The sequence below is a fragment of the Lonchura striata genome, chromosome 15, assembly GCF_046129695.1.
Source record: "Lonchura striata isolate bLonStr1 chromosome 15, bLonStr1.mat, whole genome shotgun sequence".
Lineage (NCBI taxonomy): Eukaryota > Metazoa > Chordata > Aves > Passeriformes > Estrildidae > Lonchura > Lonchura striata.
This window is the reverse complement of record NC_134617.1, coordinates 12990941-13063029: the sequence shown is the minus strand read 5'-3', so window position 1 is coordinate 13063029 and position 72089 is coordinate 12990941. Positions and strand designations below refer to the sequence as shown.

Sequence of the window (72089 nt, the reverse complement as noted above, 5' to 3'; positions counted from 1 at the left end):
TTGAGACATTCTTTCTCAGCATAATCCACGACCCTCTGATGTTTGTACTTTTTGTCACAAATCTAGGGCAACTTTCTATCCTGCTCTCCCACTTGGAGCTCAAAATGAGGTTTTGCATTATAAATTCTCAGCTGGAACAATGCACAGCACTAAACTCTGTGTATCTTACAACTGCTTTATGGCAATCCATGTTGCCCACATAATTCCCAGCAGGGCCTGTGAGGCAGCATCAGTCCCTGCCTGCACCTCTCGAGGCCTTTCAGAAAATTTCTGAGAGACTCTAAAGTACCTGAGGTGCCACCAGGATGGCACTTTGTAAACAAAACCAAATTGCAGTACTGCATTCTTGCTGAAAGTTAAATATGAATTGTTGCTTCAAACTACAGGAAAAGAAGAAAAGCCCAGGCAAATTTTTGGAGACAAAATGCTTGCCAAATCAGTCTGAAACTTATGGTTGATTTTTCAGATTTTTTACCTTTTTAATTACCTTGTCAGCAATTTGGAAGATGCATAATTATCCCCATGTGCATTATTAAGCTGAATATAGCCTGAAGATGAATTCTAACAATTTTTTTTCTGCACAATTCTACTTGACTGAAAACAAATTGAACAAATAATATTTGATAAATATTTACTTTGTAAACCTGCATGGATTGATTTTTCTTAGTTTTCTGTTTAAATTTATATTACATTAAAAATTGCCATTTTTCTGGTGTTTTGTTCATTCAAAAAGGTTAAATGATTATTAATTCTGACTAAGTAGCAGGGTAAGTGTCCTTGAAATCTGTGATAGTTTGATTGGGGCTGTTGTTCCACTTTGTTGTATTCTTCACTTCCTCTCATGTTCCACTATCAAAGTGACTTTCATAGTTTATATCCATGCACTGGAGAGAATTAAGCAGAGAGCTCTGACTCTGTGCAAATCTTAAACAGCTTTAATAAGAGAATATAAAATTGCATCCCTACAATCACTAAAGTCTCCATAAATGGCATCTTTTCTCAGGATTGAACCTGTTAGATTACCTATAATCAGTGCATATGGTGATCCAGGATTTTGTTTTCTTTGAGAAATGTGTGTTTAGATGCCTAATCATGCACTTCTGGGAATGGGGTTTGGCTCTTAAAATTTTGGGTGTTCAACACTGGACTTTCAAGTCTGTGGGAAAGGTGGGAAACAGGACAAGGTGAGTTTGGCACACACATAAAGGGATGATGGGGAGAAGGATAATAAAGGATGGCCCAATTTCTTCAGCTCTGGTTAAAGCTCTAACCAAAGGTATGGCTGTGAAAATGTCTCCCCTATTATTAACACTAAATGCACATACGTTATTAAAAATGTAATTCTCTTAACTAGCTTAGTGGATTGTGTGTGAACAGTTTGGATTTTATTGATTGTGGAGGTAAGAGAAAATTTTCAATATTGATGTAGAGCAGTGCTTATTATTGGTCCATGGATTAACTCTCTCACATTACTGGTGTCTTACCCAAAGGTATTGTACCTAGTGGATTAGGACTTCAAATACTTCGAGGACACAAAAGCTCTTTACAGTAAAATCCAAGACTCTAGTAATTATTATCCAAGTCTTTCAATGATTTTTTGATGTTTGGGTTGAGCTTTCGGCAAGAAGATTAAAAAAGAAAGAGGAAAAAAATGGCAAAAAAAATTCAGTTGTTATGAGTCTTCAATGTCTCATCTATTGATTTTCTTCAGATCTTTAAATTCACAGTGTGACTTATATTCCATGAAATAGGGTCATTGACATCTGAAAACATACTACAAAAAATATACACTTCATATCCCATGGACTGAAACACATAATTGTCTAATGAAAAGGTTATCCAGTGTGTTAAATCCATCACTTACAGAATTTTTTTTTCATGCTTCTAAATGAATGGATTTTGCTGCATTTTAAGAGAGGAAAAGCTTCATGGTGACTGAAAAAGTCTGTGGGCACTGTACTGTTTGACTGTGAGCTTAGAGCTTTGGTTCTAATTTTATTTAATGTAAGATTTCATACAGTGATATTTCTGAATTAGCCACCACATGAATACACTCCTTGACCTGAAAACTCTTATTTTTATACTACTTACTTTTCTATTGAGTTCAGTTGTCAAAATAAAAAATAAAGAAGGTCTAAGATTTAAAGAAAGCCTTGAATTATCTCCTGATGAACAAAAGCAGTCAAAACCATTAGCGAACTGTTTGACAACATGAAACTATCTTTACAAAGTTCAACCTCTAAACAAGCCCGTTTTGTAATCTTATTTATTTCCCCCATACCATATTTTGAGTTAATTTTCAAGCTTTTTTCCTTATGCATGTGAAAGCTTTGATGCTCAATAACCAAATAATCTCCACAGCAGAGACCTTAAGAAAATGAAGGCATAATGTATGATTAACTTTTCTCTTCCCAGTTGTGTTGCTACTGCAGAGTAAATAAAAAACACTCTTCTATCAACAAAATTACAAACAATAGAATATGGAAGGCATTTTGTAAACAATTAAATAACTAGTTTATACTTTAAAGTAATGAACAGTTGTGCATATCTTTAACCTTTCATGAATTCCAATGATGTCAAGTAAGTTACTAACATTACTGTTATTTCATCGCACCTGTATCTAGTTAGACTTTAAATTTTCATGTTTTGAAGCAGACTAATTACTACAAGAGTTTTTTATTTTACCAATAAATCTTACCTCTTCCTTATTTACATTCAATCATCTAAAAATGCACAGTGGTTTCTAAGATTCAGAGGCCTCTCGAAGGAAAGAATGCCCCAGCACTTCCCAGGAGCACCAAACATTGAAACTGCCTGAAAACAGCCACTGCTATTAAACATGAGGCAAAATCCAAACAAACACAGAACCAAACAGAAAAGCCCAACAGTTACCATTCCAAACACCTTTCCTAAACCTTATGATCTCCACGAAGCACATACACCTAAGAATCCACACTCTGGATTGTCCAAATCCTAGAATCTCTATTCCACTTATATAAAAATTCAACTTTGTTCTTTGAGGGGATTTACTACTTCAGAAACTGTTGCTTTTTGTGGCCTGATGGATAAAACAGCAGTAAAGCAGCTAAAATTACCCCTGCAGTCCCAGCTTCAATATAGACTGCTGCTACAGATAAACATTTTTCATTTTTTCATAAGCTTGTAAGGCTCTGACTTTGAGAAAAGGAAAGAGATTGCTTTACATGGGGGCAAACCTTGCTCGAACTGTTCCCACTCTAGGATTTGGTCATGTTTATGTTAACCTCCTGCTGGACTGTCATGGTTTGACACTGGCACGATGCCAGCGCCCCCATGAAAATGTAACCTATCAATTGAATGCTGTGAAATGTGATGGAGAACAGAGCAAAGCAGGCCAAACTTAATAACAAGGGGAAAACTTTATTACACTACTACTACTACTACTACTACTACTACTATAAAAGGGGGAAAAAGAAAACACACAAAATTCAAAATGAAAACCTTTTAAAACATTCCTCCTCCCACCACCCAACTCCAATAAATCACAGCGAGACTCATTTGGACCCTTAATCAAGTCTTCATCCTTCCACATAATCAATACTGAGTCCATCAGGGGAGGGAGGAGTCCCCCTTGCACCATAGACCCCAATGGAAACACAGCTGCCACCTCTTGTGTTTCCATGTCACCGGTGGCACCACCCAAACACATCGAGCCAGTGTGACACTCTCCTCTCCATGTCACAGTGCTCTCACCACTGTGCATGGACAGAGACTGCTCATAGGGCCCCTTTAGAGATGCTTTGCCAAAGACCAACAGGAACAACAGTCCAGTGTCTCATTTTGGGACTACAGTCCCCCCCATTTCCCTGGGGCCGGGGGTCCAAGAACAGAGATCACCTTCTCTTCTTCTCTGAAGATGAAGGGCATCCTCACACCCTCCTCCGCTTTCCTCTGTTCATCCCTGAACTGGTAGTTGCTACTGGAGTTTATTGGCTCACCATTGCATCCCCCTAAAATGCAGTCTCTCTTGGAGAAGTTGGTTCAGTCTATGGCTAACAAGAAGAGTCCAGCCAACAGCCACTCCATCATCTCCCCCCAACCTTCTTTCCCTAACATCTGAGGTCCCTGGCTGTCTCTCCTCCTTCAAACTGAGAAGGAGCAATATTTCACAAAGCCTTCATTTCACAGGAAAGGGTTAAAATTCCTGGACTCCCCGGACAGCTGAAATCTCTGGCCCAGGACGCTGTGCTGTCTCCCACGCTGGGCATCTTCCCCCCACCCCGTCCTCCTTCTCCTTTGCTGGCAAATTCCCAGGTGTCTGCAGGCTCGCTTTGTCTTTCCCTCTAGGCTGGGGGGGGGAACAAAGACATCTCAGACGTTCTCCACCCTTCTGTCTGCAGGAACTGGCCCAGCTCGGTTTCAGACCCTTCACCCCCTGGCCTACCTCTGCAGGCCACATGGCTTCCCCTTCCCCACCCAGCTCATGGCTGGGCAGGGGAGGTTTGCACCCTCCGATGACCGGAACCAAAGAGAGCGAGTTCTCCTGGGAGTTCTGCTTTAACCCCTCTGTGTTCTCAGAGGCGTGTCCACCTTCAATTGGTCACCCCAAGTGTCAGTATCCAAACCTGACCCCTGACTGGACTGACCTCTTCCTTCCAAGAAAATTTTTTTCCTGTGTCAAACCACGACATGGACATGGACTTCATGTTTCATTAAGTCTTTGGAAGAGGTTTGACTGATTTCAAATGATTTTTAGCTCATACATGGATAGACAGGTTGATGGTATCTCATTTCTCTATGTACACGTGTTTATCTGTGTCACACAAAGCATCCAGTCCAAAGAGAATCAGTGTCTGCTGAGCAAAAGAGGAATCAGTTCAAGGGAAAGGGTGTTAAATCACAAAAATTATGTGTTCTCTATGGATGACAGAGTTTGAAAGTTGCCAGTTTATAAAATGATCAATTTATTCAATGGTGCTTTAGCAATAACATTCTGAAGGATCAAATCTGGATATCTCTAAATAATTAGGCATTCTGTAAAGTGGAGCTGGAATCAGAGTTTTTTTACAGATTCCCTGGACTCTTGCCTTATAAAATACAGACTGAAAATTCTTAAGCTCGACTAACATTTTCTGAGTTAAGACAGAAATTGACCTTTGTTTTGATTTGGTCATTTAAAGGGCTTATTTGGAACCACAACCACGCAAAATTAAACAAAGTTTAATTGAAATTAAAATTTAAATTAATCAAAGAAATAATAATTAATCAAAGAAAAATTGAATTTATATTGGTTTCAGAACAGCAAGTATTGGGCTCCCCCTGTACTGGAAGATGGGCCCTTCTGTGGAAGGATTTTGAGCCAGCTCACAGATTACTTCCCAGCATCCCATGAACAAAGTCTCCTGTCACACCACACTGGGAGTAACCAGCTTTCCCTAACTGGAGGCAGATCAGCCTCAAGTATATTTGTAAACAGGTAAAACCAAGTCAAGAAATAACTGTTGCCTTTGATGGAAATATCCTTTACTAGTTTTGGGTAACAATACCTCAGATTATTGATAATGCGCAAATTAACACTAGAAGAAAAGCACTGCAGGAATGAATTAAAAATAGATTTATCAGTGAAGAAGAATTCATGATGTTTAACCTTTAGGCAAAAGCATCCAGGGCAGTTTGAGTAACAGCTTCAAGTGGATGATTAGCTAAGGGGATTCAACACTTAATAGCCAAAATAAATTAGTATAATTATTTTATTACCTATGCTAACTGATTTCATTGTTTTTACAGAAATAACAGCTCCCTAAGGAATGGAATGCTGCTTCAAAGAATCCCAGCTGCAAGCTTCTGTGTTCTCTTGTGGCAATCAAAAACGACAACAAAATAGCTGTCATTAATAATAATATTAATAAATGTGCTACCACATCCACATTCTGGATTTGCCTGTACACCTGGACTTGAATACAAAGTTTTCTAGCCACTGGAGGGTTTTAGATGCAATTGAAATAAACCTGTAAAGCACTTATTAAAATAAACATTAATATTTATAGAGAACAATTGAATGCTTTAAATAGATTTTTAATAAATTAGTGTGTGATTAGTTGAGGAGCTTGAGAAATCTTTTAATTTGACCTCAGAAGAATTATTTAAAAGTCTATATATTTCTTCTTTTGCTCTCACAGTGAAGTGCTAACAATATATCCTCTAAACAAGAATAAGTTTCAAAGAACCTTACTGAAACATAGAGTGAATTTTTATAGAGTTCATCTCTATCACTTTCAAGATTCTACCCAGGTCTAACTTTGAGCTGATTTGTATTCCTACCAGTTTGTCTTGCTGTTCAGTACCTGCTGTACCCTCCCTTTCCCCCTCTGCAGGCTCCCACCTTACAACCCACTACAAATTGGAACCTCTGGAAAAACTCCAGGAGGCTGCCCGGCCCCACACTTGGCTGTGCCTCCATCATCTCTTGCAGCCTGAGAAAAGCAGAGGCAGGGCACAGAACAGATCCTCTGCAGGCAGCACCTCGTGCCCCGCAGCAGCTCTGCCCTTCACACCCCTGGATGTGCTCTGGATGCTCCTGCAGTGGAACCCAGCTACAGCTCTAAGGCAGCAAGGACCAGAGAAATAACTTCTCTACGTTGTGCAAAACAGAGCCAAAGAATTCTGGGACTGGATCCAGTAATAAAAATGCACATCCTAGGGACACTGATCAACAGCAGATTTTGACTGACTGTGTCTATGTTCCCCTGCTTTCTAATGCCTTAACAAATGTCCAATCCCCCTGCACAGCTGGGGAAACTAATTATCATTCTAATTGGTGGAGGTGGGGTTGTTTTGTTATTTTATATAATGTGATATACCAGTACACACAAATTGAACATGGAGATTTTCTCATTTCTTACTTGTTGAGACTTCACCATGTAATTCTGGGCATAACAGATGTTACCCTGAACAAACAACTACCAGCTCATCATCCCTGTCACAGGAGCTGGGGCTGGAAATCAAAACAAGGAATGAAGGAGTCACAGCAGGAACATGAACTACAGAGGGGCCCACTGAGCCACAGCCTTTCCACTGGTGAGCCCAGCCTGTGGCACCGTGGAAAGCATCTGATGACCTTCACAGGAACATCAGGGCTGGAATCTGGCCTAAACTCCATTTGGAGAGAAGGTTCTCAGAGTGCTGACAAGGCTTCAACGTGGTATCATGAGCCCAATTAACTGATCGTAAAATTCGGTACACATCTCCTTAGTGTTGGAGAATCAAAAGAAAACAGCTTGATGAACTTCCAGCTAGTGTGCAAAATACCTCATGTTCTTTAATAGTGGCACCAATGGTCCTAAAGCTGTCCAAAAGCTTAGCATGATTCCGTCTCTTTGGTTTGACTTGGGGTTTTTTGTTTTGTTTTCCATGGAAATCATCTTTCTTGAAAGGAAAAGTAAAATAATGAATGTAAAATGAAACTATCTAAAATTAAAAGTCGCTGTCATTTGGCAACAATACTGGCAAAATTGCAGAGAGTGCTGTTAAAGATATTAGTGCATATTCAACAAGACCTGGCATTAAATAAAATAAACTTCAAGTTTTAACCTTCAAAATATGTTATGGTTTTTCAGTATAATTAAATCATAGCCACCATGTGTATCTCCTGATATTTTCAAAGTTAATATTTGGACATCTAACACTGAAAATAATAATATAATTCTCACAGGATTCTGAAAAAATACTATTTGCATTAGTAGTCACACTGCAGCTGGGAATGGAATAGTATGGTCAGGATAGAACTCACCACGGATTAGCAGGGATGCACCTCTGAAAACACGATGTGGTTTTGAGACTTGTGCTATGAATCCTTACACGTTAACTCTTAGATGTGTGTTTGCAATTCCTCAGCACTGAAATTCAATCTCTTTGAATATATCTGTAAGTCAACAAAATATTCTGCAGTGAAGTTGTCAACTAATTCAAGTTGGGTATAAATACTCTAAATCCTACTTCATCTCTTTAGGACAAATATATCCTAGGTGCACAAATTGCCTTTTATCTTTTATATAACATCCCATTTGAATAATTTTTTTCAGTCATCTGCTTTAAATTGCCTCTTTGAACAATTCAGTTTAAAATTATTTCTTTTTGTCTATTCTCTTCTTTATTCACTTTTGATTTCTGAGTCCTCACGTGTGCCTGTGCATCACAGAAGCAACTTCCCTCCTAATCACAGTCTGTTCCTTCTCAGCTACAAGCACAGGAAGAAAACAATGATTCTGTGACATCAAATCCACTTCTGCAGTAACGAACTGTGATGCTACAAATGTTTGATTGTGGCAACCTGGAATGAATCAAACAGGAAAGGATGATGAGCACAGAAAAGCCTTTTTTTAATGCACATTTTGGCAATTAGCTGCAATGGCCAAAGGCACAAAGCAGCAAACACTGTGCTTCTTGAAAGTGCTTCTGATTAAAAGCAACTTTGTCAATTAAAAACTGTCTGGAAAAGCAAACGATCAATAACACTGTGGTCATTTGCCTGGATGTAAATGAAAACTTTAACCCAAAATTAGGACCCAAGGAAACTGTTGATTCAAAATATTTGTTATGTAAACCAGTATGAAATGGTTAAACTTAAAAAAACTTAAATTCTTTGGTTTTAAATTTTAAGCCTGGAGGTAAACATTGAATCAGAAAGTGATGTAAATCAGTCAAACCCCCAGAAATTAAAGGCTGATTTACAGCTGAAAACCTCCCTCCATTTATTAAACCAGTCTTTGCACAGTAGTCATGAAATCACAAGGATGAGAGAAACAAGCCCAAGGTAAAGGAAAACAAACCAAGGATGGTGCAGGCACATTCAAAAGCTGTTTAATAGCTCTCACAAGAAAGAGGCAAGTGGGACTGCCTTGCCCCTACTGGCACTTGTCTTGCAGTAACTAACACTCAAAGGGTGTAAAACTGGAAGGCAGCAAAGCCCTTGTGTTTGTAGCTCCTGCTCAGTGCTCGGAGTGGCTGCCCAGAGGAATCTCCCACTGCAGCTCGGGTCTGCCCTTCCCAGGCAGGTCCCTTTGCTTTCAAGCTCCTCTCACATCCCTGCTGCAGGGAGAACAGAAGCACGCAGGGGAAAGCTTCACACCAGGTTCCCAGCAAACACTTTGTTTAATGTAGCTAAACAGTGTCTACTTCAAGGCACAGAGAAATTCCAGTCTTGATTTTATGCAGAGATCCAAACCTCAGAAGAAATGCAGGTACTCTTTATGTAAACGTTTGCCTAACTGATTGCTAAATCTAGGGAGGAGAAGCTCTTTTCGTTCGTTATTTTTATCAGTTTTACATCTACCTCTGCTCAGCAAGTCTAAGGTATACAGCAAGGAAAAATCAAAACGCGTTGTAAACCAGGATATAAATTATGAATCAGCCAAAAAAGGAGAGCTAGAACTGAAGTACTAAATTATGGAGTGGAAAAAAAAGATTAAATTAATAAAACAAACATATAGTTAAGAATTTCTGTAATGTTTTTCTTGCCCCTTAGTCTTGACACTGTGTATTCTGATGGTCTTGCAGCCTTCCTCTGACTGTGAGAACAGAAGTAATTGCTTTGCATGGCCATGAGACAATTATTTCTGACAGTGAAAGTTCCCTTCCCTCCCACCTACAACAGGACAACTGTCCACTCCCCAGCTTGAAATACAGATACTCAAGTAGTCTCTCTTCTGAGTAACCCTGGATGAATTTCAAAACAGGTATGGAAGATGTCACAGCATCACCTTCCCCCTGAGTAACAGCAGGTGAAGGTGTGGAGAGTCAGTTTACTTTACTGCTGCCACCAGTGACTCCTCTCTACCCCTCTCTCTAAATCAAACGTGCAAGACTAAAAATCTCAGAAGATATCAACCATTTCAGACCTGCTTCTACTAGACATCTGCTGCTGCACTTTAACTGATTTTAAATTCACCAAAGAGCTGGTGTCAAACTATTTATCTTTACACGTCATTTCCAAAGGCATGCTCCTACGCAGGTTTCAGTTGTTTAGATCACTGCTGGCTTTATACACAGCACACACCTCTGGGAATTACACAAACCATATTGCCATACTTAAAATTTCATGTGATACCAACATGACTACGTTTATGTCCAAAAGCAAGTGTTTTTCAGACAGAGAAACAGAGAAAAAAGAAGAATGCTGAGCCCAGTAAGTGGCAACGCTGCTATCTGCTAGCATAACACTAAAGTTCCTGCAGTACAATACTTTCTGCCTTTCTATAATTTAACAGTGGTTTAAAAATACAAGAAAGAAAAGCAGAAAGAAAGCATAAAGAGGCCAAAGTTTACACTGGAAAAGAAAAATTCTAGTTTCACATCTAGCAATAAAAAGAATGTACACACAGGTACACCTTTGCAATATAGGTATACCCACTGTTTCTTTAATTCAGCTCATGTACTTCATAAAACTTGGTGTGACACCTTTTCTAACTGTTCCAGAAGTACAGCTCAACAGAGGTGTCAGGTACTTTCCCTGTTTCTCCTAGATTATAACCACAAGGAATTTAAATGTTTAAGTTTGTAGACCAGAGTATTCCTGCTGATCATCATTATGTATCTCAGGGATACATAACAAAGCTCATGTAGCAGAGGGTTATGCATAACTTTTTAGGAAGGAGGTCTGCAAGGAACCAGTGTGAAAAAAGAAAATTGTAATTTCTAGGAAAAACCTATCAAATCCTTTTTTCATGTGGTCCCTTCCAACTTTAGTGGGGATCATTAACTCTTGGAAAAAAAAAAAAGGAGCACAAGTAATGGATACTGCACTTATAGCAAAGATCTTGATATTAGCAATCAAAATCTGCTTTGCTTAACAACACTGTTTAAGTGACCCTGGTCTCAAAAAACACACTTTTGCATCTCTTCACCTCTTTAGACAAATTGATAACTGGTTATAGAATGATTCTGAGAAGGATCTCCAGACTGTGACAGTCAAAGAACAAAGAATGGTACCTGTTGTGAACAGCTTCAAACCCTTAAAGCAAAGTAATGTTTATTTTTTCTAGGTGAGAAAATGACAGCATAACAGAGAGAAACTTAAGAAGTTATCATATCCTATTTTTACTAACATGGTTACAATTGTCTCCGATTAGTACTGAACAGAATTTACTTCAACAGCACAAAATATTACAATTCCACCCAAACCTAGTCTTCAAAGGTCTTTTAATCTTATTTAGTGATCTTGCTTTTCTAAGGCTGTGACCTACTTGGAATGACTTTTCCTGCCCAGAGATGATGTGAACATGCCATGGTGTATTTAAGCTACGATATTGTCATCAGTAACATAATACAATAATGTACTTGGCCCTGCACACCCATGCACTATAACGAAATATCATATAAGCTACTCTAGTTAAGAAGCTGTGGAAGCATCCAACTGCTTTTTACTTCGTTTTTATCTCTTGCAAGAGATGAAGACAAGTAAAGACAGTACCCAGAACTTTTATTTACTGATTAATTACTCCAAATGTATTTATTTGGTATTTTGCTTTATGCTGGGCCACATTCCCAAGAAGTGTTCAGTGTTATTTACAAAAGCCTTACATTCCCTACAGGGGTGTCACAGCCACCAGGCTCAGAGGGAGGGATCACTCTGAGTGACACAGCAATGCAACCAAGGATTAAATGTTAAAAAGGTTCCTCTAATGGTTTCTGAAGTAGAAGTGGAAGGCAGAAGATCTCGTCAGAGATAATATATAGCAGTCACAGTAAGAAGGCATTTACATTTGTTATGCAATACAATAGGAAACCAGGATTTGTGGAGAGAAGGAGACACACAGCACTGTCACATCCACCCTTGGTAGCCTCAGCTGCACCCTTGCTGTGTGGATCAGGATTCTCCATCCCACAGATTGCAAACTGGCACAATTCCAGCAAGTGTTACAAGAACTATGGAATGCAAAGAAAGCTTCCTCATCTCAATGGCAACTGACCAACAAGTATCTGAGGAAAGGTAAAAGCAAAGCATTTGTTACAATTTTAATGAGCATCTACTTTGATCAAAATACAGTAAGAACTCAGTGCCTTCCAGACAGCTCTGAGTGAATCAGGACCTGAATATCTATGTGTTCATGCATTATTGTAAAACACTGCTATGGGCATTCAAAGGTCTAGCCCTGCTTTTAAAATTTTCTTTTTGCACACATATATATTTGAAATGCAACACATCTAAGATGATACATGGACAGTGTTCTAAAACTAACATGGCATAGTAATATGAAAAATAACAACATAAACAAAATTTTTAAAAATAAAAGAACGGACCTCTGAAAATGTACTTATCAATTTTACAGGAAATGCATCAAAATTCACATCACACTAAGCTCAGAAGTGTGATGCAATACCTGTATACCTGGTAATTATGAGCAGTATAGAATTTTTTCAGTGTTGCTATCCCAGGTTATCAGATGATTGTTTGCTGCTCCACAGCCTGGCAGGGTATAGCTCCACTGTAACCAGTAAAATAACATTTTGCAGCCAACTTGAGGAAAAAAAAAAAAAAATCTGACTCCCAACTGTGATTAGAATGTCAGTTACAGCTGCTGCCATGCTGTAACACCCCCACACTTCTCAGCTCACAAGGACACGTTCAATGAGAGAATGGCCTGCATTCATTGTGTAATTATCAACCTCACACACCTTGGAAACACAGACAGCTCCAACACGTGTAGGACTAAAAACACTACCGTGAGATTATGGGCTGCAGCAATAAAACTCTTTCCTCCTGTACTTAATAGACTATTATAATGGCAAAATAATGGGAATATAAAACCTTTTCATTATCTTGACTTTTTATAGAAAGATTTATCATTGGAAAATTGTATGATTGAGATAAGAGGAAAAAAACAAAAAGGAGTCAAATGCTGGAAGAGGAGGGCCAAGAACTTGCTCATGAGTTGGCAGGCTGCCGAAAGCACCTCTGTTGGGGAATATGCAACTTTAATCTTTATTATGGAATGATCACAAATGGACTGTTTCAGAATACCATCTGTTCTCACTGAAGCATTGGATCAGCAGGCTGCATGCTTCAGTCTGTCCTTCACCTTGTATCTGGATTTTCAGCAAAGCTCCCATTTTGGAAAGGGAGGATTTTTGAAAAGAAGCCTTTTGAAAGTCTGACATAGTGTCTAATTTAAATTTAATTTATTTTTATTTTCATTTTTGCAGTGTCTCTATTTTGAACTTACACATTTCTCTGAGGTAAGCTCTAAATGAAATACTCATAGAAAGAAAGCACTTCTGATTTCTATTTTCCCTTTGTGAAAAACTAAGTGTTTTTACCAGCTGTAGTGTCCAAACAAGCTCTTAACAGTCTAACGTTCCTCCCAGCCCTCATTCCAGAATATCATAGCAGCTAAATGTCTGTATCTCTGCATCTACAGGGCATGTTTATGAGCAGATCTGAATTTACTACTAATTCCAAATGTTAATATCTAAAACATGGCAGAGAAATTACATATGGTATGTAAAGGGACTTAGTTCAGCACTCCCCATCTCTGTGTAAAGGGCACTCTGCTGCACAGCTGGCTAAGCCACTGCAAAGCCATTAGCCCATCAGCAATTAATCACTGATCCTGTTCCACATCTGCCTACAGATGCAATATTGCAACTGAATGTGCTCCTGGGCTTTGAGCACTCCCAGGAGGGGGCAAACAGAGAAAAAAGGAACAAACCTTTTTGGCTGAAATAAAGATTCAGAAAATCTTTGAAGGATTAAAAAAATGGGAGAAAGGAGAAAAGATTTATCAGCAATGTGAAATGTGATAAAAGGCATGTAAGAAACACAGAGGATGGGAAGTTTAGCACAGCGTGGCTAAGGTGCCATTTTCTCCTCTGAACACACCTGGGGGATGTGTGTGTGCACTGTGACAAAGCCTCACCAGAGGGGGGATGTGTTTGTCTGTAAGGTCCCAACTCAATACAGACAGAGAGATGCCTCTTAAATTCAGCTTTTGAATAAACATAGTTCAACTGCATGTCTTGCAAGTCCTAACCAGCAGCTCTTTCAAAGATATAGTTTCCAATTTTATGAATAATGACTTTACCTCAGTCTGTAGTAAGGATGATTTACCAGTAGTAGCAAAACAACAGAAAATGAGACATGCTACTGCTACGTAAGCAGCAGCCCTCAAGCACTGCATACCCAAACACTTCTACAGAGTATTTGAAGAAACTCAACATTACCAAAGTATTCACAGAGCAACAGGATGCTCTCCTCATTTAGGTCCACAAGCTACAATGCAGAGAGCAACACTGGGGATTTGGGAAGAAGCACTTTCTGAAAATCACTGCTAAATTATCACCCTAGACTCTGGAAGTTATTAGAAAAAGGGCTTAACCCACAGCAGGTCTGTGAGAAGCCTGATGATGTCCAGCACACGTTCCATTTTCAGCCCTTTCACTGCACTTTATGCAGCTGGAAAATATCTCTGTGTGTTAAGGTCTAGTCCTGCCAACTTTGATCCACCAAACATGAAGAAAGCTATTGCTCTGGAGAATTATACCAATTAAAACTGGCAGCTGATAAATCCTCTTACCTTGTTTAAGAAACTAAATCTGGCTGTGCAAACTGACAGGGAGTTTTCTGAGAAACTTTCATATTGGACGGAGGAAGAGAAAAAAAGAACCTGAAAAATAAGCATTTGGGGCATCAAGGTGTCTTTGCATGTGATTTTCTATGTCTGGAAAATGAAGAAACCAAAATTATTAGTTACTACTGAAAATCTTAGCTAAGTTCTCATATCCTACACTGGGCCCTTCCTGCCACACACAGAAAGCATGGAAAAATGGAAGGAAGTTATCTTTAAAAAGTGTAATGCCTGCAAAAAATACAAATCTAGTTTTGCTCTTTCTAAAGTGAATGTGTTTTCTTTTTTCTTTTATTAGAACAAGCCTTGTATTTTGCCATGAAAAAAAAAAACATGACAGTTTTATATAAATCACATACTTCAGAAAAATTAAAGTGTGAAGATTCTCTGTTACATTTCCATTTTTGAAATTTTATTGCATATTCAAGGATTGTTAGTCTATCAACAGGCAGAAAAAATTACTATTTTACTGTTCTGTAGTGATGAAAAAGTGACTTTTTTTCTGTTCCCTGTCCTTCTTCTTCTTCTCCTGTCATCTTCCCTCCAAATCAACATAAAAGTAAAAGAAATTGGAAATCATTTCATGAATGGATTATTGACCCAGTTGATAAGCAAAATTACAGCCTACCTTCACATTTCTTAAATGCAAAAATCTTTAGAAAGATAATTCTCTACAGAATTGCATTTTTGCCCTTTTTTTTCCTTGTACCTCACCATCTACAGTTCACCTGTGTTAAAACAAAATATTATTGTCAAATGCATACTTACTGCTGAGTGTAATCAACATCTGACAACATTTCTACCATTTTCTCCTACTGAGATTGGAGTATTCATTAAGACAAGCTTTGGAAGAAATTAAAAGCATGCTAACGAAATCCTAATTTGCCAAGGTGAAAAGAAGTGACTGTAGTCTCCTGCTAATGTGATTACGAAGGATCATGTTCTATGTATGTTTTTTTCCCCAAAGAGGACTTTTAAGCAGAGTCTTGTTTAAAGCTGGGAATGTTTCTTTTCTGAAGCTGTCCTTGTGCAATGCTCACAATGACAAAGAGAAGGCAGCCTGGGAGAGAGGTGAAAGCATTAAGTACAGAGAGCGAAAAAAATATTCAATAAATTTAATTTTTTTAAAAAAGGTTTTATTTTATAATACACATTAAAGGATGCAAATCAAGCAATAACTCAGATCCAGCCAATTATTTTGCTTTTAAATTAAAAGAAACATGTAAGTCATGTTTCTCATTAGTACACCACTTAGAGTTCATCTTAATTTAGTACATAGACTACAAGATTAGAGAAAAGATTTTGTCGTTATTGGTGTAAATGGCCATGTTTCTGTGGCTTCAGACAGTCAGGGTTACACCTCATGTCAGTGATTTACATAACATCAGACAATTTTTTCCCTTCATTGCCATAGCAATTCACCTGTTGGAGGCTGTGCAGTTTGGGGAAGCAGCGCTCAGACAGGACTCGGGGATGGCGCCTGGCTCCTGCAGCACCCAGCCCATGGAGCAGGGGCTGTGCAGGGACTGCACAGCACAGAGCAGCACCCTGCAGGGCAGCAGGGTGAGCCTGCCCAGCACTGACCTCCTGCAGCTCAGACAAACCCTCCCGAATTTACAGCATCCTTCTGGGACACTGCTGCCAGCTGCAGACTTGCCCCAGACCCTGGACAGAGGGGTGTCACACTGCCTCGCTCTGGGTGAAACTACCCTAAGGCAGATGAGAGAATTGAGAATATTATCTGAATTAAACCCAGAATAATTCCATAGGAATCTCATGAGATTATCAGATTTGAGGCACACAGTAAACAAGAGCCCGAGTGCTGTGAAGGCAGTCCCTGCCCCTGGCTGGGCAGCCAGCCCTGGCACTGCCACCCTGCAGTGAGGGAACCTGAGCTGTGCTGCACAAACCTAACCTGGAGCAGTTTGCAGCATTGTGTGCTCTGACTTGCAGAAACCATCGTGGGAGTAAAAGCTGACTGCTGACAAACTAACATGAAAGTGAACTAGGATGAGATGTGATGATTTAAACAATAGGCTTTCTAATATCATGTCATACAAGTGCCCTAGAACACAGAAAGGAATCTGCTTTGTGTGCAGAAAGAGCCAAAATCCAATGCCTTTTCTATAAGAGCATTTATGTCTACACTTATGAGAAGAACGTTGCATTGAACAATGTTTTTTAAGGTCTGGCTGTTATTACAAAGCGTACATGAATTAAAAGAAAGCTTTCTGAAATTAGATGATAATAGATTATTTTTTTATCTAGATTAACTCCCTTATCCCTTTCATGGCACAGCTGCACAAACGCTCGTAGTGGCAGAGAGCAAGAGGCTGAAATGAATGGACTGTGCTTGGAAAGCACAGGAGAAGACAGAAAGGATTTTTTCCATAGCAATGATGAATGTGTGACCTAAGTTATCTTGCTATTGAAAACATCAATTGTTTTTTTATTTTCTATATGCTGTTTTATATGATGTTTTTATATGATGTTTTTTACTATATGCTTTAAAAACAGATATGTTTTTTCTTATGGTGCAACATATCTGAAATCAGCCAGAGGTAATGCTGACTATCTTTGAATTCATCCATATTATGTTTATGAAAGCCTAATTAAATTAAATGTTTACTGTGCACATGCTCATTACAACTTAGTGTGCACCCTGTATCTAAAACATAAAAGGAATAATTTTCCTTTGGAAACACATTTCATCAGCTGCACAGGTGATCTTTAGAATAAAGGAATTGTTGGCAGACTACTGACTATGGTTTTCTAAGTCAGTTGTATAATTTAGAAGTCCAGGAACTCCAGTGCCTTTAAACTGATCCCATGGGTCACTGCTGTACCTGCACACTCCCTTCTTGCTGATAAATACTTCTGAACCTCCATCCCATAGGAGAAGGATGCTATTCAACACCATGCATTGCCATAATATCAAACCCAAATTCCAAATTTGGTAAATATGCTTCATTAAAAATTATTCAAACTCTTCCTTATTCCACTTAATCACTGCTCATCTCAAAGGATGAATACAACTTCCCAGCTTGTGCTAGTCTGCAAATAATACTGGACAAGTTTCTAAGGAGTTAGCTGGGGAGTAAACTTTCCATCAGCAATATTAATAAGGAAAAAAAATATCCTGTGATGCTGGCCTCTATATCTCAGGCCTTTTTCTTAGCTGTGATTTTGGAAAAAAACTTGAAAATTTGTGGTGAGTGTTTGAATGTGCATTGGAATTTAAAAGTGAAACAAAAGCAGATAATTAGTTATTATTCTCACTATATGTCTCCATGGCAAACCTAAGCAACACAAAATCTATACAAATATGACTCTGAGCAATACAATGGGTCAGGAATTGCCAGAAATGTCTTATGTCGCAGAATACTTCCTTCAGTTCTGCAGGTCAAAGATCCCCAGGTTGCTGTGAGTTGCACTTTTTCTAAGTCAGGGACCACACAGGCACATTCCTGCCTGCACTCCTTGCTCCAGCTGCTGCTGACTGCCCACCCCCAGCCTGGCAAGAGAGGCAAACAACTCTGCAAAACCTGCAGCTTGCCAAGCCTGTTCAGGTGACCCACAAATATCTGCTTCCCAAAACCACAGCAGGACATTCCTTTACTGACAATGTAATTTTTGAAAAGACTGTAAGCTGGTAAAATAGAATGAAAAGTTCTGAATTTCCCCTTCTTTCCTGATGGTTTGCAGGGAGCTTGGCACAGAGTACTGAGTGCTGAACACAAAACATTTTGGATGATGCTGGAGTTGCTTTCTGCACATGAGCTCTGGTCTCTGTCATGAGAATATCAATGGCAAGACAAATTGTTCTTACAGATGAAATAATCTGAGCTTTAATCAACATTGCTGAAGGACAGTTAGATGCTTTGCTTATCCTGTCCATAGCTGCTGGCAGTTGGGAAGCTAGTGCTTAATAATAAAGAATTAATTTATTTAAAACTGTCATGCAAGACAGATTCCCAGAGTCTTAGTACTTGAACTTCCAGGCAGCAGTGTTGCTGAAGTAAAACACTTTACTCAGCCCTGCGGAGTAACAGATAAGGACAGATGCTGAGAACTCATCAAGAGAAGCTTTACCTACCTTGTTTTGAATCACATGAAATACCTGCTGCTGCAAAAGAGCTCTCAAGACATCTCCACTTGTCAGCTTTGCTTACCCACTGACACAGCAGATCCTACTGGCTTCCATAAGGGCAGGACAGTGTCTCCTGTCACTAGACAGCAATGGCTCTGGTTGATTATAAATGAATGGTGCTGATGGGCTCTGAAGGAAGTTTCATTAATCCTGTCCATACCAGAGGAAAGTTTAATTCTTTTTGAAAAGTGTTTTCTAACATAGCTGAACTGTGTTAGTAAAACAAATTAGTTTGTCCTGGGCACTCCACTAACTGCTTTCAGGGGCACATTCTCTTCAAACTGAAGTAAAAAACAAAACTCTACTGCATTCCAGGGATCAAGGTTTAACTCTAAGTGTATCTGACAGTGTTGTCAAGGAGAAGCATCCAAGAAATGCTGCTCTCCACAACGCCCACCCTGGCACCAAAGAGCCAACACACCTCTCGAGGCATTCGCTGTGCAGCTGCCAATGCATCACAGGAGCATAGGCTTGGTCTCAAACTTCATCTGCAGCATAAATCGAGATCATTTGTATACAACAACAGCAGCAAAGTAGAAATTCAAACCTCAGATTAGAGGTGGCTTTGTGTTTCTCTGTCAGTGAAGCTGGAGTTTACAGATGGCAAGAAAAAGGGGAATTTTGTGAGCAGGTTTTGAACCATATTAAATAATTAGGCAATCGCCTTATTTCTTACATTTCCTTGGCACAATAGTCCCATTTCCAGTGCAGGTGTCTCTTGGAATGTCCCTAGAATGACCCAAAAGGCTCAGAATAATAAACATAGGACAATTTTCAATAAGCCTTTTTCCTTTAAATTGACCATCAATGTGAGTGTGGTGACATTCCAGAAGCGCTGATTATTGTCTAACCAATTTTCAGTGATATATGTCTATAAGTAGTACATAATTCAGAAATTTTTAAATAGTGAATACACTTTAAAAATAGGGGTTTTAAATAAAATACACAATTACTTTCATTAACATATAATAATTGACTTTATATATAACTACTGAAATAAAATAGTGTTGACAAGATGGTATGTACAGGTTACGTATATTATAATGACAATTTCAATTCAGAACTGCTTGTTTATTGACTACTGCACAACCTCTGCTGGAGAAAGAAACCTACCTCACAATGGGGTCTAGGAAGATGTTGATACTTTAGAAAGATACAGCTAGTTTTTCAACCCTTTTCTATTCCAAAACTTAGAAAGAGAAACCCTGCAAGCAAAGAGCATTTGTGCTATCATCCCTGTGATGGGAGGCTATTTCATCTTCACCTTGATAAGACTGAGAGCTATTAGTGAGCAATTCCATTTTCCATAATTCAAGAAACACTTTGTTTTTTTTTCCCAAGACCTGTTTTGTTTCAAGTACAAGGACAAAGTCCTGGTGTCAAGGATTTACACATTGTATTCAACCAACACAGCAAGCAGCTAGCAAAAGGTGGAGTCCTGTTTTGTGTGTGCACAATTGGAAGGTACAGTTCTTTCAAATCTAAATATCATATTTACTGAAGCATAGAACAAATATGTGCAGCAGTGTGCTGGTCTTCTGGAATGATTCAGAAAATGGACTGCCCTGATTGGCCATAAGCTATAAATGTTTTCTGGTAAGCATCCACAAAATCATCAAAGGGCACAAATCCACAGAACATTTTATAACTGACAAAAGGCTAACACTCAGAATCTAGACTCCAAAATAAATTTTAAAATCTCCTAATTCCTTCAGCAGGGCTAAGATTTCAGTCTAAAGACTGACTTGAAAATCATCTCTATTCAGTGAGATGAAAGGTTTTGTGAGAAGAAAAAAGATTAAAAGGAAGAATGGGACGCCACCTAAAAACTTTAGGGCCATCTGTGATTTTACAGTAGCATAAAGAGGAATGCAAATATTCTTCCTGAAAGAAGAATAAAGACAGTTAAATCACAACTCAGACCTTGTATGTTATTTCTATTTTAGCTTGAACTCTTTGTGAAGGAGGATAAAAGAAAAACTCAGGTAACTCACTCTCTTCATGTTGTGGATTCACATTTTCCTAATCAAGGTAGAGCTCAAACACGAGGTCCCCAATATTGTGAAAAGGGAAGTTTTTCACAATAAAAAGGCATAGTTTACAGAAAGCAGGAGCTATCTACACAATCTTGACTGGTAAGTTATACAATCCAGGTTTTGGAAATAAGACATAATTATTTTTCTCAGAATTTTGGCCATAAATGACTTCAGAATATTTGTAAATCAGGTGTCTGTGGAGAACATGGCTTAAAACAAAGCTTTTGGAAAAGCATTGATCTGTTCTACTTGAAAGGGTGGCAGAAAACAGAGAGAATAGAAAACAGCTTTAATGACTGGTTCAGAACTAGGTGGGTACCAATGAATAAGGCATTTTCATGAATATATGTACACAATATAAATAAACCCAGACAGATAGATATGGAACTTATATATAATTACATAAGTATGTATACTCCCAGAGGAACCACCACTGACTCTGTAATGATATCAGTCCTCTCACACTGCTTGCACTAGTATTAGAAAACATTCACAATTCATGCTAGGACAAAAAAATAAGGTTTAAAAATGAAAGTTCCTATTAAGTCATTTGGGCAAAACCTTAAAACAATATGATATTTGTATACCACAGTGGGCAATAAAATATAGACTGACTCACAACACTCAAGGGAACTGGACCAAATTTTACTGTATTTGGTGAAAGCTGAAATTCACTACAGAGTTACCCATTCATTTTGGTTAGACAACACCATTAAAAAGTAAAATAACAAAGTTGAAACCTTATGAGAATACCGCATGCATTTAAATGCAAAATAAAAATGCATGTACTACTCCATTCAGATTCACAGGAGTGACAAATTGTCCTAATAAATCAGTATTTCGATTCAAAATATGTAAAGCTGTACCTGTGATAAGGAAATAGGTATTTTTTAGCTGTGAGAAATGTCCAGCTACGTGTCTAGCTTCAGTAAAGTTTTAACACGCTTCTGCATCTCAATGAGGGATATAGATTACCAGATTTTCATTTGCCACTTTACTGCAAAGCAGACATATGATTCAATCTTTAGAAGGTGGCTCACTTTAAAATCTAATCTCACATTCATATAGCAACTCCTAATGAGCCCTCTAGGAGTAAACAAATTAGTCTCCAGGATGTATTATGCATTAATTAATCAGACTAATAGTATTATGAAATGTGTAATAAATGAAAATTAGTTCCAAGTATAGTACTTGCACTGAAGAATGAATATAGAAGAATTAGAACATAATAAAAGTTTTCTCAAATTTTTACCAGTGTCACCTAAATCAACTATACTTCATTAATGACATATTCCTTGCCTATTTAAACTGCATGTTTTGATGAGACAAATTACAATATTGCATGCTATTTTACTTTTGACTGCCATGGCATATTCATTTTTTGAAAAAACACTGTTGGTAATCACGGAGAGATATCTAACCTTGCACTGACCCAGCTATAACAGCCCACATGCAGCATGTAAAGTCACTTCAGGCCACAAGGGTGGAAACAAGGGAGAACCACTTACTGCAGTTCTTACACAGAAGAGCTCATTTGGCCCTGAGCAGAAAATCTGAAAGTGCACTTATTCCTAAACCAAATGGACAGAGCACTGAAAGACCTGGAGTTTCTAATAGAAACAGGGAGCTGGGGAAGTCTGGGCACTAACAGAGAGATGCATTGCATTTGTCCCTCTGTTTTCCCCCTTGAATGTGAATGACAGAACTTTCTAAAAGATATTGGAAAAGATCCCCCAGGAGAGATAAGATCATTAAACAGATGTATCCCATAGACTCTCAGCTATTCCCTATCTCCTCTGAGTGCTGCCAGCATCTCTCCCCAGGGTGCTGCTCGTGCCTGACCCCCAGCCTGTGAGGGCCACGCTGTGCCAGGTGTGTCCAGGTGTGTCCAGATGTGTCCGGATGTGATCCGTGCTCAGCTGAGCACAGCACCCGGAGCACACAGCTGGGAGCAGAGCAGGGCACACACACACACTGCACTTTGAGTGGTGTGGCAGGCGGGGGAAAAGCCAGGAAGCTCTAAACCCTGCATCCTAAACCAGGCAGGCACATTTATGTGAATGCTGCACCAAATGATCAGGCTTATGTGGCAGATGAAATCTCAGCTGGGATGGATATGGTGGAGATCCCAGGGCAGAGGCAATGCACAGCTCTAAGACAACAGGCCTCCCTGTATGCATCAGGAAACTACTTTAAATTGTCATCAGTCTGTTTTGCAATACTTCTGCTGGTTTCAAGTTGAAGTACCTCTTAAGAATCTCATTAACCAGCATTTCCTTTCTTTCATGGCATGATCTAATGCCAGTAGGAGACTGGATCAAGGGAAAAAAAATCTCCAATCACTGATTTTGTCCAGAACTCTCTACATGTAAGTCCACTTAACTACCCACCCACTCAGAGCTGTGCCTAAACCTGGCTTAACATTACAAATAATAATAAAAAAAAAAAACAAAAAAACAACAAAAAAAAAACCAGTTCCTCTTCTAAGCCACTTCAAAATTATTGCTGGCTGCAGAAAGGGATGCTTTAAAGCAAAACCCTCAGCTCTGGTTTTGTCTTCAGAATAACCTGGGAGTAGTACACAGACTGGCTTTCTTCCCCCACCTCCCAAGGTGCTTTCAGTATCCAGCTGAGTCAGAATTTCCCAGCAGGTAGCAGAACTCCAGCTGAATTCATGTTGCCTACAGCCATCACCTCTGCTCATAGCATAGAGTAATAAGCCTTTAGGAAAGATGTGTTTGTCCAGCTACAGTCTTTCCTAAGGAGAGATGTGCAAACCACTCAGAGTCCCAGGATCTTTTCATACATGCCATATTTTCACAATATACAATTAAATTGGTTCTTCCCCAGGATTTTCTTCCAGATTTAGTTCCCAGCAGCATTCCAGCATTAAAAACAGCTGAGATGAAGCACACAACTACTTTGGCAGAGCAGAGGTGGGACATCACTGTCCTTCTCTGCTTTCCCCCCTGCATAGCATCACACAACCACAGTGGGATACAGAAGGAGCATCCCATGTTCATTTGCAATAGAGAAATGTGGCCTCTAAGTTGTTACAACTACCAATCTGCATGGGAAGTATTCAGCAAGAAGATTAAACACTCTTTTTTTGAGCCAGAGCTCAACTCAAAGTTCTAGAAACAGCTTTAGTATTCCAGTGTTACATAGTCAACATATAAGCTTAAGTTAAGCTTTAGGGAGCAAAACCCTATTAACTTAAATTGTATCTCCTATTGACTTCGAAGGGGTGTACATCTGTGGAACAGAGAACTCTTAGTATAGTCTGAAAGAAGCAGAATAACTCTTGCATTAAATAATCCTGTTATTTTAAGAAAAGGTTAATTTGTAAAACAAATTGAGCTTCACTAGGGACTAATTGACTGGAAAATTTTCTTTTAAAATGTCTTCTAATTATACAGGTGAAAAAAATCTTTTCAAAGAACTTTTATAATTAAAAATCATCCTTGATACATTTCTTTTAACATTTATTCAAGAAAGAAACAGTACAGGAAGATTTATCCAAGAGAAAATCATTACAGTCCACACCAGTGCAATATGTACAAACAGGATAAATATATGAGAAAGACAATGTCTATGATTGTTGGGAACAATCTAGAAAGAAATCCATAAGTAAGTTTGAAACATTGAAGGAAAACATGAGATTTTCTGCTGGAGTGATTCAGCAGAGACTGAGTTCTCTTTTCACAGCTGTGAAATGAGCACCAAAGACAAGAAGACCTATCTCACTAAGAAATATCCTCCTCCAAAAGGTGTGTTAGACTTCTCTTTCACCATGTTGTTTGAAATACAATGGCAGGTGTCATTCACAAGAACAGTTATTTTTGTCTTTTTCTTTATCCCTGCCATAGCAGTGCAAAGAAAACCCCTGGATAAACACAGAGAAAACTTTCTAGTGTAATATTAGGGTAAGAAAATTTGCTTATTTTATTTTTTTGAATTTTGCATACATCACAAGCATTTGGAGGGTCTTGGATACTGTGAGAAACTTGTTTTCTTTGAACTTGACTTGAAGCTACCTCAAGTCAAGGGTGATTCCAAAACTATTAGGGAGGAATGAGGTGTTCCCAACATCAGACAGTACAGATCTACAAACTGAGCACCAGGACATACCAACATCAGCTTCTGGGTTTCCAAGCCTGGTTCTCAGCGTACCAAAAAGTGCTCTTAAAGATGCCTAAGGGAGAATCAGACAATAAAATCTACAAAAGCCTCCTAAAGAACAGGCCAAGACAAAGATCAGGACCAAAGGAATTGTCTCCTTGACAGCTGTAGTAAAAGAAAGCTTTCTCATAGCAGAGTACTGTAGGGAACACTTGAACATCAAGGGCATTTGGGAGCATGTAAGAGTTGATTTCTGGTCTTTATGCATATAACATAATGAATGGTTTATCCAAAAGAACACTAATACAAGGAGACATTGGTTTACAGGACTAGAAGGGCATAAACTCACAGAAAACAAACAAACAAACAAACAAACTGGTAATTAGCAAAGATGGGCACAGTAAAGGACTGTTACCAAAATAAAAAGTAAAATTGTATGAACCGAAAAATGTTTCTGTGTGAAAGACAGCTAAAACTAGTTTAGCTGGACTTAAAAGATATCTGGAATTCAATCAAGTTCCCCATAACAAGCAGAATGCTCCAAAGGTAGAAGGCATTTAAAATTATGCTAGTTGAGCTGCTGGGAAAGCCTTTGTCCCTGAAAGAATGGCCTCAGGTTGAGACAATCAGAAATGGTATAAATGAGCCCATGATATGGAAACCTGGTAGTCTTGGGAGCTGACTAAGCCAGAGGCAAAGCAACTCATCCAAGAGACTGCACGTTTTTGTCAGACTCTATTCACAGAGTAACAAAGGATTATATAAGTGAGGAATAAAAGAAGTTTATTTGAAGAGTAAAATAATAGCAGATGATCAGAGGTCTTCTTTTAAATTTGAAAGAGAAATTCTCTTTGCAGCCTCTCATGCTCAGGGACTACACTAGCTTTCCACCTGCTTAAAAAATATATTAAGAAAGAGTAGAATAACCCAGAGCTATACTCTCAGAAACTCCAGAACTTCAAGGAAAGGATAGGTTAATTTCAATATATTATATCCCTTTTATATATTGGCAGCAGAAACATGAAATAATGAACAAATTGAGTCAGAGTAAGAAAAATAAAATACAGAACCAACATTTTATGCCTCTGGAACTTAGTCTTCCTTTATGTACACCCCAAGAATTACATGACCTTTTTTCCCCAAAACACTGCATGACAGCTGAGATTCACCTAATTATTCACTGCAATTCACAAATACTGGACTGTTGCTACAGATATACTCACCTTTAGAGATGTCTTACACTGCATGGGCCCTCAGCTACCGGTATGGCCATCTCACCAAGTTTCAGAAATTTCTGTCATGATTTAATTTTCTGCTACAGCTCTCTCTGAAATTTGGCTGATACTCATCTTCATTTCAAAAAGGTAGTATTTTAAGTGCATGACTTTTTAATGGAACTGGTGAAAGGAACTTAGAAAAATTATTATGATGTCAGTGAACACATTTCAGTTCTGTAAAGGTATAGTTCCCTTTCTCATTTCTTCTTTGCAAATATAATTTCTAACTCATTAAAGAGAAAGCTTGGTGAGCCAACAGTTCAACTGGAATGAAAGGAGGGGGTTTGTCAGAAGCCCTTGTGTGGAAAGTGCTCTGAATAGAGTTTGCTCCCTTCCTGCTGCAGCTCCATGCTTGGCATTTTACACCACTCTTTAAATGCAGAATGAGCCTCACAGGAAAACAAGAATGAAACCTGTTGAACTTCTGTGTTAATCTCTAAGTTTTCACCTTCCTTGTACATGAATGGACAGCTGCCAAGTGGACATCCTTTTTCTGAGCTCACATTTACTTCCTTCCCTTAAGTGAGCATGAGGTGGTTACACACTCTCAGGCATTGAGACAATGATAACTATTCCCAACACCAAGCAGGAAGATGTTATAAATCAACTGCACAAGACTTATTTTTTGTAAATAGAAAATGATGAAGCTAAATTTGCCTAGATAAATAGTGGCTATGTAGGTTATAAGTCCTTTTTAGATGAATGCATACAAACTTCATTAATATTAATAGGCCACATATGCCTTGAGAAGACACAATCATTGTTCACTGAATGAAATGTTCTACCTAGTCCTCAAATAAAAAGATACAAAGACAGTAATCACTTATTAGCTCATTGCATATGGGCTGGTGGTGGAAATAAAGCATTCTGATGGAATGCCCTGATTGTAATCTCCCAAAACAGTGTCCCTTGCAACCATTTCAAAGCAGTTCAAATCTTACTGGCAAATTCCAAGTACCTACTGCTGTCAGGGCTTGCTGTCACTAAGAAACCAATGAAGTGATTTGCATTTGGAGTGTGATTGTAAAGCAGCAACATAAGACACTGTGATTAGGAGACTGAGTGAACCACTTCTGAAAAGAAAGGGGAGCACAGGATTAAAACTTAATATGACTTACCTGTTGGCTCCATTTTTTTCTACTACAAACTCTATTGCTCCAAAAAGGCTGCAAGATACTTGTCCAGTTCCAATAATACACAGCAAAGCTGATGGGAATCTAAACCCTCTGCTGAACTTGGTGGATCTACACTGATTTCCATTACTGACAGTCTGGATCAAGATTCACAGTTACTGTGTGTTCCAAGTAAAGCAACATGGAACTTACTACTTCTTGACTGTAAGATTCAGCTTTGGGAATAACTCGATTTTGGTGCTGATAAGAGCCATATCCACCCAATGTCTGAGCCAGGGCCCGGGGTTGAAATGCCAGTCTGTCACCTCCTTTCTCAGGGTATTCTTGTCTGTGTGCTCACAGCTCACAGTCCCTCCCTCCTCTCCACACCGAGTCCCTACTTGCAAATTGTTTCACACTAAAGACATCACTGCAAAGTGGTGCAGGACCCCAGGCTGCAGAGCAGTGCTCCCCAAGGACCAAAATTCAAGTGCTTCATTGTGTTTTCAGGCTTTGATATCAGAGTACAAAGCAGTTTGAAATGTATTTTGGAGTTTGCAGCCGTATAAACTGAAGGGTAGGCATTGCCCTTGAGTTCTCATAATCCAGAATATGGTTAAATTCTAAATCCCCTCTGTAAGGCCAGAATTATGCACATATACAAATTAAATGCTTTTTCCCCTGATTACTTTTGCTATTTCAAATGTTAGACAGCAACAAAGGGTTGCTAAAATGGAAATGCTAAGAGCATCCACCAGAATGGGTGCCCTTCTCTCTGAACAGTATTTCCCAAAGATTAAGAAATGTTCCTTTATCAATATGGCAAGAGCAATAGTTTGGGATAATGCACTGCTTTTCAATCTCAGCGTCACTTTGAAGGAGCTGCATAGGTAATTTATAAACATTATGACTGCTCAGAAAATAACCAAAATAGTCAAAAGTTACCTGTGTAACCAATACCAGTTTGTAAAGAAGCCACATGAGTCAGAAGATGTGAATTCCCCACTGAGAACAGTAGGTGCTAATTCACATGACAATGATGTAATGACACCCTCTGGGAACGGTAACATGACATTTCTTTATGGAAAGTCAGCAGAAAAAAATCCACCCCCATCTTTTTCAACAACTTTTTCTCACAACTAGGCCAATTTGCTCATCTTCAGCTATTTGAGGGGCTGTTTTAGAAACAGCATAACAGAAATAAACAGAAAACACTGAAGAAGGCAGAAGGAAAGAAAAAGGTAGTGAACTGGACTTAATGAAAGACAGCAACAAGAAAGATTTATTTATGCTGGGGCACAGTGGGAGTCAGCTGATTCCAGGGATGACAACTGCACAGTCCCTTCTGACTGCACATTTGCATTCCTTTCTGTTTGTTTTTTTTTTTTTTTCATTTTGTTTGTTTTTGTTGTGGTTAACCCCAGCTGGCAACAAAGTACCCCGGCCAAAACCAGCACAGCTTTTTAAACAGAACTGAAAACCAGTTCTTCATTTTCAGCTTTGTTCATATATTGGAGTTTAGGCTTGGGGAGCTGATAATGTGATGATATTTACCTTGTAATGCCACTCATGGTGCTACTATATAACAAGATGATTCTGGAGAGACAAGGGAGAGATTTAAATGGCATTATACTGTATTTGGCAAACCATATTGCTAAACCCTAATTCTATAGGACTTACTAAATCATGCATTGCTGCAGTAACTGCCATGGAAAATACAACTGTGTTTATTACATTTGGTTGCTGAGATTTTTTTTGTTGTTGTTGGGTTTGTTTTTTTTTGTGTGTGTGTTTTTGTTTTTTGGGGTTTTTTTTAACTAAACATATGGTGTTTTATCCACATGTAGGATTTCAGGTGTTGAAAGCTTGGATTGGTCAGACTGGATCAGGAGAACATCTCATGAGACCAATTTCCTATTTGCTTCCATGATGTGGAAACTCTTGCATTACTCTTCTCTATTTACTGACATATTTAGAATTTTCTGGTAGTCTGGAACGTAGGGAATATGTAAGAGCTTATTTATGACAAGCACAATTCCACTTTATAACTCCAGGAGAAAGAAAGGTGACAATTTCTTTTGAATTGTCAGAGTATTACTACATATCCGCTTTTAACTAAACCAGAAAAGTGTTATTTCCTAAACACGTGGACTAAAGCTTTTTGTCTTTATTCCTTGAATAGCAGTGGGTAGCTCTACATCTCAGGCCAACTACCTACATCACTCTTCAGAAAGCCTTAAAAGTTGTAATACCAGTGTTGATGAAAAGTGTAATTGCATTATATCTTAAAAATGTAATTTCTTACTGCATAACTAGAAGATGTTGAATTCCAGAACTGAAAACCAGGAATTCTTCTGTGACCAGAGTAATACCCCAGAGTCAACAATTCAGTAAATCAGTATTTTCTCTCAATATAAGGCAGTAACCTCTTAAAAAACCAAAACAAAACAAAACAAAACAAAAATCCAGTGCAAATATGGCATTAGTTGGGGAATTAAGATGAAGTTCCTCACCACACAAAAAGGGTTTCAGTTTAAGGTTCAAACTAGAAGTTGAGCTAGGGAATTATTTTCCCTATGTAAAGTGCTGGACTTTCCATGCAACAAACAGTAGTCAAAAAAATCCATGCAACTTAAAAAACTTTTTCATAAATAGCAAACAAGAAGAAATAATCAGAAAGAAACAAACAAAAAAACAACAAAACAATCACTGATTACCAAGCCACAGAATAATGCTCTAGATGGATACTGTTTCTGCCCCTTAAAAAGTTTGAAGATATTGTCCAGATTGTTATGGGCAGTGGAGAGCTGAAAAATCTAGTAAAAAGTGGCAGAAATGAAAACTGTAACTCAGAAAAAAAAACCCCAAAAAGCCAAAAAGCCACTAAAGAATATATCTAGGTTTCAATTGTTTTATACATGCAGGAAAGAACTGTATGTACATATATAACTGTCTTCAAATACATAAAAGGAAAAATAACAATAACGGTGGAAGATATTCTGATTAAAATTGACTTTTACGTTAAAATTCAGTGTTCTTTGAGATGTAAAGGTATATGAAATGGGCATCAAAATTTCAAGTCTGTTCTTTCAAATGTAAATGCTTTTAGAGGAGTGCTGTTGTTATTCAACTTCCAGGATAAATGAAATATAAAGTTCTTATAATTATATATTTTAAAGAGGGGAAAGTATTTCACTCAAGTTTGTTTCATGAGTTTCCCATACAAAAGTACGACCACAGATAAATGAAATATCAGTTATAGATTTCAAAAAGTTATTCAGTTTCACAGTTCAACAGAGAATAAGCCCATTGTTCAGAAAGGCAAAGGACTGACATGAGGGATCAACATTTTAAAACTGCTGATAACTCCAAATTAGTCTGTAGTATTCTTTGATGTGCCCTTCCACTTATTCTATAAATCCCCATTAAAAGATTGCTAGGAGAATCACTTGTAGTTTAGATGGCAGCTCCATATAAAGTGAGATGGAAAAGGGGAGAGGTTTTTTTCTGTTTTGACACAAAATGTGACATTCTTTACCTAAGACTGGAAGTTCCCAGCTCAGTTCTCAATGTGTTTCCAAATGGCACTTGAGTGTTTCAGCAGCATGTCCTCACTGCACAGACACTCTCCAACTTCTCCTCCCTTTCCTCCAATTTTATGGAAATTATTCTTCCAGAATTTTAAAGTACACTGACAGCACACTGACTACTTCTGTATCTCTTTATATGAGTTATTCTTCCTTCTTTTTCATAATCTCCTAATTATAACCACAGCCTACTATTTTCAGACAGGAAAAGAAAAGGAATAGTGCCCTGCTCTAATTTTGTGCTCATGCTAGGTGGGACAGCTCACCATGGAACAGAGTGGGCTTGAGCATGGGCAAGGTTCTCAGGATACTGAGCTAGAAAAGCTGCAGTAGAGATCAAGGACAATATGAGCTGCTTGAATCCCTGGCTATAGAAACCACTGGCCTGGGAGAATCTGTAACAACCCACTCCTTCCTGCTGGATTTGCATTGCAAAGAATTCCTGTAAATACAGATTGCTTCAAACCCTTCACATCACCTTGTCACTCCTCTTTTCAACTCCTTTCAAAGCTTTTGAAACTCCCTCCCAATATCTACTGACTAGTTTTGAAGTAGAAGTGATTACGGGTATTCTCACAGAAAATTGAAAAAATAGATCATTGAGGTTTCTTGATTAAAAAAAGTCTTTGTTCTTTCAAATTGATAGACTTCTTGAAAACATATCAATTGTGAGGAAATTTCACAGAAAGGAAGTATCAGACTGGAAATTCTGCCCTCAGATCATGGATGGTCCAGTAGAATTTTTCAGTCCCCTTCCAGGACTGTGCATTGATTGCAATCATTCTGATCAGAAGAAAGTGTTTTCATTCTGATTCATGTCTAGTGTGATAGTAAATTAGTAACTGAATGCAGATAAAATTGTATCTCAGCATTTACTTTTATCTTTGTACAATGATATCACATGAAGATCCTGAACAATTTTACCTATTGTTTACTTGTTACTTACTAACTTGCCCTTTAACAGTTTTTACTTGTTTCCCTTATAGCAGCATTGTTGATATTGAAATTTGAATTAACCAGTTCTGCATTTCCAACAGAGTAGGAGTTTTAGCTATTCATTACTCCTAATGATATAGAATACAATTTGAATAAATCTGTTTAATTTAGTTAAACACGTTAGAAGCTTTGGTGGTATAGAGGAAGTACTATTGGCACAAAATTCATGGAAAAAAGAATGATAGCAGAATTTTATTGATTCCTGTAGGTTTTGGATTAAATGTGGGTAATTTTTTTCTGGAATACCTGAGCAAGGAAACAGAATTTCCTAGAATTATGCTAAAAATAGAGAAAGGAAAGAGAATGGTTAGGAACCAGGACTGGTTCAGTAACACTACAGTTGTCTGAAACTCTTACCATCAAAACTAAAAATATATAAACCACATAAAATTAGAAGTTTTACCATTTGTTCATGAAGTATCTAGATGGATGCTACTGATATTTGTTTGCTATGTCAGCTACTAAATTCAATCTTGTACTTCAACATTGGACTGAATATTTTGTTAGTGTTTGCAGAGACATCTGTAAAATATGCTAATTAGGCAAATTAGGAATGGATTATGAATAAGAAATTACTCTGAATTAAGCTACCTCCTATCAAATATTCAAAGCCCAATAAAATGGATCATTTTTACAGATGTGAGGCTTTTTCAAGCCATTTGTACAATATCTTCTAGCAATTGAGAATATTTCCAAATTTAGGTTTGAGACAGTCTTTTTCATTTACTCCTTTCTCCTTCAGACTGTCACTTTTGATGAGGAAGTATTTTCCCACAGAAAAATATCTTCCAGAATATCCAGCCTACCTCTGCTTACCAATCTCGTGAGCAGGTGCAGAAATCCAAATCTGAGCCTGCTTCACTCAGAATTTTAACGAAGTTCCAAGCAGGCAGAGCATTCCCAGGGATCTGAAATTCAGCTCCATTGCAGGAGCCTATTAGGGTGAAATGCTCTGCAAGGCTGTATAGAAATCCTGACTCACAGACACCCCATTAGTGAAACTCTCCCTGTGTTTGCCCTGTGTGAAAGGCAGCCTCCTGCTCTAGAAGCAGCTGGCGTTCTGTAGATGCTCAGCCTCCAATTGTGTTTAGCTGGTGGCAGCTGTTTTACTGCTGAATATGCCCTGAACTATTCTCTCTACAGGCCCTTCTGCAGTATTTAGGAAGCGCTGCACTAACCAATCATTTCAAAAGGTTTAAGATGAAGCAGCCCAGTGCCCGTGCAATTCTGACCACAGACATTTCTTCAGCCTTTTGATCTCACAACTTTGTTCTGCAAGATGCAGGAGGGTCTGGCTCTGATCCAGCAGCATCCATGAACCCCAGCATAACTTCTGACAGAAGAGTAAGTCTGTGAGAGCTGAAGATATTTATATGTTCCTAGTTAGGCAGAATACAAGATTTTAAAGGATTGAAAGGCTCCTAATTGAATAGCTGTACTGCCTCATATAATACCCTTGAAAAGGGTGTATTCCGTTTTGAGAGGACTCTCCAAAGAATTTGAAGTTTACAGAAGTAGGGTGTTTGTTCTCATGAACTTTGTGTATTGTGGATAATTTCCATTAATATTATATTCTGCTTAGTGTGGCTGATAGAGAAATAGAAGCTTCTTGTACAAATCAAGGATCACAGAATCAGATCCTTCCTTTTTTTGTGGTGTATTGGCAGGCGAACAAGAGAGAAAGAAATAAGTTGTTTCCTAAAGCAGTGGGGAATCAGATAGCCTTTCTTTTTAACCTCAGATTTATTCACTTTGATGTTGAGGGTATATAAGATTAAGAAATGTTCAATTTCTTGACTGTTAAACTCTTCCTACTTGTAGCTGATGATTCATGGCTTATTGTTTCTCTAATAGTTTGCAGTTAATTGGTATGGTGAAGAATTAAAGATTAACTGTCGAAATGTAAAAGTGTCAGGACTTTTATTTAAGGGAAAGGACAGAAAATATCTGCAGATGAAGAACTACTATCTAAATAACCTCACAGAATATCTACACAGCTACAAAATCAACCTTTATCCCATTCCACAAGAGAGAATGCTTTTAAATAAGGCAGTTTCAATTTTATAGCATCCCATAACTTGCAATCAGCAACTCTTTAATAAAACTGAAATAAGCACCTCACAGTCAATGGGTATTTCTTATATTTTTTTTGCACAACCAAAAATAGGATTCACATTAAACTGAAAATTGGGTCATGCTTCAGCACACAGTAATTTGACCTAAAGATAACATTCCTATCCCACAGTTACAAGATGTGCCTTTCAGACAATAAAAACGTTTAAGAACTAAAATTTTAGGTAGTTTGTATAATGTAAAAATGTCTGTCACACTCCTGGAATTTAAAATATAATGAAACCTTTCATTCTGGGCTTTACATAGCACTGTACTATTGTATGATGGCATAATGTTGGCACAAGAGAAGGAACACAACAGGAAAAATGACATGTCTGATTTCACCCGATGGTTTATTTCATACTAATAATCTGCAGCAAAGCTGAACTTACAATTTGTAGGAGGTAAGACGAGTGTTTATTGGTGCCTGGGTGCACCATGAGAAAAGCCCTCAGTTCTTTGATCATGGCAAAGTTTGTAGCACCCTGAAGGCATGTTTCACTCAGCTCAGGTAGATCAGGCAGGATTCAGAGCAAGAAACAAAACACAGGTCATTTACCAGGTACCAATTATACTGGGTTGCAAGCCAGTCACTGACATATTTAGAGACTAAAAATCTTAAGGCAAGAGAAAAAGAAGAAAAGAAAAGAAAAATAAAAACTAAGAACAATTGTGCATCTAAAAATAAGAAAACAAAGACCCTGAATATTACAGATATTGTTTGGGTATCACTTATTGTTACCTTCAGGTTGCAACTTTCAGCATTTAAATCAAAAGCCTTGCAATGATCTCTTCCCATTGCCAAATTCATTAAAGCACAGACCACGCTGCACATAAATACACAGAGCTGTAGGTTATGAAAATGGTAACTCCCTGACAGCACAACCTCCCCCTGCTGCCTAGTAATGAGTGACTTGGACACCACCTGACAGTTCAACCTCAGATAAATATTTCAAACATATCATGCACGAGATTCTCAGATCAATCCCCACCTCCAAGAAACCAGTGGAGTGAGACAGAAAGCCATTTTGAACTGGTGCACCAGAGCAGAACACAAACAGCAGTTTTCCTTGGTTTTTTCTGGGGGGGAGGAAGGGTGTGTTTCCTTTTAGCCTGTGCCACTGTAGAGCGATTAAAGGTAAGACATTGATCTGTGCATTTGACATCTCAACACTAAAGCAGGACAAGGAATTTGGACAAATATACACAGGGAACTCCTGTTACATTCCTTGTATAATGATCTGGCATAGAATTAACAGAGTGTACAATGCCTAAAAAATAATTTTCAAATGACTTCATAAAAAATTTCTCGAACAGCAGCATGCCAGACTTCTGAATCTGTCTGTGATCCTGTTCCTCTCATACATAAAATGGGCACATACTGAAAAACAGCAAATAGACTAAAATAACCTTTTCTATCATATGAGGTTTGAAGCATGAGATAAGCAAGTAAATTGTCTTTGCAACACCTGTCTGAGAAAGAGAATTCATTTACAGATATGGAAAATGGGTAAATACTTAGTTAAATAATATAAACCAGTCAATAATAATGCTGCCAACAGAGAGAATGAAAACTACCAGAATATCTTCCAGATATGGTGGAATACACTTTGACCAACATTTACCTTGGACCAATGCCTCTTTAGAGCTGCATAATCAGAGCAAAACTATGTTTAATAAGGCTCAAAATCAAGCTTTCATCCATGATAATAGAAAAAAAAATGGCTCAGCCACACATATTTACCCAGCCCCATAGCTAAACTAATGTGCTGATTTAGTAGAATATGCCATCTTTTAGGACAGAAAAGAATCATAAACTAAAATAAGTGTGTAGGCCAAAGCATGATGGATAATCAGATCCTGAAGCCCAGGGCTCATCACACCATTTTGAGACATTTGAGATAATGGAATCCATCCTGTTGGCCCTGCCCAGGGTGACTGCTCCCCCTGACCTGCTGCCCACTTTGCTTGGAGCACATCCCTGGGAGCTGTGCCATGGAACTGAGCACAGCACAGCAAATTCATCCTGCTGAACACGCAGCAAACCTGGAGCCCAGCAGAAGCCTCTCCTCTGTGCAGGTTGTGTGAGCACACAGCTCTTCCCACCTTGTCCTTGCTCCTGAGCCACGAGCTCAGTGGGACATTTCCATGTCAGCATGCTTGCAGCTCCACCAGGCATCTCTGCACTTCACTCCACTGCACTGCATAGAGAGATGTGAAGGAATTTTCTACTCCCTATTAAAATCCTTCTAAAAATATGCTTCAACTTATATTCCAAAATAAAAATTAGACATGGTCATTTATAGTGCATAAATTAGGAACAGGGCACTGTGCTGGCATTTAAACAAACATTAATAATCAATGAATAGGGTAAGAAAGGGGAAAAAATACCCACTCAAACCAAAATCATGAAGATGAAAGTTAAAAAAATAGAAAAAAAAGGGAGAGAACTGAGACTAATTATCTGTATTTAAACATGTGAAGATCTTACTGAGTCTACAAGGTTGAGATCTTGTTCCCTAATCAAGTGCATCAAAGGCATTCCCCAAGGCTGACAGTAAAACTGCAGAACATCCATACAGATCATTTTTATTCAAGAAAGACCCTGGAGTGGAGTGAGTTCTGCTCTCCTCTCTGTCACACGGCTGCAGAGTGCTGAGCTCCCCGAGGTGCACACTCCTGGATCACACAGCTTTGCAGATTCCAAATGAGCTCTTCACTTTTGTTCTGCTTTATTAATTATTAAGAGGGCCAGACTCTGCCCTCTTACTCTGCCCACAACCTCTTGAACGTCACTGACTCCAGAGTGTAAATTAAGCCAGATTTTGGCCATCATTTAGCAAGCACTATATAATCGAATGTTCTTCAATGTTCAGAATGATTGAAAGAATTAATTTACTAATAATTAACTGCATGAAGGGATGATACTGAGTTTAGTTCTATTTTAAGGGGCTAATATGTAATGCATAAGTAGTTGTATATTAAGCTGTATATTTTCGAACATTTGTTCTGACTGTAAAATGTCAATTGGACTCATTCTGGTTTTTTTGCTGCCTCAAAAACCATGCTGTGAATTTGTAGCTGCCATAAATGCTTAATGTAAGACCTAACTGTGCAGTGCTGTGGGAATTCTCGTTTTAAAACTTATGAAAGCAACATTTTACTTACATTTTTTCCTCTCATGTCAGAAAAAGAGTATAGACTTCAGTGTCACAATCATAATAGATGCATAGTAACTTGCAGAAAATCGTAAGGAGTTGTTGTAACCTTTTGTTTTTTCTTCAAAAAAGGGAACATGCATAACATGATTCCCAGTGGGGGGAAAAAATGTAACTATGACTAGCAGTTATGGCTTATTAGAAATTTGACTCAAAATCTTCAACCTCTGCATTTGTATAATTGTTGCCAAAAGAGAGTAAAATAAAGAGATAAATAAAATTACTCATATTTTATTTCAGTTATCATCATGTTATGGAATAATCACTTAAGCACAGATTGTACTTCTAACACAATAATCAGCTGGCACAGTCAGTGCTTGATTTTTTTCTTTTTAGTTTCTAACTTAATAGGCACAATTTTGCTGTGCCCAATTCTAGAACAATTAATAGTATTCAGTTGCATCTAGCAACCTACAGATCTGGCACCTAAGAGTGCAATGTGCCCCCAGTTCCACAAAAAGCTTAAAACTTGCAGGGAATTGCCAAAAAATTACACCTAAAAATTAGTTATGTAAAACACAGGCTCTACAAAGCTTGGATTCAAAGTTTCTGTAATTTCTTGATTTGCTTATTTTTATTTCTTCATATAAAAGCTACTGTTACTTCTCAGGAATGTAAAACAAGTTTCAGAGTTTTTCCTTAAGCCAGAGAACACAAAACCTGCCGTGACTAGAAACCTTGGTATGATATTCTGCTTTTCTACTAACAGCACTGGAAAAGAAAGCAGGCATTTGTAAGCTGAAGTGTGAGGAGTCTGAGTTATGGTACAGAATAAAGCCCAGCTAAAACATTCCTTTGATCTGAGTTACTCTTCACACAAAATAAAGCAAACTTTTGTCCTGGCAGCTCGCGTGGGGCTGTGTTTGGGTGTCTTGGTGACACGGGGGGTTCCAGCTTTGCAGTGACACAGTCACAGGGCAAGCACGAGGAGCTGCAGGGGACAGCAGGGACAGCTGACCCAAGGGACAGCTCATCCTTGCTGTCTGTGTCCAGCGACAAAGCTGTGCAAATAAGAGAGGAGAGGAAGGGCTGTGCCGTGGCATTTGTGTCCCGAGTAAATGACTGGGATAGATTTGCTGTCAGAGCTCAGTCACAGGGAGTCCGTGAGACCCTGGAGAGATGGGCTCAGGAAGATGTTAGACTTGGCTGAGGAATTGTTCTGCCCATGGAGGATGAAGGGAATCCTCCTGCATTATCCAAAAAGGATGGGAATTTGATCTGCAAATGATGCTCCAACCTCCATCACAAAGAGAAATCCCTCTGGCCTTGGCTCTCAGTGGGGTAAGAGTGGGGCTGGGGAAATGGAAGACAGACAAAAGCTAAAAGATCCCTCAAATATCATTCATCCCTTGTCTAAGGTTGTCATAGGTTTTTCTTGACCAAGGTTTGCAAGAGTAGGGGCTGTTTTGAATTTCAACTGTTCTCATCATTGCTGACAGAGTGCTTTTTAGAAATCTGAAATCTGAGGTTAATATAGTCATGCCTTAGGGAGCTTTAACAGAGGAAGATCCACATCTTTTCAAGCAAGAGGCAAATCAGTTCTTAATTCATCTGCATTTTGAAGATGCTCAAATTAAATAGATTATTAATTTCCATTTCTCTGTCCCTAAGCATCTAGCTATCAACCAGACTGAATCTCCCAATGTATTTACACATGTCATGCAGAGAGACATAATACATACTTCTACTTTGTTTGACTGCTTCAATGACATGAACACAGATCAAATGCACTCCTTCCTTCCAAGGTAACTTGGTCTGGATGTACCTGGCTGAAGCCTGCTCCACCAATGGCATTTCAATATCACACATTTGTTCTCTATGAAACAAGCTGGCAAACCATTCTTGCATCTCTGAGCCCTGCAAAATCCTTGAAGCAATTCAATGGTGAAAGCAAATGCCCATGATTTCACACACATACACACACATAGATATATATTTATATATATATATACATACATACATACATACATATATATACACACACACACACATATGTCCACCTTGTGGGTCCCTTCCAACTCAGGATATTTTGTGATTCTATCTACTACTTTATATATAGATGTGTATTTTGTATATGTATGTATGTACATATACATATGTCTTCTACAGATGTAGTATAGAACATGTGCAATATATTCTGTATAATAGTTATGATTGCATCTGTGCTTATCTGCTTTTTTAATAATTCACATGTGATTTTTTATGCATTATTTAAGAAGTGGTTGTTCCTCTTTGCAAACCCCAAATGACTTATGCAGACACACTGTCTCCCTAATCCTGCTGATGGACATGTCCAAGAGAATTTCTAGATACCAGTATATCAGGAAAGTGGCTATGCTCTTAATTAAGGAAAGAGATACTTCCCCAGGGAGGTAAGATCATTTATATCAGTCAGTCTCACACAGCTCTGACCAAAGGAGTTGGGTATTTTTTTGGTAGGGGAGATATTTTTTCTTTTAATTTCTAGGTTTTGAAGATCATTGAGGAAGAAGCTATAGCTGAAGCTTTGCATAAAAATTTTGGGAAAGTGTAAGTTTGGGAACAGAATAGCTTCAATGAATTCTGGCCTTTCTAACTGCCTGCTCATTTACATCATCCAGTAAAAAGCAGTGTATGGTATTTGCTGGATCTGTAGTATGTGGCAACCTAGAAGACAGCTAGCAACAGAGCTTTACCCTAATTGTGGGGTTTCCTGATTGCTGCTGCAAATCCTGAGTGTTTTGCTGCAAGGCTTAGCCAGCACACATTAAACTGAAGATATCAGGATTCTCAGCTCTACAGAGATGAAAGACACCTAGGGCAATATAGTTGTCGAGATTTCCAAGCAGTGTAATTCCATTGATTTTAGTGCTGTCTTACTGGGGGTATCTATCCCTACAGCTATCTGTGCCTACTGTGAACACAGAAGAGAAATACTCACACCACTGGAATTTGAAACCAGATGATTACAACAGGTTTGTAGTTACTTTGATTCATATAGTTTATCATAGGATAAGATATTCACCAATAATTGAATTATTTTCCAGCTCAGGCTTGATCTTGGTTGACAAGAAGGCAGGAAAGTAAAGTGTGGAAGAGCAGAGATCTCCGACCTCTCCCTTTCAAATCTGCTCCTATTTATCATGTGCAATTTCCCTGGGATCATTTTATATCGGAAAATGAAGTGATATTGTTATTTTTAAATAAATGGGGTAAAAATCATGCTAGGGATATGATATACTGTCCAAATTTCAAATTTACTTTGACACTTCAAGATTGATTTTGCCATAAACATATAATGGTCTGATATTCTGTGTTTGTGCAATAGGCAGGGATAGAAACCTTACAACCTTCAGTTATCAGGAATAACTGAAAATATCTTCCTTCCTTTTCTGGAAGACATCCCCACTGCCTAATCCCACATCACAATTTCTGCAAGAATAGGTGTTCCTGAAGGTCCTATAGTCCCACAACAGTTTGGATTGGAAGGGACCTTAAAGCTCATTCAGTCTCACCCCTGCCATGGGCAGGGACACCTTCCACTGTTCCAGGCTGCTCCCAGCCCCATCCAGCCTGGCCTTGGGCACTGCCAGGGATGCAGGGGCAGCCACAGCTGCTCTGGGCACCCTGTGCCAGGGCCTCTCCACTCTCACAGGGAAGGATTTTTTTCCTCATACCTAAGCCAAACCTCCTTGGTTTCAGGTTAAAGCCATTCTCCCTTTTCCTGTCACTACACATCCTTGTAAAAAGTTCCCTCTCCAGCTCTCTTGGAGCCCCTTTAGGTGCTGGAAGAGGCTCTGAGGTCTCTCCAGAGCCTTCTCTTCTCCAAACTGAAAAATCTCAGCCTGTATCCAAAGCAGAGGGGCTCTGAGCACCTTCATGGCCTCTTCTGGACTCACTCCAATAATTCCATGTCCTTTATATTTAATATGTTTGTTAGATTAAAATTGTAGAATCAACTCTGATAAACGCTTTATTTAATGTAAAAAGAGAAGAATCAAATTACTAACTCTAGTGTCTCTGCATAATATCAATAGGCTCTTATCTTAAAAATGGTTATTCTGGTTCACAGAATAGTTACAATTAAACTTAAAAAATTATAATTGAATTAACATTTCAATTGAATCTAGCATTTTCCCAAGCAATATAAAAAACTCCCCAAAACAAAAATTCAGTTTAAATGCTGGTTTGATTACCAGAGACAAACAGTAACAACTGTGTTGAACTGGACTGTGAAACTGATGAAAATGGAAGTCATATAGCACACTGGAAGACAAAAAGAAAGACAGGCTAAGGAGAGAAAGATAAAGCTGTTAAGGCTGATTTTAAGAATCTTTCATTCGTATGAAAGACTGTTTATTTGTATGTTATTACTTGTCTCTTAGGCTAAACAATTCCAAAAAGCATGATTTTAAAATATGTAATGTCCCTTGCTGTGCACATGTAGGAAATATTAACCAAATTTGCTAACACTGTGTGATGTGGGAATAAATAAATACATCATATTGTAGAGGCTGAGACACATATTGAAACACTGTCTGTCTGTCCTCCTACCACAGAATTCATTTATTGCTTATTCAATATAAAGCCTGCCTCAATGATTTGGCACATCTTTATTCAGAAAGATGGGCTGATTGCTGACAACTTTGATGCAATAAAGACTGCTGCAGCATTACTGGAAAAAAGTCATTTGATAAATGTATATTTTCCATTTTTCTTTAAAGGAATCTATTATAAGTGCAGCTGCTTTCCAAATGAAATTAATGCTGAAGTGAGGCTCCGTATTACAAAGTAAAATGGGACTCGCTCTCTAATATTAGACTGAAAGGCATTGTAATGCAGCAGGAGGATTGAACTTTGACTCCTTCAAGAACACTGATTCATATAATAAAAAAGAGAAAAAAGGCTTTAAAAAATGCTAACATCCTCTTTTCAAAGCTTAGTAAAGCTGCTGTCCAGAAAACAGAATAGCAAATACAGGTTGTGTGTATCTCCAAAGAAGATGTATCCTAATGAATTCAGAGAGGAATCCACATAACAAAATTCTGAAAATTGTTTTAAAGTTCTTGAAAGATACTGAAACACACAATTGGGAGGAGAATCTCTCATTCTTTTTCCCATCAGCGGTGGTACCTTGCTTATTTAAATTCGTTTTAACCAGGCTATATACTGTTGGATTACAGCTAAGCTTTACCAATCCTTTATGATTAAAACTTCACATCTAAGAAATTCTCCCATCCTTCTGAAAATTAGAGAAATGTTCCTGTTCAACACTGGCTATGAATTCAGGGGTTTTACTTTTTATTAAAGGTAGTGGTTTTTTTCCTTTTCTGGTGGAAGGCAAGACAGGAAGGCCTCCTTTTTTATATATGGATTTCATACTTCCAAATGATGGGTGTAGACTTGACTCTCCCGTTTCTGCTAAAGAAACAAACTCTGAAAGTCAAACTGCTGCCTGGATTTGGACACAGATTTCAGACCCTCGACACAGGCAGATATGAGAGATGTCATTTCAATTATGAACTATGAACAAATGTCTGGGACTTGTCAATTCTTCTTGCAAGATCCTCAACCTGATCTCATTTTCTCTTTAGCAATGTTAAGGCAGGATAATTTAGATAATTTTATCTATTTCAATACTAAAATATCCTACGAGTCTTATATTCCAACCCCTTTTTTCTACTTTGTGTTCTCTCAATATTTCCTTCTTCAGACTTCAGAAATGGAAGCAGCACAAATTATCCTTAGTTACTTCTATGAAAAATCCCTATTATCAACATTTTAAACTTTTGAGGAATCTAGAAATGATTTTGTTTCTGTACATTCCTGCTTTTTGTGTCCATAAAATATTTTGCAAGCAGAAAGAAGACTTTCTAAAAGAATACTGAATATTCTATCTTCATTTTGCAAGAGAAAATCTGTCTTAAATGGCATTGAACAATCCCTCCTCCTTAGCAGACTTGATTGAAAGATCACAAGTCTCGGTGCAGACACCTTTTTCCAAATGTTATCTTTTGTTTCCTTGCTTTCTTTGTGTTTGGCTTGCAATAGTCTGTACCTTCCTGCTGGACAGCTGGCTAACCCATTTCTAATATTTAAACGTTTTAGGTTTGCTCTCATCATGACCCTAATACAGTGCATTTACACTACACTCAAAGGAGATGAATAGCAAGCCTACCAGATAAATGGCCACAGACTCACAGCCTTCAAGAGACTTATTCACTGGTGTAACAGTATTAGCCCACAAGGGCACTTTCAAAAGCTTTTCATGCCTTTCTATTCTCTTGCTTCCAATCTCTGTCATTACTGGGTGATGCTGCTTTCAGACAGTTTGGGCTTTTGGTCACTGCCAGCTTGGGAAAGATTCATATTTATGACCTTGAACTGAAAAGCTTCCCAGTGCACCTCAGCCACTTGTGCTGTTCCTTCCATCCTGCCTCTCTCCTCACATTGAAACTCATTTCCTTTCCTCTTCAGCTTAGTCACACTGAGGTCCTGCATTTTGGTCCTTGTGGCAAGGGACCCACAAGGACTGCAGAAAATATACAGCTACAGTTGAATACTGTGTTATTCCTGGCACCATATTCCAAACCGAGGAAGAGACCCCTCCATCCCACAGAGAGAACCTTCCATCCCACAGAGAGAGCCCTCCATCCCACAGAGAGAACCCTCCATCCCACAGAGAGAGCCCTCCATCCCACAGAGAGAGCCCTTCATCCCACAGAGAGAGCCCTTCATCCCACAGAGAGATCCCTCCATCCCACAGAGAGAGCCCTCCATCCCACAGAGAGAGCCCTCCATCCCACAGAGAGAACCCTCCATCCCACAGAGAGAACCCTTCATCCCACAGAGAGAACCCTCCATCCCACAGAGAGATCCCTCCATCCCACAGAGAGAGCCCTTCATCCCACAGAGAGATCCCTGGTTTTGTGGGGCAGGAACTCCCACTCCCGCCTAATGCTCCTCCTCACCTCAGTCCAGCTGTACACACAAACCCATCTGAAATCTTACTGCATCCTGCTTTATTCCTTCCTGGCCAGATGCACACATCAGGCTCACAGTGACATCCAAGGGGGAAAAAAGGTGCCTTAGTAAAATTAGTACTGAGTCTGTATTATTACACAAGGAAGCAGGAATACACATTTCTGTCATCTTGGCTGGGGTTCATCATACAGCCAGATTTATGATTTCCCCTTGGCTTTGTTTTGGCTTTTAAAGAACAGATGAAATGTGAATTGATACTAAATTGCTGCTGCAACAAGAAAACCTGGCAAGTAAAGACATTGGGCTTGACTGGCTACCTGGTTAAAGACTACTCAGCATAAAAGCAAGGACAAGAGACAGAAAAAGCAATAAATCACAGTCAGAAACACAAACCCTAACAAAGAGGAGATAGTGAAGACAATACCAAAGACAGAACTCTCAGGTTCCTGAATGATAGGTGAGTGAAGGAACCATTCCAAGTCCTGCAGAACTGATAAGATGGGGTGAATTACTGTGTCATAGCAATGACTGATTTCAGTGCAGGGGTGGCTGTGGTACCCTCCACAATTTATGGGGTGTTTTAAGCAGTTTTTGGGAATGGGAGAAAGAATCAAGTTAACTGAGGAGAAATAAGCATGAGAAGTGGACAGGAGGGGTAATATAAAAAGAAAAAAAGAAAGGCTGTTTGCAAGCAAACTGTTGCTCAGTAGAGTTCTCTAGCGAGTCCTGTCCCTAATAACTGCAGTTTTACCAAACTACATCAAGCTATTTCCTGTGTGACTTTTCTCTCTGCTTAGTGTCATTCACAAGCAAACTTGATGTTTCACTCAGCAGTAAGTCCTGCAAAGATGTGAGACTGGAGACAGGATAAGCAGGGCTTAGGTTCTGGGTTTGGATTCTGTGAGGACTTAAGGTCCAGTGCAGGGCTTAAGATGCATGAGAAATAAGGACTTCAATCAAGCTGCAGTAGCTGTCAAGCTGGAACAAACCAGAAACTGCAAAAATACCAACCCAGGCTGGAGATAGGGAGGCAAATAACCAGGGCAACAGTTCTAGGTGGATTTATAGCCAAGGATTGGGGGCTTTGCAAATATAAGAGTGGCTGGACATCAAGGCAGAGAGAGTTTGGAGACAAGGCACAGGCCTGGCCTGTGTTTTTCATGTTCCTGTGTAGGTGGCAACAAAGGCAATGAATACTCTGTGTTGATCTGTATCCAAGCACATGAATGAGCTGTGTCTGTGTTTGTGCATTTTTGGGAACACATAGACTGGCCTTGCTGTCGGTACAACCTTCAAATGAGCAGGAAACAGACTGGGATGGAGAAATCCAGGCTGCCCCAAGAGCCTCAGTCTATTTTAGACCTTTGTTACAGCAATGCACACAGACCATAACTCCATGTTTTTCTGTGAAAAGACTGTCTTTTAGCCAGCCCCAGAATTTTTTTGTCATATTCAATTTTTTTCTAACTACACAACTATAAAATTTTACGTTCTACCTTTCTTTGTTGATTTGTTCTACATCTTCTATGTTCAGCAGGTCTAACATGATAAAGGGGAAATAAAACAATCACACTACAAAATTAATCCCTTTGTCCCAAAGATAGAGATCAAAACACATTCAGTTGATAAGGCAATGAACATGGACATGGAATTACCGACCCTTGGAATCTGTTCCAAGTATAACATAATACAAAATCATAGCAATTATTACCAATAAGTTTTAAAATATATAAAGATATTATAATATGAGAGCAAAATGAGGGTGATTAAAATCTCAGACCTAGTTCTTCCATTCTACCTCTATCTTCAGACTAGAATTATACTACAACTAGGAAGGGCTACCTTTTAGAGCTTTCAAAATGTATCAGAGATTAATTCCCAAGCATCATTATTCTATTCTGTGCAAGACACAAATTTAAGGGGGAAAAAAGTGAAGGAAAGAGCAGCAGCAGTGATGAAAATGAGAATGCCCTGCAGGAGCTGATAAGATTTCAGCTGGACAGCTTCTGCTGTTTCCTTCCAGCCTTTTTGGGGGTGATAATCAATACCTGTCTTCATCACTTCTGGTATTTTGCCTTACACACAATAGCATCTTTTGGGAATACATATAAATAGCTATTAGATTCAAATATAAATTCTTAACTGAATATATTTAGAAATGCCTTTTTTCCCCATGCTTAGAAGGAAGAAGACACTTGAAAAAGATTCAAAGTATAGAGCGAAGTGATAAAAAAGTGACAACGCAGCAGCTGTACAGACTTTGTGGCATAAGGAAAACAGCATCTGTAAGGGGAAAGGCTGTGTGCACACATGCTCACACACAGTTTCAGGGTTCAGTGAAGTAGTTGGTTTGGCAGCTTTGTAAGTTCAGTAAAAACATATGCAATAAGAGTGAAAGTATCTTTGCAATTCCCCTCTGTGTCAGGCTCTTCTCTAAAACTGCAGTGATGATACGAGTCACCAAAGCTAATCCTTTCAGGCTTTTCTCTTTCTGGAACTGACAGGTCTGAGGAGAGTATGCCAGTGGGGGCCCACAAAGGTGCAGGTGTGGCTGAGGGATTCATAGAGACACAGAGCCACCCCCACGCCTGGAACCAGTTTATGACTCTCTTCATCCATCCCAACTCTGCAGGTAAGAGGCTGCTCCTTTCACTCCTGACCCTTTAAGCCACATTTCATGGCTACAATACTTTTTTTTCCCTTTAACACACAAAATGTCTCAGAAATTGAGTGCAAAGTTTCTTGTTCCTTTGTTTGGTTTTAAGATAAATCATGTCTGTAAGGATTATAAGTGTAATACTTCTTTTGTTGGAAGTTCTGATAAGGGTGCTTGAAAGAAAAAACATCTTTCATTACCAAAAATCATTGCCTTCCTCAATGCAGTCAAACTAATGCCATGAAATTTCCTGCCTCAATATCAGTAATATATGCTAAAAGCAAACATGGAATTGTCTATTCAGAATTTTACTAAAATACATAAATAAATATGATTGTATCCTTAGGTACAAAATTATTTAACATCGTACCTCAGAACTGATCTTTGGAGGTATTAATGACTCTATGAAATTTTTCTCTGCCTGCTCCTAGTATGTATCATCTTCTTCCATTAAATTATCAAGAAAATTTATTATTAATCCAATAAATTGGATGATCCTCTCCTTCACACCTGAGAAAAACATTATGAAGAAAAGTGACTAAGACAGGAATCCCCATACATTGGGAGACTATGGTTTTATTAGGCTTTTTCCTTTGGTAAGGATTACTGTTCTATTTATTTGTTTACTTAACATAAATTCACAAATTAATTTAGTCACTGTTTTATCAGCCCTGTGTGTTAATGACTGGAGTTTCAATTTCTAGAATAGCTCCAGAGACCAAATCTAAACGACTGGATTAGTCAGAGCAGGAATCTGCACTCACAGGGATTTTGGATAGCTTTTATGCCGAGATGGCCCCGGCTCCATGTGAGGAGAGGCTGTGATAGTTTTGGCATCTCTGTGCTGTGACACAGGCACGGCTGAGCGGGGTGCAGACACACCCCAGGTCATGCAAAACCACCCAGAAAGGAGAATAAATCAGGAATGCCTACGTTTCAGCCCAGCTCTGTTGCTGCTCTTTGCTCTATGTTGCCTCTCTGGTGAGCAGCCCATGTTAGGAGGTGCCAGAGGAGAGACCCTGAGCATGCAGCGTCCGGGTTGGTGACAATGACAAGGGTGAGCAGCTTTCACTGGAGGCTCTCCATCACCCAGAGCCACACAGCACACTGACAGAGTTGCTGTAGTGCAACAATCCCCACTCTGCTCTTCCAAGAGAAAGATGGGTCATGCTGAACTTGGGGAACGACAAACAGAATGGAGCAAATCCTACAGTATTTGCTTACTCACGGCTTCTTACTTCTAATTCTTAATGAGTATGATTTTATTAATCATCTGTATTTGATGTTGAATGTGCCGCAGAGTAACCAAGGGACAGCAGAAGGAATGAGCACACTTGGGAGATATAGTTACTTATTAAAATAGTTTTAGACATTTATATTGTGAGGCTCTTTTCAGAAAAGGAATGAGCCTCCCCCAATGCTTACTGAAACCTAATGCAATGTGGGAGATGTGTACCAGCTACTTCTGTGATAATCATGGTTTGAATGTGCACAGTCAATTAGATAACAGAACAAAATCCTTCGTGAGAGCCTTAAGAAAACATTAGATTATACTATCAAATATACCTGGCTAGGTAATTATAGTGTTGTGCAGGAGCTTTAGAATTCAGAGACACTAAATCAACTGCTAACAACGCACACAGTTCCCTTTGCTACTGCAGGGCTCTTTGTGTGACTGAACACGGAGCAGACCTGGATTGCCCAAGGGGTGGCTGTGTCTGTGACAAGATGTGACCAAAGCTGAGTGAGAACCTTCCCTGGGACAGCAGTGTCTGGAGAAGCTGCGAGGCCAGTCTGAGGTGCATGATGGATCAGCCACACAGCCCTACTTCCATTTATTTATTTCAGCTGCTAAGCTTCTCAATCTGCATTTTCATGAGCTTTCAGCAGAATCATTGAATCCAAATGGAAATAATCTGTCTGGCTAACAAGGGCGCACCAACCAGCTAATTGTATCATCTAATGGAAATTCAAATGAACAGGAAACAGCTTTGAGCTACAGCACAATTCCAGGTGCCACAGTGAAGGCAGGAAAAACAGAGCTGAGAATCTGCTGCAGGGGTGTGTAGGCAACAGCAGCAGGAAACACACTAATCCCCCAGAATAACTCCTGGCAGGTTAGTTTCCCTGTAATATTTTGTTAATAAATAACAAAGTTGTCCATAATATTGCGGGGGGAAAAAAAGCACAGGTAGATAATGCAATGTAGTTAAATAATCTTTTTTGACAATGGTAATTAAAGAGTGATATTTCCATTTTCAACAAAGACATTCTATTAATAAATCTATTCTGCAATAATTGGGTTTTTTCTTCTCCAGAAAAATGATTTTCCGCTGTAAAAAAATTAAGCAGATTCATGGAGTCTGAAAAGGTCAAAGAGACCTGAATCTGAATGCTCCTATTTTTTATACTGTTGACCTACAGGGTTAAGATAAAAGTCAGTCACCATGATGATATTCATAGATGACTTTTTAAAGGCAACTTTGTTCATAGTTACAGAAGGATACAGTAGTTTGAATATAAACTCCAGGAGTGAAGAATGAGGACAAATGCCTCCCTGAGGAAAGTAGGCCTCATCCAAGGTCCATTGAATTAATTAGAATCAACATTATCTCTGTCTAGGGGGCTAAAGCCTCTCTTTTTTTTTATCTCTTTTTCTTTTTTTTTTTTTTTTTTTTTTTTTGACAGAGCTGCATATCACAATATGTAGACTGGCATCCAAAACCACACTTAATCATCTTTGTGAGCTAATCCATTTATGTATCCAGCACTTAAAAAGAAATTACATTCATAATGGTGTATTTTCACATTTGAACTCACTGACTTCAATTCAGCTGTTACCACTCCTAAGGCAAAATAATAAAATCTGTCTTGCAGCAATCTGAATTAGGAAGATACTTATAGATCTATTTTGCTATTAGAAGAAATATTGTCCTTTCAGCAATTTAAAGCTAACAAATTTAACCCATGCTTGAATGCAAATGCAGTGTCACTGATCCATGTGTGTGTAGCCAAATATGTGGTGATATATGGGCATAAATATTTAGCAGTTAAACATCCTTTGTTAAATTTGAGAACTGCAGCCCTTTTTCTTCAAGAACACCACCAGTAGTGGCAGGCCAGAGGAATGCAGGAACAGTAAGACTGCATTCTTCAACTCCAAATTTGAAATTATTTGCTAAGGCTTATAATGATGTCAGTTACAGGCCCCCAGAAAGTCAGGGCCTTGTTGTAGGACACGCATTTCTTCATTCAGTGACTAAGATATGTCAGTATTTCGCAGATCATCAGTTAAGCCAACAGCTCCTGCACAGAAAGGACACTGCCATTTTAGTCCTCTGTGTTGGTCGATTTTGTTCTCCTGTTTGCCTTTGTTGGATGGCTAGTCAGTACTCAGCTTGCAAAACAGGGATTCATTCCAACAAAGACTTGTAAAAATTTAGAATCTTTACCATAATCTGATTACTGAGCATCAGTTTTTTGACTGCTCTAGTCAGGAGGTAAGAAGAAACTAGATGAAGAGCAGCTGGTACCTGCAAGTCTACTGTTCTTGCTACAACAGCTTAAAACTTTATGGAAATTCCTTTAATCCCCCATATGAGAAAGTATTTAAAAGGAATACTCATTTTCAAGCAAACTCTAGAATTGAGTAAATTGCACCTTTTACTTCAAAGAAGAAAATTTGAGTTAAGACTGAAACTTTTAACTCTCTCTTTATTAACTGTAGATACATAGCTTTCTTAGTTTTAATTTTGGGAGGAAAATGAGATTGTTACAGTATTGCTGCAGTCTACTTCAAAGTTTTTATGTTTCATTTATTGATATATTTCATATGTCAAGTGTTTTGCACAATGGCAAGACTCAAAACAATTTGTTGGCTACAGCCTCCTACAGACCATGACTTCTGTGAAATTCCTGTATGGTCGTGACAGGTTATAGCATAGATACAACATCAGGGGACACAAGAAATGAAATTCTGTGCTGCCTCAGTGCTGGAGTGCCTGTCTGAAATTTTCAAAGGTAGTAACACCTCAGTAAGGGGAAGGTGACCACCAAGGCAATGCTTTGTATGAGCAGGATCTGCTGACTGGTGTCTCAGAGAAATCACATGCATCTTTCTCACAGCTTTGAAAAAGGCTGCTTACACAGCAAGCACTTTTCTTTCTGGACTCAAATATTCTCATTTAACTGTTTCTTAGAGGGAAAGGGAAAGTGAATAAGGAGCACCTTAAAGGGATTGATGACAGCGTTGAGCACATTTGTGGGACAGCTCATTAGATACCATAAAAAGGGCCCCTCACAAAGTACATTAAAGAATCCAAGGGGAGCACATTCTTGATAAGTTTTAGATCCAACTCAAAGGCACCACGCCAGCTTTATAACAATGGGGTGAAGCCAGCGTGGAACACTTCAGAAGGATTTACAGGAATAAGGTGTTCAACCATGTATCAGGGATGATCAATGAGGAACAAGAGACATACTTCTCTACTGATGTTACAGACTAGATAGACAAGACTGCACAATAATGTAAAAATAAAATCAACCTTCTAAGTCAGAAGGTTATAACTTTTGTAACAGGCACCCCTGCCATCACTGCCTCTTTTTAATGATTTTTCTTTTGATACACAATAATCTTCTGTACCATCTGAAAAATAAGTCTGGGTCTGGTTACTAGATCTAGCTCAACAAACGACCCAGTTTCTCCACTTGACATTTCCAATGACAAATCATTTTTTTTCTCTTGTCATTAGTAGTCCACAAGAGGAATTAATTTACTCTTAATAATTTTATTCCTGTCAGAATTTAGTCCTGAGAATGAGACCACATTAAGCATAATTCTTACTAGGGGATGGAAAAGTCCCTAATCTTTGTGGCTGTAGTGTTTCTACCTTTAGCACTTTCACATAGCTGACATGAGAACACTAAAAACCTGAATGACACATTGCATGCAGTGTGAAAAGATGTTAAACAATATCAAGACCAGTTCTGAAATCTAAATAGACATTTTTCGTTATGAGGTAGTTAGTCATAACTAAATTTGAGATGCTGACACTAAGTCTTGCCTAATAATTTCCATTTATTTGTTTTAGTAAAATTAGAGGCACCAGGAAAACAACACTCCTGGGGTGTTCCCCCCTCTGCAATAGGGTTTCCTGACAGAAGGCACTTCCACCTCTCAAGTCTATTCTGTCAAAAACTAATTGTTACAACTCCTATTTCTTCCAAGATATTTACATTCCCATCAGCCTTTATTTCTCTGTCAAGTACAGTAAAATGTCATACCTGGAGATAGTTCAATGGAGCTGAAGTAAAGCAGGCCTGCAAGCTCTACAAATCAATCTCCATGTATAAGTTGCTTCATGCTTTTAAGAAACCTTTTCTCCAGAATTAATTTCTCCCTAGTCTGATGGGCCTGACAATTCTGAACTATCTGCTACCTCCTCTATGTAAAAAAATCTATCAAAACCAACCAAGAATTACATGTTGTATTCTATTTAATCCTTTTCTGATTTGGTGATGCCAAAAGTAAGTGCTTTTAAGAGAACTGAAATATAAGGTTTTAGGTCTGCAGGGTGCATTAGGAACAGACAGAGCCTGGTACTGTACTGCAGCAATTGTGATTAGTATGACTAAGTTTGTTGCACCCAAAGGCAGTGGCTTACAAGGTATAAAAATACCTGATCTAGAATTTTCCTGTTACTATCACAAAACAAACAGCAGTAAGCTTCAAAGTCAGAGGCTACAGACAGGTGGAAGTTTATCCATGACTAATCCACTCACTAAAACTTTTAGTACTAGTGAGAATCACAAATGAATTTATCCCTCAAGGTTGTTGTGTCCTTCTGAACACTGCTGTTTCCATGTGTTATGGACAGAAATTTCAACAGTGACATTGCTTTAGGTTTTGTGTGCTAATCTTGAATTGACTCAAAGAAGCATACAGAGAAAAAGTACCCAACACTTCATAAAAATCAGCTTCCTCATATCGTTTCAATTGCTGACCCCAATTCTCCAGCCTCTCTTGACTATGACACATACAAACTTTATGCAGTCTACAATTTAGCTTCAATATCACTGTCCCTGGGGTTTGATTATACTTTTGATGCAAATAATGGTGGAATACAATGGGAAGGTTTCGTCCTCCCACCCCACCACTGAGCAGCTTTAAGGCAAAGGATACTTTTGATTGCAAGACCAGAGATATTTTACATTAGAGAACAGTGCAGTGATCATCATAACTTAATGGCTTAATCTGAAAATGGGCTTTTCAGAACTGATTTTATCCACCTGCAGTTAACATTACACAACAACCAACATATAGAGGGCTGATAGTCATCACAAGTGAGTTCTGGTAACAAAATTAACAGAGGGAAAAGCATGCTTTAATCTTACACAACATTGCATTGTATTAGTGCCATACACTACACTGATTAAAACTATTATAAACTCTTTTGTTGACTTTGTAAAATAGTATATTCCAAGGACTTATATGTACTTCGTACACATGTGTTTACAAATTATCTTGAAACTAAATCCATATTGTGCATTTACATGCCTCAGGATGATAACAACCTACTTAGTGCTTAAATACAGAAATGCACAGGCATAACATGGATAGGCCCACTGAACTAATTTAGATAAAATGGAATGTAAAAATAAATAATAATAGATGGTCTGTGTGAAAGTGGGAGATTACGAGTTTAACAGCCCATGCACTGTTGCTCTTGACAGAACACCAAGGAAGGACATTAATGCTAATTAATCACTGTCACAAGTGGATCATGTGTCAAGACATCCTATTTAAGGTCAGAAAGTGAAGTCAGTAATTCCATACCACAAATGTTAGAGAAGACATGAAAAATGGCATTTTTCATTGGAAGATTAGCAGGTGCTGCTCCTATTTCAGAAGTTTCTGTAAAGCATTTCCATGTATTGACTGATTTCAAACATCTGCTGCTATATGGCAATCCTTTACAGTAACAACAAATCTGTAAAATATTTTTATCATTGTACAAAGCATTTGTTTACTTATTTCTCCACCTTTTCAATTCCTTTTTGCTTAACCTTCTGATTAAACATTACTATGGTGCAAACTATGAAAGAGAAAATCAAAGTTATTTTAAAGCACAACTCAATCTTAGAGCAAAATATTAAAATGAACAGCTAGCTAGGGTCATATAAAGCACAGAATTCTCAGACTTCTAAGGTTGAAGGCTGACCAAAGATAACTTGCTGACCTAAGGCTTAACCAAACATCACAGATAGGTCATATTCATCTGAATCATCAGCCACTGGTCCATTTAAGGAGAAAAAGTTAATGGGGTTCATAGCTTGATCTGTTTGGGCAAATCATATGTTTTACATAATGTAAAATTAACTTACTCTGCTTTGACAGAATGCAATGGTAAAGGAAAAAATACTCTGAAAACCAGTGGATGTCTTTGGAAGAAACTGAAATATTTTAACATCACAGACTGGCTTGGGAGGGACCTTAGAGATCATATTAAGACCAACTCCCCTGCCATGGGCAGGGACACCTTCCACTAGACCAGGCTGATCCAGCCTGGCCTTGACCACTTCCCAGAGTGGGCCAAGTGTTATAAAATTTTAAGTATTGATAAGAGTCACACAGATGTGTGGTACAAAGCAGGATCTGAATGATACTGCAGTTCTACAGTAACTTTTTCTGTTGTTATTGTCAGAGAATTTGGTGTGGGTTTCATTAGCTTGCAAGAGGCATAGTTTCTTTTGCATTTCAGGTTGTTGGATATGAAATCACAAAGTACACTCCTTTAGGAGCTCAAAGCAGAAAACAGGCTCCTGGAACCTGTAAGGTGCTCCTGTTTCTCAGTCATAAGAAAACAGCATCATTCTGTGTTTTCATCTGTGTAATTATTCAGAACCCCCTTTTGCCCTTTCCAAATGAGTTTTTATATGACTGTAATTCAACTTTCTGGTGTTTTATGAAAAACAAATTTTGGCCTTGAAGTTCTGCAACAATATTCAACTGCATGCACCTCCCTAACTGTCTACTGGTCTATAACAGCTAAGTCAACTCCCACAACTTTCAGATCAGTCTTATCCTCCCAGTCTTTCACATTAGTTCAAGCTCTACATTTCCTCTGATTTGAAAGAAGCAAAAGCAGTACTACACATTACTCAAAAGATGAAAAGTCAAAAAGAAAAAGATAAATAAAGAGGAACATAGAAAATCTTCACATGAAAATGTAATAAATATGTAAGAGGTTAGTTGTCAGAAACAACCCTTTCCTGCATTAGGAAAACATATTCTAAGTGTTTCAGCTGAAGAATACACATGTAGACATCCCATGAGAACTTACTTCAACATTCCTACATATTCAGGATTGATATAATCAAATGTCTTCTGTATTTTTTAAATTATTCTACCAGGAAGTGTGTGAAAACTTGGCTACATCTCATTTGGTCTTGAAAGCTCTCTCATGTATAGCATACCTCCTCGGAAAATGCCTGAACTGAGTTGTAAAACTGAATAGGACCAAGCATCCATATTTTCCTTATATTTGCATACAGATGGCAGTTTTTCAAAGATAAAATTGTAAGCTGCTAGTACATTGTCAAAGTTCAAGCAATCTGTGTTTAGTGCAAACATTTCTAATAGAGTTACATTGCTGCATTGAAAATAATAAAGTAGACAATGGAGCATTTCTCATCCATTTAATAATGCTGTACTAGTATTGGGAGGAGTATTTCACAGCCTGGGCACTCTATTTTTTTTGGTTTTGTTTTGGTGGTTTCTCCATGCACATCACTGTTTCCATGGAACCACTGCTCATGGAGCACGAATACCCACAGAGAAACCACACAAAAATTTCTTTTTCAAGCAGAATGTCATTCTCCTCTCAAATTTAAAGCAGAATTAAATTATTGTGCAAATTCACAAAGCTGCTTTTCCTATGATTTTTAGCTATCAATAATACCCTAAAGCCCACAAAACACTATTTCATTTATTGTTGCAATCAAGCAATCTGTACTTGTTCTAACAGGTACAGCAGACTTTTGTGCCAAATTTCTGCAGTCTCTGTGTCATCTCCCACGTGTTCAGATTTTTTCACAAGAAAACTGTAACAAGAAATTTGTTCATAGAAGATTTGCTAAGAGAGTTTCAAATAATCAGTTTTTTTCTTATGCTGCCAGAACAGTCCCTGCATCTGCTGCATAAAGCAGAAAAAGCCTTATGGCAGTTATTGAGATCTGCACTGATCCATGCAAAAATCATTTCTCCACTCATCCTAGAAAGTATAAACCCATCTCTTCTTATTGAGATCATGATCAATGCTATAATGACGCGTGTAGGTATAGCTGGACTAGCTACAATGCGTAATCTAAAGACTTTGAAGATCATATTGACTGAAAAGTGACAAGGAAAATATGTATAATGAAAAATATTTTCAGAAACTACCTAAATTTTGCTATTCTGCATCTCACCAACAACTCAGTTCAATTTGATGTGAAGTTTGTAACTAAATTACTTTTATGCTTGAAAAGTGTCTACCGCAATGCATAGTGTTTCAGAATACAGGTCTTGAAAAACATTATCTTGTTTTTGTTGAAATGAAAAATGGCCATGAGTACAGAAGTTAAAAAGTCATTCCAGGGCTTAGAGTATTTAGTCTATTTTTTTTTTTTTTGGTCTTGTTTTTCAACTTCTGAGCACTGTGTCTCAAACAAGGTCTGAGGGAAGGACTTTCAACTCCAGCTGTAGGAATCTTTAATGATCGTCTTCTTAAATTTAGTTGTCTTTCCTGAGCTCAACAAGTCCTGTTTATCTTGCAAATTCCACAATATGGCTTTGAAGCCCTGCCTAGCATTCTTTGCAGCAGCTCAGCCAAAGTGCAAGCTCATCAATCTGCTGGTGGCTGGAGAACTTCCTCTCCAAGCACATCTGCTGCTGTGCCTGGCACTGGCTGAAAATTCCAAAAGGACTCTGGTAAAAGCAGCTTCTAGGAGACATTCCATAGAATCACAGCATCATTTAGATTGGAAAAGATCACTGTGTCCAGCTTTTAACCTAGCACTGCCAAGATGACCATTAACATCCACTCCAGGCATCTTGGGCTGCAGTGACCCACACTGGTGGAGTCTGCAGTCCTGAGGGACACGGTCCAGACCAAGAGTTGAGTCAGGAGCCTGAATTTCAGGGAAGCAAACTTCCAGCTCTTGGATGAAGAGCAGGCCTTGGGAGACTGCCTTCAGGGAGAAGCAGAAGTGAGCTGGTAGATCTTTACTGATAATTTCCATAGGGCACAAGAAATTGTGGAAGGAGGGTAAGAAACTAAAGGGCAGCAAGGAAATTCATGGGCAGTGGAAGCAGGGACAGGTAACCTGGAAAGACTAGAGGGGTGTCTTTGGTTGTGTAGGGATGTAGAGAATAAGGCCAAGGCACAGTTGGAGCCATTGGTCAGTGGCTCAGTGTCCAGATGGGGATCAGTGACAAGTGGTGACCCTCAGGGCTCTTTCTGGGGACCTGTGCTATTCAATGTCTTCATCAATGACGTAGGCAAGGGGATTGAGTGTAGCCTCAGGAAGCTGGGCAATGTCTCATTCCCCCTCCAGTCACAGCCAGGCAGAGTGGGGCCAGGTACCTCCAAGCTCATTTAGAAATTCTGAACCACCATGAGCTTAGAAAAGTGTCTCCCTTTTGCTAGTCCAGTACCAGTTGCACTGCCTGGCTCTCCTTCTGTGTGGGCATTAGACAGACAAAACTAGCTGACATTATGGTCTCATGATTAAGATGCAAGACGTCTTATGTTATGACTTTGCTTTCAGATAATGTATGGATTTTCATATAAAAATCTATTATTTATCTTTGTGGAACACTATTTCCCATCAACTGATGTTTTTCATGGAAATAGAAACTTGCTTTTAGATTACGCATTTGAAAGACCTGTTCACTGTGACAAGAGTTTGAATTGATCCTGCTGCTGATGTCAGAGAGGTTGTATGCAGCTAATAGCACAGCACAGTCAAGATATTAATTCAGGATTTTATACAGATATTTGGTTTTAAAATTAAAATTATAAATTCATATTCATGAAGTCTGATCTTTCAAATATATATAGATATATTCACGTAATCTTGTTTACAAGGAAATGTGAGAACATTTATGATGCATTTAGAAAACTAAGCAAAGGCTTAAATTATTTCAAATCAAAGGGATATGAAAAGCATATTTTAACACTGAATTGAGTATCAAATAGAAATGCTGGAAGTCAGTTAGAATTATGGCTGGACTATCCGTACATTCCTGTTTCAGAGTTACAGGATGAACATTGGTACATACACTCCCTTCCCCAAGGTAAAAATCCTGCTTTACTGTTTCTGTATAACCCTTGGCTATATTTTGACTACCATACTATTATTATAATAAATAACAGTAAAACAGAGAGGAAGTAATAAAAACAACAAAAAAAAAGTCTCCTAATAGAACCATTTATTGACTTCATTAATAGCCTAAACGCTTAAAGGTTTTATATTACCAACGGTGCAGCACTGAGACATCTACACATATTCTAATTAACAGCAATCACACACACTAATAGTATAACCTACTGCTTAAGTAAATGAACATCCTTGCCCCCTGCTGCCACGAAGGGGCTGATAGGCATGCGCTTTATTGACAAAGTAAGCTAATTTACAGAGTGATTGTCCAAGAGGGAGCTGCTGTTTATTTGTAGAGTTTTTCCCACTGAACGTGCAGGGCAAACAACATGCTTAAATTGTTAATTAAAATATCAACAGCTAAATGTAAATACTATGGTCTCTGCGAGTACACTGACACAGGTTTACTTATTTAGAAAGAAACAGTCCCAGCAATTTTCTGTTTTAAAAATATGTTGTAAATCAGAGTGCTACTGGAGAGAAAGGAAGGGACCCTTCTCTCTTTCTCCAACCATCACTGTCAGTGGTTACACACCTCAAAAAGCCCACAGACTTACAGACCCACACAGGGTTTAATACCACTTCACAGCTTGTTTGGAGATACCTTTCTGAAAAAATAATGAGCCAGGCTGCTCCTGGCAGAAGAGAAATCTGAATCTAGAAACACGATGGTATCAACTTCTGTGGAATTTTCAACACACAAACCAAAGGCCCTCTTGAGTCTGCATTATCTGAGTACTGACCTTTTTCTCCCAACCTTAATAGGACATTGAACAAGAAATATCAAAGAGTATTTTAATGGTCAAAGCATCAAAAACTTCTACTCCATTCTGCAAAGTATGGAAGGCTGTGTTTTGGGAATCATGTTTTAGGAAAGAAACTGGTTTGAAGAAGAAAAAAAATCCCACAGCCAAATATTAGAAATTTATTGATGAAATATCAAGTGAGCACACACTACTCTCACAGATATAGAATGTACTTCTCTGAAATGTTTCTGCTGAAGCTCATATTTAGTTTAAAAACTATATACTGGAATGCTGACTCAAACTTTGTGTCCTCTTTTTTCTGATAGATGTTTCCAATTAAAGACTGCCATTCACTTTCCCAGAGAGACAATGACCTGAACCAGCAAGGAACACTGAGAACAATGCCAGCTTCCTCTTCCTAGGGTTCATTTCCTCAATTGAATAATTTCATACTTCTGAAATGATTAAAAAATTAAACATCGTGTTCTGTCTTTCTGTCAACCTAAGTGTCTTGTCCTGGCACAGGTAATTTTTGCTGGTCTAAAATAATTTGAAAAAATGTTTCAGGGCAACCAAAACATATCTGTGAACAAATAAAACAAATATTGTTCCAAAAACCACTAGTTAAAACTACCCATGATTCAGGGATAAAATGTTTTTTTCTCCCATATTACATTAATGCCTATAAAGGAATAAAATTTGGTCGCTTTCATACCAATTTTTCAACAGCACTTTGTCACTTTAGAACAAGTGTTGTTTTCTCTGTGCACTTTAGTCTGTAGGAGCATGAAAGACAAATCTCACTTCATGTCGCTGCAACAAATTATGATAAGCTGAGGTGGTATTTCCAGAAAAAGGCCTTTAATATTGCTTTTGTGCCAATCCATCAGTCCAACCTTATTAGAATTTTAGAAAAGTGTAAAGCCTGTAACTCTGCAGCCCTAAATTGCAGATTACAAACCAAAGGGGGCACTGTGAGGAGGCCTTGGATGAAATTTTCTTTTTCCTAAGAAGCAGAGTATATCTGTAGAAAAGGAAAATAAGTATGCTATGTGGGGATGCATAAAATTAATAACCCCCATTTTACTGACATTTGTGTAAAATACTAGAAGATGAAAATGCTGAAAATTATTAAATAAGTATAAACCATTAAAAACAAACAAAAAAACCCCAATAAGGCAATCCTCTCAAATTTTGTATACTAGCTATTACTGCTAAAGAAAGTAATTTGCAGTCATTGTACATTATGCTTTGAAAATGCCAGTTCTGGGCTCAGGGACAGCCAAAAGAATGTCTGGAATTATTAAGAAACAAATTTGGAATGAACCCTAAAGTGTCATTACACTGCAGTGTAAAATCCATGATGGATCTATCTCAGATACTGATCCCCACCTTAAATAAGATATTTAGAATGTGTGCCACAGATTTCATGGGAGAAAAGATGAAGTGACTAAAAGTTTTCATCTTGAAATAGATGACCTAAGGGAAATATGAAACAGGTCTACAAAATCATGCACAGTAAACAGAACATAAAAAAGGTTATTCGCCATTTCTCATGAAATAGGAACTAGGAGAACGGCAGAGAAATGCTCACACAGCAAGCTTAAAATGGTAAAACATGCAATTCATATTTGAAATTGTAAAGGGAACTGCCAGGGAATGTCATGGGGGACAAAATAAAAGTGGGTTTAAAAAAGTGCTTATGTGCCTCCATGATATATTGATAGCTATCAAACTTGATGGTGTAAATTCAAATTCCAGCTCTGGAAGCTACAGATTACCAGAAACCAGGGAAGTATAACACAGAAAGCATCATTTCCTCCTCAATCTTACTTCCCCAGGCATCTGCTCCCATCCACCCACTGCTGGGAGAGTGGCTGCAGAGCACACTGAACCTCTAGTCTGAATCACTGCTGCCGTTCTTACCTTCCTATATAATTACATCTCAGCACACCCATTTAATTATTCTGTGACTGTTTGAACAGTCTAGGGCCTGCTATGTGATGCATTTGCAAATGAGCTCTGAAAGTCATCATTTAGCAGGGTGTGTTATAAACAGTTTTTTGCAAATTTTCATCTAATACTGTTACTTTTAGAGAAGGGAAAGTGTGGATTTAATAAGCAGCACTTGGCTGAAGCTGTCATGTTTTACAGCTCTGTGAATTATTTCCATTCAGATTATGTACCTCTTCATAGCACGATCTAACTTCTGGGAGAGAAAAAAAAAATAAAACCACAGCTGTATCTGGATAGGTTTGAGATTTAATGCAAGTTATTGCTCTAACTATGAAATACAGATTTGATTCAAGACCTTCAATTTGCATCTAGTAACTAGTTTGTACAGTAATAGAATACTGGTTTTATATGTAATAAATCCCATGTTGATAGGTTACATGAAGCAACTGCTGCATCTCAGACATTTTTTTTCCCCTTAGACTAGAAAGTCTTTTGGGGACATGCTCGATTTCCCAGTTCTTCAGTACTTAACAGATCAAGTGAACTCCATTTGGAAGACTTTTGCATGAGTAATGGAGAGTGACATCTGAATTACAAACAGGCCTGCATAGTAATTGAACCACTGTGCAGATAGAAGTGAAGCTCCAAGATTTGCACACTTAAGGAAAAGGAAAAGAAGTACTTTTTTTAATCACAAACTTTATTAATCACTTGTCACATGTGCAACCACTGCAGCTATTAATCACTCACATACAACTGCACTCCTGTTGGTTTGCTAGCCCAAATATAAATTATCATGTCAAAGATTAACCACTTTTCTTTCATTAATACTTTGTTTTATTTCCTTCCACTCCCCATTTTCTCTTGCAGAAAAGGCTTGAGTTTGGACAACTGAAGTCTGAATGATTAATCATAGTGACAGAAGGTTGACCACAGGGTCAACAAACAATGAATAAAAACATAAGACACGGGTTCATTCCAGGTTATACTCATGTTTCATTTCAGGAGTGAGAGAACAGCAGGCTCTTTTCCTCAGAAATTGCTGTCTAATAGTCAGAAGGCAACCTTAGCACAATGCCCGTGCTGTTACTTCCCCACCAAAAAGCCAGAGCCATTTGTTATTAGAGTTGCTGTGTAGGCCACCCAGTCTGGTGGAACAACACACTTCAGCAATTTCAGAGCACAGCTAAATGCTGACATCTCTGGGGCTTTGACTACTGCAAACAAAGGCAGCAATCAAGCCACAGAAGCTTTCCCTGAAGTGTGATATAGGATCATAAATATAGCATGATGGCTATTAAGCTCATAAGTTGTAGTCAGAAGATCTTATAATCAAAAGTCCTCAGGGTTGTACTGCTAAAAATAAAAGAACTGTGAAAGAAAACAAAATGTATGGAATTGGACGAGAAATTGAGAGTCTTATGATGACTTCTAACAATTCATAGGGATAAAAAAATGGATGTAAGTTGCATTGCAATTGTGAAATGAAGAGTTTTTTATAATATTTAAGTGAAACCCCTTTTCAATACTGTAACTACTGAGACCAATCAAAGGCAGAATAGAGTCTAGTTCTTGTAAAAAGCAAACACCGAAAATATAATGAAACTACTCCCTCAGTGCAGCTTACAAGGAAGTCTTCATTTTGATGATCATGAGAAAGTTTTTTTCTCTTGGACAGAGTCTAACAACAGTGATATCTTCAACCCAGTGGGACAATTCCTTCAAATGACTCAAAATCCCAGCAAGATTTCAAGGTCTATTTTGCAATAGTAAAGGTTCAAAGATGCTCAATCAAAACTCTCCAAGAGATGAAACTCTGTAAAAAGCTCTTTAACAGCTTATATAAAAAAGTGTGGTGACATCTCACTTGTTTTTGTTGTTTTTTTTTTTTTTTAATGCTTGCAGAAACTAAATGTGAAGAATCAACAAAAACAAAAAATCTTCAGGTAAAAGCAAAAAGAATGAGCAAAGACTCAGAAAGATGATACAGACTGTTTTGCTATGGATTTAATAGATAATCTACACTGTGATGGACAAAATAGCTCCTTGTGACTTAGGACAGCTGTAATCAGGGATCTTTTCTCCTAATGAGTATTTTCTCAAAAGACTTAACTCACTTGCATATCTAAGTTTTCAGAGCTTTCTTAAAAAAGTGAAGAAATGTTTACTCACACAGCTATTATTTTAAAAATTTAAACTGATCTTTGTAGTAAGTTTTTTTAAAATCTTAAAAATTATGTGACTGAAATCTTCAGTGTAAAATATTTTTATGGGTTTTTTATCTTTTATATTTGAGTTGGCTCAAGATTTGGATAAAAACAAATGCAAGGAGATAAACCTCTCATTTTTTTCAAAACCTTTTATAAATAAACACATTGTAAATTTGGAAATCAGCTAAAATCCTTAATGTAACACTATACTAAGGAGAATGTTGGTACAAATGTTTTTACTTTGACTTCATTTCTCTGATAACTCTATCCATGTCCAACTCTGCACTGAAGACAAAAACGACGTATTAAGTCTGTCAGTCTTTGGATGAGCCCTTCCTCCTGGGTAGCATTTTCCAGCTCTAAATCTCAGAACACATGACAAATGTCAGCATTCCTATCTCAGGACATTGAAATCCAGGAGAAGAGAGTGCCCAAATAACAAAGTTAGGAGTCAAATCAAAGAGATCTGAATGTTCATCTGTATTTTATCCAGTGCAGCCCCTTTTCCCAATGATACCAGCCACAGGCACTCTTGATCTGCAATTGGATTCACTGAACAGCATTCCCAGCAAAGGCTGATGTGCGAGGAGCCCAATGGCATTGTTTGCCCTGGGTGCAATGCTGACCATCAAAACTACCAGAATTCTCCACGTGCTTAAAGCAGTACATGGATTTCTTGGAATACATGATTTAATAAAGCTCATTCCTTTACATACCCACTGAAAACAGCAGCATTTCTTTAGGAGTTCCTAGGCATGTCAATACTCCCATAAAAAAAAAAAAAAAGAAAAAGAAAAAAAAGCAGTAATATTGACACAATTCTACCAACAGAAGTCAGCTGTAACATAAAACATTAATTTAAATATATTTGATTACATAACAATTCAACACACACAGCTATCTTACTGTGAATATTTGTGTCTCTGAACTTAATTTCAATCATCATCTTACTTTGAAGTGTTTTTCTAATCACTTCATTTTGCTTTGTTTCAGAACTCCTACAATAACCAGGAGTCTTTCCAAGAAGGCAATTTTTGCCTACCAGTTAAATGCCAGACTCAGGAAAGATCTTTGTATACAATCTGTCTGATCTACCTCGTCACCTGAGAGGATAAACAGGATTTACCTTGGTCTGTAGGCATTAACTCTGTGAGCTTTAAAATCCAACTTGTTCTCAGAGTGATTGCCTGCCCAACTACACTGCATTACACTGAGTTTCTCCAAAATGCTGAGACTCCTGGTCACCCTGACAAATAGGACTTTTTCAGGGTTCTGTAAAAAGTAGGGTTTTTTTCAGGTTTTTTTTGTGTTTGTTTGTTTGTTTGTAGTTTTATCATGGATAAAACCAAAATTATTTCCCCTACATTTATGCTCAGCAAAATTGTTATGGAAGTGTTTTGCCTTGGTAAGAAGTGGCTACTTTAATTCCAGATAAAAATGCTTTTATTGTCAAAGCTTTCCTTTTTTAGAAAGTTAAATTTATAATTTAAGGAGAAAAAAGAAAAAAAGAACTGGTAATTAAAACCTGCAAGTTTTAATCTAGAAAATGATTCATTTTGCAGAGAGTTTTGTGTTTCATTTACGTAGCACAGTATATGAAACCTAACTTTTATAGTCATGGAAATCTCAAAACTACCTTTTGGGCAAGCAGCACACTCCTTGGAAAATTTAACTCAGCTTCAATTATTTTTTTATGTAAGAAAGAATTTCTCAGGATCTTACTTTTACTATTTTTCTCAAAAAATATCTACTTTAAAATTCATTCAGTGAAATGTAAGGCTTTGATCTGCTGCATGATTGCTCTGTGTTATTATTTAGTATATTTGTAACTCATTGAGATGAACGTTTCTGTGAAAAACTGCAGTTCTTAAGCACACATCCAATGTGCTCCTGTGTCACTGTTCAGCTTTTCCCTGGTTTAAAACAGAACTGCACTGTCTTTAAGTGAATAAAGGATCATTATTACTCATTTGCTTAAACTGTTTTGCACACTAGTTGATTGGTGCATTTTACATATTTTTTGACATAAATAGACAGTTTGGAATCCCAATGAAGAAATGGTGTTCACAAGAAAATATCAGTATGGCCTCAAGAAGAAATTCTGAATACTTCTGAACAAGCTCCATATAAACATCCTAACTGTGGTGAGATGAAATACATTGGATGAAAAATACATCTTCAACCATTAAAAAGTTCTCTTGCAACTATTGGACCAAGTCATTCGTTATAATGTTCCTATATTCCATTGGTCTCTATGTGATATGGAACTTATTCTAGCAAGAAAGACGATAGATAACTCTGCCTCAAACCACTTGTGAACACTGGAGCAGTCACACAAGCTAAACAAAGAAAATTAAACCAATTTTAGTTGTCTTCGGTGAGGTTACAAGGTGAAGAGTGTGAGCTATAAAACAAAAGCTGCTCCCAGTGGGAGCTGATACCTGCACATCAAAATGTGTTCAAGCCTGTTCAAATTAAAAACTAGAAGACCTGGAGGTTTACCTAGAAACACTAAAATAATTTTCAAGCCTTTTCTTGAAAATCAAAAGTGTTCCACTGGGAGGATTGGTCTTTGGAAGACCTTCTGTCCTATATTAAGCCACAGGTGTAAGCAAAATTGAAAAGGTTGCCTCAGGAGAGGCAGAAAAGTTATATTACAATAGGATGACATTAGTAATTCAGATGATAGCAAAAAATCCTAATTTATTCAGGAAATGACATTTTATTTACCGTGGCTCTGCAATTTGAAAATTTAGAGAAGACACATCAATACAAATTTCTTGCTAAGAGAAGGTATAAGCATCTGACACGGCTGGCTGCTGCCAGCAAACCACTTTCAGTATTCACACAGGGCTCTGCAAGCAGCAACGTGTTTGAAAACAAGAGGGAAGTCCTCTATAATGAAATGCCCATTCATTTTTCATGTTACACTGTTCTGCCCATTCTTTCCTTCTCTCATATATCATGCTTTTAACAACTCAAGTTTTTTGCCACTGCTCCATTAGCTTGGTATTCTTTTTCAAACTGTTGTCAACTTGTTATTTTTCAGCATTTGACAACCTGCCTATAAACTGCTGTACCTGGAGGAATATTGCTTGCCTGATTCCTACAGAGATTACATGGTAATAATTTTGCAATATATTATGGAACCATTAGAAATTCTGTATGAAATACAATGAAAATAATAGACTTGTATTTTAATTGTTCTCCTGAATCAAGTCTGTCAGAAAACAACAAATTTTCACTGAAAAATCTGGCTACATCAAAATAAAGACATATGGTGAGATCATTTCATTGTAGAAAGATGGAAAAATGCTAAAGAATTCTCTAATACCTTAAAAAATATTGAAGGTTCTTTTTTTCAATTTTTGATTCTACCATTATTCAGCTATTTTGTTATAAAGTAACATTTTGAGAGGAGAGAATGCTCTTTCATAGAAATAAACACCTAAAGTCTTAAAAATATTTTTCCCCCAGGAGTTTGTTTTGGGTTTTTTTTTAAATTTCAATATTCTTAGATATTTTTTTCTGTCCTGTACTTATCTCTTTCCTAGCCTAGATAGACAAAAATGAAGTCTTGATTCTATGCAGTAAGAAAGAGCTGGGCACTGAGGAGGGTGAGCACCAGGCAGAGCAGAGGCCACAATGAGCAGTGCATACACCTGGCTCTGCTCATTCATACCTTTCTTCTGTTGCCCACCCCAGAACTCTGTTTTCTTTATTTTTTTTTCCCATTCTCTTAGCTGAATGGCAAAAGGAAAACAGTTTTTAAAACTCCATCAGGCCTGGATGGCTGGCAGTGCACTTCCAGGGCAGAGAAGAGGCAGCTGTACCACTGCCTGAGATTTCTGCTCCACTTCTGCTATTTTAATATCTCATATCACACTCTGGCAGGGTGACCCAGCTGGCAGATTTCAAGTGACTTACAAGGAAAAGATCATTTTTATTTTGTGTAGTTTCTTTCTGAACTACACTGATTATGAGCCTTCTGGAAAAAAGAGCTGATGGGAGTTTTTTTGCAATTTGGAAACTAACTAAAGTAATAATAAGGCTAAAAATAATCTCTCAACTTTTTTGAGAGAGTAGGAATACATGACCTAGACTGAGAAGCTGAGGGAAGAGGGCTGGTTTAGCCAGGAAAAGAGATTTGGAAAAGGCTTTGGGAACACTGAAGAGCCATCTGCCAGCCCCCATGGAGGTCACAGGGGAGCCCGAGCCAGGCTGCACCATGAGACAACAGCTAGAACATGAATCAGAACATCCAGAACACAGCAAAGGGCTCACTGTGAGGGCAAGGAAGCACTGGAGCAGGTTAAATGGCAAGGTTGTGGAATCCTGTCCCTGAAGTATTGTCAACTTGACAGAGTCCCAGGCAACTTGGTCTGAATTCAGCACTGGCTTTGCTTTGAGCAGAACATGGGACCAGAGGCCCCATGAGGACTTTCCAGCCTGGGGGAATCCGTGGTTCTGTGAGTTCTGGCATAATAGGAAACAGCTGAACTTCCCCACACCTCAGAAAAACAAAACATGAAGAATTTTTGGTTTGCTTCTTGATTTAGAAAAAATGCAGTCACTTCGTCCTGGTCAAGAAGCAGCTGACATGACACAGACCGTTTGAAAGTTTCTATAGATATTTTGAAATGTCCTGAATTCTGAAGGAGGCAAGGCTTAAAACCAGATCTGGATGGAGTAGCTTGTCTGACTGTTGTCAGAACCTACCCCTTAGTTTTGAGCATCTTGGATTTCATTTTTCCTTAAGAAATAATTCTTCACCCATCTAATTGTAGGAAAAAAAACTTGGGAAAACTAATGGAATGAACCCTGCTGACTCCCACTTGTGGTTGGAGCTCTAATTAAGGGAACAGTACACAGAAACACACTATTCCCTCCTCTCCCTATTTGAGCTGTGTTCATTTATAAGGAAAAAAACCCACTTTATTGTCATTCCTACACACATTGTAAAATATGGTTCCAAAGATCTTACAAGCCCAACATAAGGAAGTCAACTGCTCTTACACTGCAGGAAACTAACAGGCATCCTACATTATAAGGTGAAAAGAGAGCAAGGTTTCAGCTTCAAATGAAAGGAATCAAACCCATGACTGCTGGTGAGGTGTGCATGTCTGCAGGCACGACTATGCTATTCTTGTCTCTAAATAATAGCTAAAGAAATACAACTAAGTGTTGTGCTAAAGTCACAGTTTCTGTACTTCATCACTAGAGTGCTCTTTTAGTGAACATCTTCTGTTCTTCAGAGCCACAGAATATAATCATATGACCCTGTCCTAGACTGAAGTGAAGGACACTTTTCTTTTGCTATGAACAAATCCTCTGTGAAAAAAGTCCTCTGTGAAAAAATCCATCTACTACAGCAGAAGCATCGAGAATAAGAAGATGAGAACATACAGAAATGTATGAAGAAACTAGGCAGTGCTTCTCTTAAGAATAGCCAATAAGTAATTTGTTTTAAGAAAAAAGAAACAAAAAGCAGTGTTGTTCAAAACTCTGTTTGCAGGAGGCCCGCTGGAGGTGAGAACTGCCTGGTAGATGGGGCTGCAAGTGTAAGCACTTTAATACTGGGTTGTCAGAGGTGGAAAAGAAAGTATTATGTCACAATTTTCAGATATCTAAATTTAGAAGTTTCTAAAGCTGCCAGTTATCACCCTGTTTTTTGATGCAGCATGCTGGATTTTGGGTTCTCAAATGCATCACTACCAGTTTACATAAATGTTTTCAAAATAGAAGTTATCAGTGCATGAAGGACAGTGAATCCCACTGACTTCTGGTTGCCTGGAAGTACATGGCTGGCTAAGAATATATTTGGAACTTTCTCAAAATTCAGGAAGCAGGGGAGAAAGATATAAGTGAAGTACATTTGTGTTCTCAAAGACACCCACTGAGTCCTCCAGAGCAGGGAATTTACCTCTTGGAAATGCACTGCCCAACACTCCAGGATAAGAGCACAGTCTCTGATGTCACTGTTCATGCAAGCCAAGCATTCAGACAGCTGTGCTAACAAGCACATTAAAAAATAATTTCCCAGACTTCTTACTGAAACGTGTGAGTCCCAAGGAGTAAAAATGATGCAATTTGTAATGCAGACCAGTAATTACAACTCCAGTGGTTTACCACTCTAATAAATACAAAGTGCTAAGCAGTGCTAATCTGGATTTACTCATTCAATTTCTCCCTTCACCCCAATCCACTGAAAATAAGTCTGAGATCAATACTAACAAAACTGTCTTTGTGGTATCAGGTTCAGTTCTGCTGACATACTATTATATCTTAATTTTCCTGGACATAAAATCCAACATAATTAAACATACTCTGGAGAAATTGTTTCATTTACTCCCTTACTGTCATTAGTATCTAGATCATGGCGGGGGGGGGGGAGGGGGGGAAGGAACAGTAACCTGCATAGCAGTGCACCAAACAATTTACTATGGTTGCCTTCTAGCAATGTCATTTATTATTGTTTGAGACAGCTCAAGCCAGTTCATACCAGTCAAAACACTTCAGCCAACCTAAAAATTATATTCTTTCAGGGCTTTCACTAGGAAGAAAACCAAACAAAAATCAAAACCACTTTCAATTCAATAATTACCATGTGCATTTTCCATACAGCAATAACAGAACTATGTATTTGTTCATGGAAATCACTTTAATAAGCATTTCTTACATAACACTAATCAGTAAGCCTATTTTCCATTAATAACTCAAAAATTGGTAATACAACCCCCACCAGTTGATATTACCCTTTTATTTTCTTGTGCTTATCATTGTAAATAACATGATTCATATTTTCTGAAATGATTTCTGAAATTATATCAGAGCATTTTAAATAATCCATTTGGAAAATAGTAGCAAAAAGATTTTGATTTATGTCAGAGTGGCTGCCCATTTTTCAGAAAAAAAATGATAGAACTCTTCTAGTAAACCTAATAAAAGACTATTATGAATGACTGGTAGAACAAAAAGCTTGTTTTTTATGTTACAGTCAGAAGGCATTATTAACCTGACAATAAAAGATTTTAGTTCCTATTTTTTTCTATTATGTCTGACCCCCAGAAGAAGTGCCCCCTTTGGTGGGCAGAGCTGAAAAGCCTGAAGGCAAAACCATCTTCCTTCAGAAGCCAAAGCACAGTTTGGCCATCTTCACAATGTAATTCTAAAAAATATCAGAGAGAGGCCATTTGACTAAAACATTTTACCCATTTTGTTTTGTTGCATATATATATATATATATATATATAAAAATATATATTCAGCTTTTCCTTATTCCCTGTTCCTCCAAACACAAGCATAGGAAATACCACCAAGAATTTACTCTTGATGAGTTCTGGTATGGTTTGTGCACATGCAGCCTGTAATAGATAGGCAATTCTTGGCTGGATCAATCAATCTTTCCATTTTATGGAAACAAGAAGTTTCCAGCACAGGTACAGGCTCTGAGAGAGAGGGGAGGGAAGGAGAGAGGTTAGAGATGCAAATAGCTTGCCTTTTTCAATAACATCCTGTAAATTCCCTAGTGGCTCACAAGGCTCCCCCAGGCCAACAGAGCAGCGAATTATATGTTCTTTCATTTTTCTATTAAATGCAAATAAAACTATTGAACTTTCCATGTATAAAGGAAGCTAAGTGTGTAAATATTTGAAGGAACATGGAATCAAAACTCTCATGGTTGCCAGTAAAATAGACTTTAAAATACATCACACTGTACCAGCTGGGACAATACCAATTCTACCATTGTGACCAGACTTTGAAAAGAAAATTCCATGGGACTGAGGAGGGACTGTGCACTCTACCCTGTGACCATGTGAAAGCATCCCTTGGATGTTTTATTGTATCAAAGTCAACAGACTTTGGAGTGCCTCAGGTCTAGAGGACTTAGAGCTGCACAGACAGATGCAAAGCCCCATTTTTCTAACAGCTTCCTTCATTTCATAAAATCACAGTGGTGTGTCACTGTAAAGAATTCTGGTAATGATCAAGCAGCTCTTCCAGGCCCGTATTAGACTTAATGTCATGCTCAACCTTGCCCTTATATTTTGCAATAATCTAAATTTACCTAAACATACCGGTGTTAGATGTTGTAACCTAAATCATCTGCACCATCTTATCTCTCAAATGGCAATGGCAGTTTTCAGAGAGAGTACACACTTGGAAGAACACAGTCTATCAATTACTGCTATTTAAAAGCATCAGTAAACATAAGAAAAATAACATTTAGATATTAGGTGCTACAGTGATGGGGCTTCTTCCTTGAAAACAGACAACTGCTACCAGCAACCTTTTGTCTTTAGTCCATCTAAGTAAATAAACTCAGAATCAACTAAATTCATGATTTGCATGACAGTGGACTAAGCAAAAACAAATCAATCACTCCCATGGGATAAAATAGCGCTCCAGGCTGACCAAGGTTGCTTACCTTTGAGAATAAACTATTTTCTAAAAGAGTCAATCTCAAAGACTTTGAACAAGCAAGTTGCTTTCAATTTAATGAAAGCAAGGTTTACATTTTATTGGATTTGTGTTTGCTGTCTAATGTGGTAACGATGAAGCATAGCTAAACTTTTGAATGAAATTAAATAGAAGGCATCTTTGATTTGCAGAAAGTCAACCCAAGTGCAATTTTACTTTGAGGCAGAGCTATAATGTGGAGTCGATGCCCTCAGAAAGGCTCTTTAGAAGTTTCATATTAGGTTGGGTTTTGCTAGCTGCAAGCTTTTACTTTTCAGCTTCTGGGTTATTCTTTTCTGAATGTATGACATAAAAATCACTGGGAGTGACAGCATTTCCCCACTGCCAGAATTCTTCCAAATGTTTGGAACACTAGAAATACTTCTGCTGAAAACAGCACATGCTAAGTGTCAGTGGTACTACAAGGTACATCATATATATCATATCATATATCATATTCCTATGGT

The 72089-nt window shown here is 38.2% G+C and overlaps 1 long non-coding RNA gene across 1 annotated transcript; it reads left to right on the top strand.

Moving 5' to 3' along the window:
* The first annotated feature begins 46687 nt into the window (after positions 1–46687).
* Positions 46688–64220, top strand: LOC116184123 (uncharacterized). The gene is made up of 3 exons (XR_004148861.1): positions 46688–46805; positions 59323–59521; positions 64156–64220. It is a non-coding gene; the product is annotated as an uncharacterized LOC116184123 (long non-coding RNA).
* Positions 64221–72089: the final 7869 nt, after the last annotated feature.